The sequence below is a fragment of the Falco cherrug genome, chromosome 7 (assembly GCF_023634085.1).
Source record: "Falco cherrug isolate bFalChe1 chromosome 7, bFalChe1.pri, whole genome shotgun sequence".
NCBI lineage: Eukaryota > Metazoa > Chordata > Aves > Falconiformes > Falconidae > Falco > Falco cherrug.
This window is the reverse complement of record NC_073703.1, coordinates 11,857,419-11,926,602: the sequence shown is the minus strand read 5'-3', so window position 1 is coordinate 11,926,602 and position 69,184 is coordinate 11,857,419. Positions and strand designations below refer to the sequence as shown.

The 69,184-nt window shown below is 50.3% G+C and overlaps 3 protein-coding genes across 8 annotated transcripts in view; 2 read left to right on the top strand and 1 right to left on the bottom strand.

Moving 5' to 3' along the window:
- The window catches only part of MFGE8 (milk fat globule EGF and factor V/VIII domain containing), an 11,428-nt gene extending 3,111 nt beyond the window's left edge, over positions 1-8,317 (top strand). Inside the window, exons 2-10 of one of the 2 annotated variants that reach the window (XM_055716879.1) lie at positions 827-952; positions 1,224-1,349; positions 1,865-1,978; positions 2,418-2,599; positions 3,018-3,173; positions 4,048-4,192; positions 5,059-5,261; positions 6,591-6,746; positions 6,868-8,317. In XM_055716879.1, the coding sequence (XP_055572854.1) occupies positions 827-952; positions 1,224-1,349; positions 1,865-1,978; positions 2,418-2,599; positions 3,018-3,173; positions 4,048-4,192; positions 5,059-5,261; positions 6,591-6,746; positions 6,868-7,011 (1,352 nt within the window). In that variant the 3' untranslated portion in view covers positions 7,012-8,317. The remainder of the gene's footprint in view (positions 1-826; positions 953-1,223; positions 1,350-1,864; positions 1,979-2,417; positions 2,600-3,017; positions 3,174-4,047; positions 4,193-5,058; positions 5,262-6,590; positions 6,747-6,867) is intronic. The other variant, XM_055716880.1, reaches the window with a different exon arrangement.
- A 3,525-nt stretch (positions 8,318-11,842) lies between these two features.
- HAPLN3 (hyaluronan and proteoglycan link protein 3) lies at positions 11,843-16,945 on the top strand. Of its 5 annotated transcripts, none has more exons than XM_055717099.1 (6): positions 11,843-12,064; positions 12,557-12,611; positions 13,637-13,765; positions 14,035-14,406; positions 15,531-15,833; positions 16,018-16,945. In XM_055717099.1, the coding sequence occupies exons 3-6, from the start codon at positions 13,639-13,641 to the stop codon at positions 16,296-16,298; spliced, it is 1,083 nt and encodes a 360-aa protein (XP_055573074.1). In that variant the 5' UTR covers positions 11,843-12,064; positions 12,557-12,611; positions 13,637-13,638; the 3' UTR covers positions 16,299-16,945. The 5 variants fall into 5 exon arrangements, with proteins under 5 accessions (XP_055573074.1, XP_055573073.1, XP_027657399.1 ...); XM_027801598.2 differs by having other exon boundaries at positions 11,847-12,064; positions 13,606-13,765; XM_055717098.1 differs by lacking the exon at positions 12,557-12,611 and having other exon boundaries at positions 11,844-12,064.
- Positions 16,946-17,923: 978 nt separating this feature from the next.
- ACAN (aggrecan) lies at positions 17,924-68,613 on the bottom strand. Its single transcript, XM_027801600.2, has 18 exons — positions 68,249-68,613; positions 46,065-46,141; positions 45,155-45,526; positions 43,670-43,844; positions 42,995-43,122; positions 42,134-42,427; positions 39,849-40,361; positions 39,165-39,339; positions 38,615-38,742; positions 38,208-38,501; positions 37,853-38,047; positions 33,855-37,175; positions 24,403-24,516; positions 21,523-21,681; positions 20,957-21,039; positions 20,467-20,611; positions 19,704-19,886; positions 17,924-18,265 (listed from the first exon to the last, which is right to left on the bottom strand). Exons 2-18 carry the CDS (start codon positions 46,132-46,134, stop codon positions 18,177-18,179), a joined length of 6,438 nt encoding a protein of 2,145 aa, XP_027657401.2. The 5' UTR covers positions 46,135-46,141; positions 68,249-68,613; the 3' UTR covers positions 17,924-18,176.
- Positions 68,614-69,184: the final 571 nt, after the last annotated feature.

Here is a 69,184-nt window from a genome sequence, read left to right as displayed (position 1 = left end):
ACATATATTATCACAGAAGCAAATGAGTGTTGGTGATGGGCTCAGCTTTGGGCAGCAGTGGGTCTGTCTCGGAGTTGTTTGGGACTGGTGCTCTCCAACATGGGGACAGCTCCTCGTGTCTTCTGGCAGAAGCCACCCTTGTAGCACGCCTCCTTCCCCCCCCCCCCAACTCAATGCCATGGGGGGATGCTGGAGGTGGATGAACAGGCAGGGAAGATGGTACAGCCCTGTCAGTTCCCTGGGGGAACCAGCCTCGTGGGAGCTGCTGGGAGAGTGATGGAGGTCTGGCAGGCGTCATGCAGGGATGGACACTGTGCTCCCTCCTCGCATGAACTGAGGCATGCGGGCTCCCCCTACAATAATTTTTTTTTTTTTGTGTGTCTTATGAATGCTAACTTTCATTAGCAAAACCAAGCAATAGGACCAGCCTTGTTCCCTTTAATAATCCTGTCCTGCTCGTGCCTGAGCAAGCCCCAGCTTGGCTGCCCCTACTTCCCCGCTGAGCGGCAGAAACATCTGACGTACAAAACCCCTGGGTTTCCTCTGGCTTTGGTTTGATATGCAGGTTCTGTTAAACCCCTTTTAAACCAGGGCAGGGCAGGTCCTGGCCGCTCTCTCGTGTTCCTGGTCTCAGCCATTGCTCTTGAATGCCGATGATCCCGTGCAGGATCCAGCAAGTGGTCCATGCCAGGTGCTCCTCTTCCCACAGCATCTGCAGGGGAGCAGTTCCTACTGTTGAGCTGGGATGCCTCTGTGTGGATCCGTGGGGCTCTACTGGATGCTTGCCTTAGGGATGGCTTGCAGTGACACATGGCTTTACTTCTAGGGGACTTCTGTGATGTGAACCACTGTCAGAATGGGGGCACCTGCCTGACCGGGATTAATGAGACCCCCTTCTTCTGCATCTGCCCTGAGGGCTACGTTGGGATTGACTGCAATGAGACAGAGAAAGGTGAGGGGCTGACCCCCTCATGGATGCTCCATGAAGGCCAGGAGCCCTGCAGCGTGACAGCATGCTCTCGTTGTGGCTCTGCACCACTGGGCCTGGGATCTGGTTCTGGGGTCCAGCCTTGCTGATGGGCATATAGAGTGGAGATCCGAGAAGGGATGCGGTGACCTCCATTACTTGGGGGGAATGCAATGTCTTTGGGGAGCAGTAGCCCACTAGATGCTCTTATTTTCTACCTATGCCCGTGTTACCGTCATTTTTCCCCCTTTTCCAGGCCCCTGCCACCCCAATCCTTGCCACAACAACGGTGAATGCCAGCTGGTCCCAAACCGGGGGGATGTCTTCACTGACTACATCTGCAAGTGCCCTGCAGGGTACGATGGGGTGCACTGCCAGAACAGTGAGTACAGTGGGGTGGGGGGGACTGAGGGGGGCTGCTCTGCCGCTAAGGGCTTGGGGACCCCCTGGGCAGCACCAGGGGGACATCTGGTGTCTTGCAGCTGTGGCTGCATTGGGTGCTAGGCTCTGTCGGGGACCACGGGCTGGTTTGGACCTTGCAGGGTGGAGGGACACGGGGTCACGGCTGTGTCTGAGTCTTGCTCTGCATCTCTGGAGGGACATGGTACCTCGAGTAATGGGGCAATGGGTGTCTCAAGGCTCAACCTGCTCCACACAGGCTCCCAGCCTTGCTGTGGCTACCTGTCCTGATGCACCCATGTGGCTGCAGTCAGCAGGGACGTGATTTAGGCAGCTCCATGGGTCAGAGCTTCAACCTGTGCCACTGTATCAGCAGGGACCCTGCCATGGCCCTTGCTTAGGGGATGCCTCCCCCTCTTCCCGCTGCCCTGAATGAGGGGCCTCCTCCCCAGGCCTGGCTCTGGAGTCACCTCTGAGCTCCCCCACTCTGTCTCCTAGACAAGAACGAGTGCTACTCCCAGCCTTGCAAAAATGGAGGCACCTGCCTGGACCTGGATGGCGACTACACCTGCAAATGCCCTTCTCCGTTCTTGGGGAAGACCTGCCATGTCCGTAAGTCCCTGGCACCAACTGTACAGAATTCCCTTTCGCTTCGTGTTCCCCACTGCTCTGTTGCCCATTGCCATCATGCCCAGGAGAGATCTCACCAGGTGGTTTGGGGGATCTGGAGGGCAGCTGTGGGTGCTTGTGTGCCAGCTGCCCTTGATGCCAGCAGTCCTGGTCTTGATGGAGGTAGCATCCCCGGGAAAGTGCTGTCTGTGGGGAGTCCAGAGCAGCCCTTTCCTCCCAGACCTCCATGCTTTGAGAGGGGCTGATGGGTGGTGCTGTTTTGGCTGAAGACTGGTAGGGATGGGGGGACACCTTGGGGACAGCCTGGTCCTAGGGCTGGCCTCCATCTCCTGCCCTGGCTCCAGACAACAGGCAAATGACCCCCTGGTTTTGCTCCCTGGTCATCATCTCTTTCTGGTGCTGATGACCCCACTGCTCGCAGGCTGCGCAGTTCTCCTGGGCATGGAAGGAGGAGCCATCTCTGATGCTCAGCTTTCAGCATCTTCTGTCCACTACGGCTTCCTTGGCCTCCAGCGCTGGGGTCCAGAGCTCGCCCGCCTCAACAACCACGGCATCGTCAACGCCTGGACCTCCAGCAACTATGACAAGAACCCCTGGATCCAGGTACCTGCAGCAGGACTGGGAACACCGGGATAGCAGGCAGCCCTGGTAGCCATGGCTGGTCTTACAGGGCTGCTGTCATGGGATTTCTCTGCTCCTGGTGGCAAATGTGGGGCTAAACTGCTGCAGCAAGGTGCCACCCAGGGGCATCTTGTGATGTGCCTGGAGAAGGCAAGGTTCCTGCAGGGAAGATGGGGACCTGGGGTGGTGGTCCCCCCTTCTCTGCTCGCCCTGGCATGGAATGCTGGAGGGATGGAGGGCTTTTGCCCTGAGGAGGTCAAAGTGTCCTGAGCAGCCCCTTCTCCTGGTCCCAGTGCTGAGACTGAGCCCACCCTCCCATCCAGGCTTGGCGGTGCTGGTGGGCACAGGGGCTGTGCACCCCATCCACACTGTCCTGCTCATGCTCTTCTCCCCTCCCCAGGCCAACCTGCTGCGGAAGATGCGGCTGAGCGGGATCATCACGCAAGGCGCTCGCCGTGTGGGCCAGCCAGAGTACGTCCGCGCCTACAAAGTTGCCTACAGCCTGGATGGGCGGGAGTTTACCTTCTGCAAGGACGAGAAGAAGGACACAGAGAAGGTGGGCTGCAATGCTCCATGTGGGGGCTGTGCCAGCTCTCCCTACCCAGCGGTGCTGTGGGCGCTGGGGTGGCTGTGAGCTGCACCCCAAACTGTCCCCATGTTTGGGAAGGTGCTTTTGACCTGGGTCAAAGCCATGCTGGGAACTGGTCCTAGCAGTGTGACGACACAGGCGGTTCCAGCAGCAGGCAGCGCTCTCTGGCTCCGTTTAATTTGCCATAATAAGCATAACCAAAGATGTAGCGCTGACTTATTTAGGTCATTCAGATAATATCTTTATTGCTGACACACTGTGGGAACTGGGCATGGTCTGGAAGTGCGAGTGAACGGCTTACACAGCTCGGTGCTGTGTCTGCGGCAAGCATGAGCTGACAGTGTGTGTCGCTCTCAAAGCAGGAGTACTTGTTGATAGCAGTTTTTTATGGCAAGCATCTCCTGGATGGTTTTTGAGTATCCAGGGGATGGCTGGGAGTATCTGCCTCTCTTGGAAAAAAAAGAGGAAAGTTTCTCTTGTTTCTGCAGCAGTGGAAAAAATGCATGAAAACACAACCTGACTCTGTTTATTGTGTTAAAAAGAAAGAAGTGAGCCACCTCTCCGCTTCTTGTGATTTGAGGAGTATTGCCATAGTGGGAGGGAGTGCATGTTGCTGCATGTCTAGCTCCATGGGGCAAGGATGGAGCAGGGAGTGTTGCAATGTTCTCTTGTGAGTGGAGCTGCTGCAAGGTCATGCACTGCTCGAGGGCACAAAAGCAGAGCCCAGCTTCCCCTGCTTTTGCTGCCGGCGGTGCCGAGGCCTGTGCGTCTGCTGGGCCAAGGGATTTCATGCGTGAAGCTGTGGGAGAGCTGGGGCACTCAGTCCTGCTCTCCATTACAGGTTTTCCAGGGGAACGTGGACTATGGTACCATGCAGACCAACATGTTTAACCCTCCCATCGTCGCCCAGTTCATCCGCATCTACCCCGTGATGTGCCGCCGTGCCTGCACGCTGCGCTTTGAACTTATCGGCTGTGAGATGAATGGTAAATATGGGTGGCTGTTCCCTTCCAAGGGACCACAGGGCAGGGGGTGACATTGGGCAGGGCATCGCCCCTCGTACTGCTTCTCATCACCTGGGGCAGGGGATTTGTTAGCGCTTGTTTTTCCTCGTGCTGGCTATGTGATGCCTGGAAATACCCACGGGTGCCTTTGGGGAGCACAAGCCACTAATCCCACCAGCTCAGCCAGGTTCGAGCTGCATTCTCATGCTGCTAACACCTTCCCAAGCTGGGATTTTTATTGTGTCCCCTCCCTGTGTGAGCTGTGAACTGGATGCTTTTTCCTGCTGGAGAACTTGTGAAGCACTGGAGGATCAAAGTCCTCTGGGAAACATGAGGGATGATTAGCCAGAGCCCTTTCCCTGTGCCTCCCACATTCCTGCCCTGCAGCACATCCCCAGCAGCTGGGCGGGAGGGACCCAGTGCCCGTGTGGGAGTGGGGTGCTGTGGGGTCTTGGGTCCTGTCCTGCCACTGCATGGGTGCAGTGCCAGCCGTGCTTTCAGATGGGGGTGTCTTTGCATTGCTCTCTTCACCTGTGAAAGCATCCTCCTCTGCCTCCTGCCGAAGCCATCTGTATTTTGGGACTGTGCTGTGGGGATGTCCTTGCGTTCCTGCAGCAGGAGGCACTGTGAGCCAGGGAATAGCTGGGAGCTAAAAATCCTGGGAAAAGGCGAGCTGGCTGTGACCCTGTGCCTCTGCTGAGCCTTTCCCTGCCTGGCCCTGCCTGCTGCTATGGGCAGTGGGAATGTGGGAATTTGGGGATGGCATCTGCCAGGGCTGTGGGGTTTTGCTCAGGATGGGGCTGTGGACTCTTTCCTTTTCACTGTCTGTGTAAACTGTTGTGTTACAGTTTATTTCAACACGGCAGGTTGCTCGGAGCCTCTGGGCATGAAGTCCCGCCTGATCTCCGACCAGCAGATCACAGCCTCCAGTGTCTACAAGACCTGGGGCATCGACGCCTTTACCTGGCACCCACATTACGCTCGCCTGGACAAGACGGGCAAAACCAACGCCTGGACAGCACTCCACAACGGCCAGTCTGAGTGGCTGCAGGTGGGTCTTGGTGCCCTTCCTCTGTAACCTCTTTTCTCCTCCCTAGCTCCTGCAGCTGTGCCCTGGGCCACTCCTGTGCTTCCGCAGGACGTGCACGGTGGGAGAGGCTGGGCAGAGCCACTGGGACGGCGCAGCTGGAGCCTTGGTGTGGGGCACACAGCCCAGCAGTGCCCTCCCCAAGCTGGGATCGCAGGGGCATGCCCAGATGGGGCTGTGGCCAGCAGTTTTAACTGCGGTGCTGGAGCTCTGGGTCAGAAACATCAGTGCCCGTAGGGACAGGGTGGTGCTGCCTCCACAGACCTTCTTGTAGGGTACGCTGAGCCCACAGCACCCCAGTTCTGCATCATCCCCTTGGGAAGTGCCGTTGCAGCCCGGGATGACTGCCCCATAACCCTCCAGCTGCCCAGAACACCGTGTTTCTGTTTTGCAGGAAAAAATCAGGTTTGCTTTTCTATTCCCAGTCTGGAATGGGAACAAATAGTTTTGAAATTTCCTTCTCAGTTTTCTTTCCTCCACTGTTTTTGTACTTTTCACATGATTTCATGACATAATAGGACAAAGCAGTTTAGATATTTGTCCCGCTTTTTATTTGGGAAATGATTAAAAGCAGCTGCTTCATGGCCCTAAATAAACCAGCTTATCAAGATGTCTGCTGATGTGGTCAGGATGACCAAGTTGGGCTGTTGCACCACAGGCTGCCTGTTTGTGTACATGTATATAGATTTACATGCACAGTCATATATATACACATATACATGTGTATGTATAGCTAGTACTGCCCTCAACGAACATAAAATGGGAACTAAATTAAGGAGACAGCTCAGCTCATTTGCTGGTTTACCCTGTGGCGTGCCAGCAGCAGTAGCAGTGTGGCAGAGTAAAGAGAACAGAAACCATCTCACTACCCAAATGTCAGACTGTGCTGAACTGCATATTTTCTCAGCCAGAATCACTTTCCAGTGGAAATGCATTTCCTCCGGGAATCCTTTATTTTTTTTTGAATTGAGATTTTTTGCTGTCATTCCCACATTGAATTCCCTTTTCAGCAAAAGATGTCAGGGGGGTAGGGGTGGGAAAGAGTGCTGAGGCAGTGGGGTTTGCATCCCGCTTTGGGTTGCTTTGAGGGATGCTGCAAGTGTTCATGGGTCAAATATTTCACAGCAGTTCTTTGTTGGTTGCTCTGGCATTGGGCAGGGGTCGAGTGGTGTCTTCTCCATTCTTGACTTGCGAGGGCCAGCATGTCCCAGCTACCTCTGGGACACGCAGGATGCTCTGGGGTGGGAGCACCGCTCCTGCGAGGAGCCTCAGCAAGCCTTGTCTCCATGCCAGATTGACCTCCGGGACCAGAAGAAGGTGACGGGCATCATCACACAAGGAGCCCGTGACTTTGGGCACATCCAATATGTGGCAGCCTACAAGGTGGCCTACAGTGACAATGGCACAACCTGGACCCTCTACCAGGATGGCCAGAAGAACAGCACCAAGGTGTGTGGGGCAGGGCAAGGTGGGCAGCTACCTCCCGGGCCTCAGGGATGCCGCTGTGGGGAGGGATGGGATGGTGGTGGGGAGGTCCTGGCAGTGTTGGCACCCACCTTTTTCCCCTTAGATCTTCCACGGTAACAGCGACAACTACTCACACAAGAAGAATGTGTTCGACGTGCCCTTCTACGCCCGCTTCATCCGCATCCTGCCTGTGGCCTGGCACAACCGCATCACTCTGCGTGTGGAGCTGCTGGGCTGCGATGAGTAGGCACGTGGGGAGGAAGGACGGGGCTGCTCTTCCCTGCCACCCGGCCTGCACCCTGCCTGCCCCTGCCCACTCCTTCTCCAACCTCACACCCCCCTCTCCATGTCCCCAAACTTGGGAGGTGGTTGGGAGGGCTCCCCTGCCCCCCATTGGTGCTGGGGCCACAGCACTGCATTTTACAGGGCCCTTGCAAGTGGGATGCAGGGATGGCTCCTGCCCTTTTGCCCCAGTAGCCAGGGGTGAGACCCCCTCCTGCGACTGAGTCTTGGCTGGATGACCCTCTTCTGCAACTGGGGCTTCCTTGGAGGACCCCATCCTGCAAATGGGGCTTTGCTGCGGGACCCTGTCGTGCAACCAGGGCTTGGCTGCATCCTCCTGACTAAGCCTGGAGACAAATTTTCTCCCCCTTTTTGCTTCTGCTTCCAGCAGAGAGGCTGCAGCCAGCAGCAGTCCCCTGCCTGCACTGGGGCTCAGGGCTCAGGAGTTTTGGGGGGGCCTAGGGCAGGCACCCCGGCTTGCAGCCTCTGATGTGCCTCGTGCTGCCTGCATGTCTACAAGCAGGGGCTCTGAAAAACCTACTTGGCTGTTGTCCCCTGCCCATTTTGCCAGGTCCTGGGTCTCCTTGCCTGCGTTGTCAGCACCACATAGTGCGAACGGAGTGATGAGATGGCTCTTATCAAGAGACACCAAGTCCCCATTGCTGGTGGCTCTACCCGCTGTGTACTCCTGGCCAGCACTGTGGCTGACATTTTGGCAGGCACTGCTCATTCCGCTTCCAAAGGTGCCGGTTCCAGCATCCTCCAAGTCTCAGCATTGCTGCCGTCCCCACCTTACTGCAGTTTGGGATGCCAGGAGGTCCCTTGTCCCCAGGGCCAAAGGTGACCAGGGGGGCTGCAATCTGGTAGTGGGGGACGGATGGTTTGTAGCCACAAGGGTGTGGAGAAAAGATGAGAAAGGTGGTGGTCAAACCACCAAAATGCAGTAGGCAGAGAGCTGTGCCATGACCCATTTTGTAACCTGAGTTTTGCCCCTTCTGGGGGGTTGTGGGGAGCCTTTTGTGATGCTCGAGCCCTCGGGATTAGCAGCAGGTGATGAGCAAGACCTGGCACCGGCAAGCAGGGGTGCAGGGAGGGCATCTGGGCAGCAGTGCTGGTGCGATCCTTCCCCTGCCTGCCGGGATGCAAAGCGGCCATGTGGCCGGGCTGGCCGCAGGTTCACTTTGGCAAGCACCAAGGGAGCCCGGGTGGGATGGCAGCGGAGGCCCCCCTCCGGGGTGTTTTTGACAGTATTAAAACCAGCTGAAACTTTGGGACTGTTGGCTGCTCTGTGCCTCCCCAAGAGCCATCTCCCAAAGCCCGGGAGGTCTGGCGGTCCCCCAGGATCCACTCTGAGTCTGCTGCCTCCACCATCCTGGGGGGCTGCTGGCTGCTGTGCTGACCCCACAACTCTCTTGCTTTCACAGGCCCTTCTAGCTCCCTTCCCTGCCTGAAAAACAAGGTACCAGGGCTTTGTGCATCTTCCCCGCTGCCTCCACCCGTCGCAGCTGTTGGAGCCTGTGCTCACAGCTGGCCAGGCGCAGCAGAATGGGACTTGGGGAGGGGAAGCCGCTATCAGCACCCCACGCCCTGCGTCTCCTCCTTTGGCTTTGATCCTGGAGCAAATCTCAGTTTGGAGCAAAACCGACTTACACTCCAGCACACTCCCAGGGCTGGAGGGAGCTATGAGTTTCATCAGGGCTGCCCGTGGGGATGCTCCCAGCAGACCCCCCATGGACAGGACGGGGAGACAGGTGCTGCTGGAGGAGGATCCCCCGACACTGAGGGGTCCCTGGTAAGGAAGGAGCGCTGGGGTGAACAGGACAGAGGAGCTTTGCTCTTCTCCCTGCCACACTAAGCAGGAACCCCTGAGGTTGGCATGAATGGTGCAGGACCACCTGCATCCCACTGCAGCTCCACATCCCTGCAGCTCCAGACAACCTCCATGCACCTTCCTGCTGCCAGCGGTGCTGTGCTCGGCTGTGCATCCCCTCCCTGGGCCCTGCCTGCAGGTGGGCTCGGGCCAGCCCTGGGCACCAGAGGGGCTGGGGGTTGGTGCTTGCAGAGACCAGGCTGAATTCATTGTGGATGTGGCTGCTTGGTGACATATAGCAGCCACAGCTAGAGCTGGGGACAGGGGGGACAGTCAGCCTGGTTCACCTCCAGACATGCCACCCTTATCGCTGGGAAGCTGAGGCAGAGATAAGTGCAGCTTGCTCCGAGTCCAGCCAAGACAGCCCCGAGCCAGGGGCACAGCAGAGGCTCCATGGGGAGGGTGATGGGAGCAGATGCTGTGTGTCAGCGCAGGGGACATATCCTCAGTGCCCACCGCTGCTTCCCCCTGCCTTTTGCTACCCCACAGTGTGATCCTCTGACGGATGCTGAGCCCCATCCCAGCTCTATGGCATTTCCTTCCCCCTCCAGAGCCCCAGGATGGGGGGGTTGGTGAGGGCTGGGGCACCCTCCACACCATGCACAGCCCCTCATGGCTTGTTCCTGTCTCTCGGATGCTCTTCCTGGACATGGCTGGGTTGCTGGGGCAGCAGGAAGGCCAGGAGGGCCGGCATGCTGTGGCCACAGCACTCCACTGCCTGCTGACTCGGCTGCCGGTGCTGCCAGCTGCCCGCGAGCTGGTTCCTCAGGAAGCAGCTGTCGGGGAGAGCATCCTCTTGCCTTCATCCAGAAAGCCCAGGATCACAGCCTCTTCCATCCCACCAGGAACATTGGTTTTCCTCCCCGGTTTGAGCCTTGGGCAACAGGTTCCCACTGGAATTTCAGGAAGAAGTCGCTCCAGTGGGGCCACTGCGGAGCTGTCAGCTGCTGCGTTTGAGGCAGGGAAGACAGGGATGACATTTTTATGGATCCTGTTCAAGCAAAAGCTCAGCCAGCCCTAAACACATGCCCTAAACACGTGCTCCTGGGTCAGAGCTACCCTGACTGCGCAGCCGTGGTCACCCTGAAACCCATGGTCCCACCCTGTGTCCCCCTTGGGAAACAGAAAACAAAACTGGGATCATTCCTGAAGCCAAAAAGAGGGTGAGATCCAGGAGGGAGTGAGGGAGATTCCTCCTTCCTTGGGAGGCTGCTGGTGGCCAGATCCTTCCCCGTGCCACCTGCTCCCCAGGAGGAGGTGGAGGGCATTGTCAGCCATATCCAGACAAGAACTGTGGCTGAATGTGGGCCATGAACTGTTGATGTGAAAAGATGCACAAAAGCATCCCTCTCCCCTTCTGCCCGCGCTGCTCTCCTCCTTAGGCCGAACAGAGGATGGCTCCTGGCAGGTGCTGTGGTGCAGGCAGTGCAGGCAGCACAGGGCACTGGTGGCTTGTTCCTGGGCTCTGAAACAACGGCACGGCCACGCCAGGAGCAGCGTGCCCCTGTGGGGCTGTCTGTCTGTGGGGGTCGGTGGAGGGAACCATCCCAATTGCCAGCTCGTGGGGACGTGGGTAACTTGGGCAAGCAACTGCAGAGGGGTACGGGTGGCTGGGATGCAGCTGGGATGCAGCAGGGATGCCATCCGTCCCACCACCTCCTCCGGCCATGTGGCAGGGCTGGGGGAACTGGGGACCCTTGGCCGGGATGTAGGCAGCACAGCAGCCTCGTGCTGCTGCACCGGGAGATTTAATCGCCCCTTCATTGTGGGCTGCGGAGCAGCCCGCTCCTAGCAGGCAAGCGGGCAGTGTGCCCGGCCGTCACACTCCTGTGTCCCTGGGCAGCCTGGCGCTGCTGTGTCCCTCCTCCGGGAGGGCTGGCAGGCCCTGATGTGCAGGGAAAAGGAGAGCAAGGAAGGGCAGTGCCTCCAGAACCTGGGTCCCACAGCCATTCCCGGTTTGGGCTTCCCATGGGGGACGGGGGCTGCCAGGCTGGTGCTGGTGGCAGATAACACGATTTCCATGCTGGCTGCTCCCTATCAGCATGGGGGCGGCTGGCAGACAAGATTGCACCCCAAATGCACCCTGCTGGGGGGCTGTTGGGAGGGGGTCCCGTCCCCCTTCACCCCACAGCCAGCCCTGGGTCAGTTTATTTTTTTACACGAGTTGTTTTCTTTCCGGCTTGACGCCGTTCCACGCGGCAAGAGCCGGACCGGGGCCCCCATGCCTCATTTCCTTGCCATAAAACAACAAAGCGGGGGGCGAAGCGGCGGGCTGGGCCGGGGTGGTGGGTCGCCAGGTCAGGGCACACGCTGGTCTGTGGTTCCTTCGTGTGCTCGGCCACCCCCAGACCGGCATCCCCGGCTGTGCTGCTGCTGTGCTGCCCTTCCTCAGGGCTGGACCTGCATGGGTGTGTGCCAGGGGGAGCTGGCATGGAAGGCATCACCCAAGCCTAGGAGCGACGCCTTCTCAGATGGGTGCTACTGGGCACCCCAAAGCTTTTGCCCTGGTTTCTGTGCCTCTGCTTTGCCCCCACAGCCACACGTGGACCCTGAAGAGGCTGAACTCCGCAGCTCAGCTGCCTTCCCTGGCCCCCAGAGCAGGCAGACGCTGCCTGCACACCCTGGGCACAGCCCACCCCCAGCCATAGCCCACCCATCCCCATCCGCTCCTGCTCCTGCCCGTGGTGCTCCTGCCGTGCGTGTTTAACACCACCATTGCCTGGGGACGGCAGGCAGTGCCCCTGCTGGGACATGGGGTAAAGGATGGCTCTTCTCCCCTGGCACTGTGGCTTCACCAGGGCTTTGCATGCGGTCCCACCAGCCCCACTGGGGCACCCCACTCCCTGCTGCTGGGGGCAATGCTGGCAGCTGGCACATCACAGAGGAGGCGTGCGGGCAGCATGTGGGTAGCATGCAGGCAGCCTGCAGGCCCACGGTGAGGTGGTTGCCCAGGCATGGAGGGCAGGCGGGGGCCCGGGGGCACCCACCCCATCTCCAGGCTGTGAGCAGGGGGTTGGGAAAGGCGTGTGTTTCCCTTTAAGAGGCAGGCCCTGGAGCTGCTTCCTCTCAGCCCTGCAAGAGCCCTAAACACAGTGCATCTGCCTGCAGCCTGCCAGCACGCCTGCCTGCAGCCTGCCTGAAACTCAGCGTGAGTAGGGCTTGGCCCCGGAGCCAGGGCTGGAGAGGGCTGGCACCCCGGGGTGGCGGGCACCCTGCATGCCTGGAGGGCAGGGAGGGATGGCAATCACCACGGAGGGTGCCGGGCATCGCCACGGAATGTGCCAGGCATGACCACGGTGGGTGCTGCAGCACGATGCTCACTAGCACTGCTGAGGATGCTGGCCCCCCCCAGCACATCAGCGCAATGCTGGGCTCTGCGGGGTGGCTAGGCACTGGGGGCACAGGGGGTCCGGGGCTGCTGCCCCCCAAACCGAGGTGCGAGGCTGTGGGTGCCTCGAGCCCAGCCCGCTGCGGCGGGCAGCACGTGGCGGCGTGCCGCCCAGGCTCCAGTGCCTGCGGTGCCGCACGCCGCTGCCGCTGGCTCCCGGGGCTGTGCTGGCGTCGGGTGGGTGCACCCCGCGCCCTCCAGCACCGCCTCCGCACACAGCCGCGGGTGACAAGCGTGGGCTGCACCCCACAGGAAGGTGAGCAGCGGTACCGACTGCGGAGGAGAGCCCAGGAGTGAGCAACCCATGGTGAGAGCAGCCGGTTGCACACCCCAGTCCCTGGACACCACCACGGTACCCCATATTGGACCCTGCTGGGGGAGAGCACCCACACTCCCCCAGCCCCCCTGGCCTGGGGCACCTCTGCAGGCACTCCTAAACCTTGTCTGAGCAGGGGGCACGTATGTCAGATCCATCTCAAGCCTGGAGGGGGGCTGCCGGAGGCTTGCTGGGCGCCGGGCCCCCTCTGCCGGCTCTGGGAAAGCTCACAGGCTGGCAAATAACTGCTGTGAGCTGCCCTGGGTGAGCCCCGTGCAGCGCACCCTTGGGTGCCTGGGGCACCCAGAGCTTGGGGCAGTGTGGATCTCCAGTGCCGTGGGGCAGCCGGGCGGCCTCTCATTCAGGGGACATAGTACGAGAGCAAAAAGTCCTGCATGGAGTCGGTGCCAGCTGTGTCTGTGGCACAAAGCGGCAGCCCTGGGTCAGAGCCGGGGGTCCTCGGCCAGGCCAGCTGGGTGCTGCTGGGCTTTGTCCGGTGGCAGGGCAGCGGAGGCAGCCCCGAGCTCTCTCCTTCCCTCCTTGGCTGGGCTGCACGCTTGGCTGCCTCTGTAAACCGAGCCTGCGGCTTGCAGCAGGGCTCAGCCACTTCTGCTGCACCCCCTATGTGATGTTTTCCCAGTGCTCCCTCTTCAAAGGATGCCCTGAGATCCTGTTTCCCCTGTCTGTCCCATCCCCAGCTTAGTCGCAGCTCCACAAGCCCCAATGGGCCACAGCAGCAAACGTGGTGGTGCGTGGTGTGACCCAGGCGGGAGGAGGAGGATGGAGGGGACTGGGAGTCCTGGCTGTGGGACAGGCCTGGGGCCATGGCTTAGGTTGCCTGCACCCTCCCCTGCAGGCGATCTCCTCTGCCAGCTCTTCCCACCCCTCTCCTTGCACCCCTGTGATGGGGTCTGCCTGGCACCACATGCGCTGGGGCGCTCCTGGGTATTTTGGGGTGTTACGGCAGCCCTTTCCCCCTCCGCAGCCCGGGCTCAGGGTTTGGCCTCGCTCCCCAGCCATGCTGCTGCTCCCGCTGCTCCTGGAGGCCACCCTGCTGCGGCTGGGCAGCAGCTCCCACCACCCCTTCTACAACGGCTTCTACTACAACCACATCATGAACGACAAGGGCAGTGGGCAGGAGAAAGGTATATTGGGGATTGGCAGGGCTGGGGGAAAGGGGGACCGGCAGGTTGGCTGCCTCTGGATGGGGCTGGGACCCATCTCTTGGGGGGGATGTGGGGCCCAGAGGAGTAGGCGGGGACACTCCATGGATGCTTGGGGGATGCTTATGGGATGCGCAGGCAGAAAAGGATGTGGCTGGATGGAGGGAACAGAGTGGCTGCAGGGAGGTTTGGGGACGCTGCCTGGCCCTGGATCCTGACCTGCTCATCATGCTTTCCCTCCCTGTCCCCAGTGGTTTACTTCAATGGAGCCAAACTGATAGTGGACACCCCTAAAGACCCTGTCTACAGCTCCAGTGGCACCAATGTCACCCTGCCTTGCCAGTACCACTACGAGCCTGACCAGGAAGCCAAGCGCAAGATCCGCATCAAGTGGTCCAAGCTGCGGGATGACTACACTAAGGAGCAGGATGTGCTGGTGGCCATCGGGAAGACCTACGTGGCCTTCGGGAACTTCCAGGGCCGTGCTCACCTCCGTCAGGCTGGGCGACATGAGGCCTCACTGGTCATCAGTGATGTGCGCTTGCAGGATGATGGCAAATACCGCTGTGAGGTCATTGATGGGCTGGAGGATGAGAGCGATGTGGTGGACCTCCGGCTGCAAGGTAGGGGCATGTTGGGGACCACATGATATCCTGCACAAAGCCAGAGCGCCTGGCCTTCCTGTGGCACCCCCTCCTCGAGGGAGGTAGTGATGTGGGGGGTCAGGGAGCGCAGTCATGGGAAGAGTCTGGGATGCTTGGTGTGATGGCGTGGTGGCTTGGGGCTGTCTGACTGTGGGGTCTCAGCAGCAAGTGAGCACAGAGCAGACTGCCCAGTTGGGATGCTGGGAATACTACTGTGGAGTCAGAGTTGGGGGTGACCCCGTGGCTGCAACATTTCCTGCTTTTATCCACCCATCTTCCCACTGTGCTGCATCATGTGCAGCCACCCCCTTGCCTCCCAGCTCTGAGTATCCCCATGCATCTTGTGATGAACCTTGGTGACTGGTCCAACCCCTCTTGCTCACTTGTCATGAGGGAACTGACTCAGCCCTGGCTCCACAGGCAAGCTCAGAGCTGTGGAAACGTCCCCCTTGTGCCCTGTCCACACCTGCCTGTGGGCCCTGCCTGCCATGGTGGCTTGTCCCCACCAGTCCCTGTGACTGTGGTCTATGGTGGTGGTGCACATGTTCCTGTGGTCCATCCATCCCCATGACAGCAGTGCATCCACCCCACGATGGTGGTCCGTGTGTCCCTGGGACTGCGGCCCATACATCCCCGTGATGTGGGTCCTTGTGTCCCTGTTCCTGTAGCCTGTGCATCCCCATGACAACGGTGTCTCCATCCCCACAGCGGTGGTACATGCCTCCCTTGGGACCACTGTCTGTGTGTCCCCAGGGCTGTGGTCCATACAACGTAGTGATGGTCCCTGCACCCCCATTATCATAGTCTGTGCATCCCTGTATGTGCAGGTGCTGCCCCACAAGGGTGGTCCATGTATCCCCAGGACCAAGCCCCCATGTCCCTGTGCCACCAGATGTCGCTGGCAACTCGCCGCTGGTGCCTGCATGCCCAGAGCAGCACCATCCCCGCATGCCTGTGCCTTGGCCTGTGCCACCCTGGGGTAGTCCCTGTCCCAGAGCCTGAATTTGGGATGGGATGGGGACCCCTTTGGGGGTGGCCCCGGGGGGCGGGGGGGGGGGCGCTGCCCATGGAGCCGCCTGAGCACCCACCCTGTCTGCCCCCAGGTGTGGTGTTCCCTTACCAGCCTCCCCGCGGGCAGTACAGGCTCAACTTCCATGAAGCTGAGCGAGCATGCCAGGAGCAAGGTGCCATCCTCGCCACCTTCAACCAGCTCTTCCAGGCCTGGAGCGAGGGGCTGGACTGGTGCAATGCGGGCTGGCTGGCTGATGGCACTGTGCAGTACCCCATCCGTCTGCCCCGCAAGCCCTGTGGTGGGCTGCACCTTGCCCCAGGCATCCGCAGCTACGGCCCGCGCCACCGGCACCTGCACCGCTTCGATGCCTTCTGCTTCTCCTCTGCGCTTAGAGGTGGGTGCTGGGCCATGGGCTGGGGGTGGCATCCTGGGGAAGATGCTATGTCCTGTTGGTGGAATCCCTCCCTCTTAGGGCACAGCCTGGGTGGGGATGTTCTAGGCAGGGATGCTCCAGATGGGGATGCTCCGGAGGATGCTGAGCACTGACACTCCCTTTTCTTGCTCCCCTCTCCCTCTAGGAGAGATTTTCTACTTGGACCGCCTGGCTGGAATGACGCTGGAAGAGGCCAAGCAGAGCTGCCAGGACGCAGGGGCTGAGATTGCCCGAGTGGGGCACCTCTACTCTGCCTGGAAGTTCCTGGGGCTGGACCGCTGCGATGCTGGCTGGCTGGCAGACGGCAGCGTCCGCTACCCCATTGCCAAGCCCCGAGCCAACTGCGGCCCCGAGGAGCCCGGTGTCCGCAGCTTCGGCTTCCCCAGCCAGGGCAGGTTTGGGGTCTTCTGCTACAAGGAAAGATAAGGAGCCGGAGGGTTCCTTCTTGGCCAGAGGATGTTTCCAGCCTGACGGTGCCTGGTGTTTGGCATTTCCCAGGGCTGTTTTGGGGGTGACTAGGGGGCGGTGGGATGGCGGGGGGAGGCTTCTTTTTGTTTTATTTTGTTTCCTTCCTTTATATTTTCCACATCTTGCTCAGCAGCTGGCACATGCAGCTGCTCGGGGTGGCTGCCAGCTGGGGCAGTGCTGGACTGTCCCTGGCATGGGGTCCGTGCAAGAATGATCCCCATGGGCTGCTGCCACCCCAATTGGTCTCTGCCACCCTGTGGGTGGTGGCCCCTTCCCATGGTGGCAGCATGTCACTGACACCCGCCTGCCCTTCCAGGCTACTCCTGCCCGTGAGCTCATGGGGTGGGAGCGAGGCGAGGCTGGATTTGGCCAGAGGCAGAGAGCAGGTGTCTCTGTTGCATCCTGGCCCCTCTTCCAGCCCCCCCTCCCCATCCTGCTGAAGGATGACGGTGTGCCTGTCCCTGTGGGAGTGCCAGTGCCTTATCTCCGTGTGCCCCTCGCTCGGACTCCACTTGAACTCTGGTGCCTTCTTCTTCAAGCATTTGGTTATGAAAAGATGTATTTTGCTGGACCTCTTCTAATAAATTGGTGGAGAATGCCCTGGAGGGATGTGGCTGTGTCCCATCTCTGTCCCAGCACGAGAGAGGAGTCTGCCACAGTGAGAGGATTTGGGGATCCCTGGCTGGGCACCGGGGACTGTCTCATCCTTGGCTGAGCACCGTCTCATGTCTTTGCCCACCTGAGCTCCTGCAAGGGCCTGGTGCTCCCTCGTTAATGAGTGTTAATTAACCCCCTGGGTGTCAGGACTGAAAGCTGGAGGGTGAGACAGCTTCTGCTGGGGATGGTTTTAGGTACGTGTGTTAATCCCCTCCTGGGGCGAGAGCTGAACAGGGAGGTGTTGTTTTGTTCCAGGATCCTTCTTTGGTTGGAGCTTGGGAATTCCCCCGGACCTCCATTGTCCCCAGGGCAGGACCCTTTGGTGCTGGCTGGGGCTGAGCTGGTCCCACGTAGCCTGGAGCACTCTGTTTGCTCACCCCTTCCCTGCTGCCTTGCCATGGGAGACCTCCCCCTGCCCAGACAGACACCCGCCCTGCCTAACAAAAACAACACTGACAAAGTGCCCATTCCGATTTCACTCTCTTTATTATTTATCGTTCTTTCAAAATAGGATATGTTCAAAAATATAAATAGGTGCAGGGAACGCTGGTGCCCCGCACGGTCCCCTGGAAAGAGCACGTTGTCCCGGGATGGGTGCTGCGCTGCAGGGGGCGGTGAGGAAGTAGAGAGGGGCCACAGTCCCCAGCACCCTGGTCCTGGGTCTCAGCATCCCCTCGCCTCCCTCCTCCCACAGCTCCTTCCACCGCAGCCCCCCGGCCCTCCCCACCCGCCCTGACGTGCTGCAGCAGTAGGAGGATTCTGGAAAAAAAACAAACACAAAACCCCAAAAGGTGCTGTTCACCCTGGAGATTAAATAACAGAAATAATTACATTGTTCGTGGATAAAATCAGGAAAAAATAATCATCTTTATTATTTAACTTAACCCCCTGCCCTCTGCAAACCCCCCCCCCCCCCCCCCCGTCCCCGAAGGCATGAAGATAATTGGAACCGGACGGTTAGTAAAAATGCTGAGATCTAATTCGCTTTGCTTTGGTGCTTGGAAAACATTAATTTTTTTTTTATATATATACACAAAGGTGGGTTTGTTTTTAATATAATTTTTTTTCCTTATATGACAAAAAAGCAACAAGAAGAAGAAGAAATTGACTCTGTTAATATAACTGTTCCATTAAAAATCTCTTTTTCTCACTTTCCCCCTTGGTCTCTCTCGCCCCGCTCTAATGGGTGGGTCTGTGCATGGCTCTACCACTGGGTCTTGACTGGCTCCTGGGGCTCCTCTTGTATAGCCTGCGTTGGTAGTTGGAGGCTGCGGAAGAGGGAGCAGAAGAAAAGACACCTTGTTAGCAGGAGCCAGGACAGAGATGCTGCTTGTCCCGCACTGGCTGCCCCAGCCCCTGGCTCCCTGGAGAAACACGGGCAGGCGCAGGCAGCGCTGCTGGGCAGGCGGCTGTGTGTGCCCTGGCACCAGCCTGCTTGCCCCTGCACAGCCCGCCCTCCTCTCGCCCCTGTGGCTGGGGTTTGCTTCACCCAGGGGTGAAGGTGGCCGGTGCTTTCCAAAAGCCTGGCCAGGAGCATCCTCCCTGCGGATGCCTGTCCGATCCCTTCCCCATGCCCTGCTGGGAGGGCAGCTCTGCCAACAGGGTGAGCATGGGGACCACTTCCCCATCTCTCCCACTGTCCTACCAGTCAATCCCCAATCCGCTGGGACAGGGAGGGAAATAGCCATCAGGGGTGGGATGTGCTCGGGGCTCAGGAGGGGAAACAGACCCGTCTGGCTGGCAGGGACAAAGTTTCTGCCTGATCTTTGCTGCTAGTCTCCCTCAAGGCTGGCACCACTCCAGAGCGTGATGATTGCAGGAGGATTTTCATGGAAACAGCAAAAGCTGGTTGGGAACAGCCTAGGTCTCCTGATTGCTGGCAGACCATGGTGGGAGCAGCCTGCAGCTCTCTGAGTCTGCCGCAGAGCCAAGGGAATCAGCGGTCTGCACCACACAGCCGCCTTGGACACCTCCTCCATCCCTCCTCCTTCCGTCTCCTCCCTGGGGCAGAGGTTTGTCCCTTAAGCTCATATCAACTTTTCCTGGCTGTGGGACCGTTGCTTTAGCTGGAATTGCCCAGCTGGACCAGGACCTGGCAAGGAGGCCACTGGTCAGATGTGATTTAGCTGAGACCGACGAAATTATTGGGAAGCTGCAGGCGAGCAGGGATGGGATGTGGGTGTAGGCAGCCGTGGGAGTGGTCTGGGACACCAGTGGGAGAGGGATGGCTGCTGTCAGCTGGAGGCCTGACAGGAGAAGGGTCGGGATCCCTGTCCCTTGGCTTAGCTTTGCCACAGGGCTCCCGTCTGCTCCCAGGGCAGGGGGATGCCAGGGAAGGGCTGAGGGGGACCACAGCTCCCTGCCTCTATTCTCTCTGCTGATGCAGGTGGTGCCAAAACTCACCCTTTTCAGAAACTGTTTCTCTTCCTCTCCTTCCTTTAAGCAGCCTGGGCCCTTGGTAAGCTCCTTGTTGCCTGGGCTGTCCCTCTGGCCAGCCCCCGTAGTGCACACCTGCCCAGAAGATGCCAGCTCCCACTGCCCCATCACAGGGGATCTTTCAACAAGCAAAGGGGACTATGATGTCCCTTTCTGCCTGGCTCAGAGCTGAAGTGCACCCCAAGACAATGTCCCTCTCATTCCCAGCTCCTCCTTCCAGCTGCAGGGATGCATCAGCCCTAACCCAAAGGGAAAGCGACTGAGACGTACGGTTTGTGCAGGATATCCGTGGCTCCTCCCACTGCCCGTTGGGCTGGCACCGAATCGTGGGCACGTGGCGCTGGATGTAGCCTTGGTTGCACTGGTACCGCACCATGGAGTTTATTTCGTAGCGATCTTTCTTTCGACCGAAGGTCCTGGCGTTCTCCACCACGGGGGGGTCCCCACAGGCCACTGCAGGAGATGGGTAGAGACACGGAGAGCTCGAGGGGTCCTGCCTGGCTGAGCGAGCAGCTTGCACCCGGGCAGCTCCTGCCTGCCTAGCACAGGCTGGGCATCCACAGCCTTGACACTCCCACGCGTAAAAATTTAAATCCCTCTGAGATTGCCTCTGTCCACAAACAAGTAGGGGCAGGGGTATATGGAAATCCTGTGGCCTTGAAATTAAGCAGTGGTCTGCCTCTGGGTTCCATTCCTGCCTCTTGGAGAAAGCAGCAAGGGCCAGGCATTAAAGCAGCCACTTGCCTCTGTGGGAGGGCATGGAGCTGGTGTGCAGGAGTGATGCTGCAGCCAGGGTACGGCTCTGCCTGGGGGTGCGAAACCCCATCCTTGGTGGCTCATCTTACTTGTTTTCAAGCTGTTGGGAAACTTTCTTCTAAAGCCTTGGCCAACTTCTATTGTTATTGCCTTCAGCCTCTTTGACCACCCTTTGCAGTGACAAAACCCACATTCATGTGCACTGGGGGGTGCCACTCCAGCCCCGCAGCCACTGCCTGAGCCCCCCATCCTTGCTGGCGCAGCACAGCATACTGACCTGTTCCTTTCTTGCAAGTGAAAGGGAGGTGATAGTTGCAGGGAACGTCATTCCATTCGCCTTGCTCATGCCAGATCATCACAACGCAGTCCTCACCCGCCGCGAAGAAGTTATCGGGTTGGTTGGGCCGCCAGTTCTCAAATTGCTGCAGAGAGAGGAAAGCCCTTCGCCTAAGGTTGAGCTCTTCCCTCTCCTGCTCCCTCCTTCATCCTTGCTGCTGCCTTCCCCATGCCTCTCACCAGCAAAGACCATGGGTTGCCAGAACTGCTACTGCAGCCGTTATTTCTATTGTGATGGTGCCCAGGAGCTTAGCTGAGCAGCTTTACTAGAGGCTTGGAAAAACCATGAGCCATACAAAGTTTAGGGCTGCCTCCACTCAATGCTCAACCAAAGCGCTCAGCACGTAACTCACAGGGCTCTTCCCACCCAAGGGGAACCTCTTCCCCCACCGAAAGCCAGTGCCTGCCCGCACCGCGGGCCGTGGGCTCACCAGGGGGTGTCCGTCGGACCAGCGGAAGTCGTTCTCGACAGTTCTGTCACTGAGGCCGATCCACTGGTAGTCCTGTGCGTGGCCTGGAAGAGCCGGAGGGGGAGAGGAGAGTGGGTCATGGTTCCCCTACACCTTATGTTTCTTTACCATCTCAGCTGTCCCTGTCGCCTCTGAGTCATTCAGTTCCTTCCCAGTCACTAGCCCCTGATGTCCCTTTTGCCCTGCATCACGCTTGTCCATCTCCCTCCCCACTCAGCATGCCATGAGCGTGAATCCACCCACGCTGACATGGGTCACCGTACTTGTTGCATCAAGTGAACACGTTGTGAACAAGCCACATCAGCAATGTGGTCAGAGCAAAGATCTCGCCTAGCCAAGAAAGGGCCCTCTTCTGTCTCATGGCTCAAGGTTCTTCCTTTCCCACGCAAGGGTGAGGCCTCATCAGGAAATATGTACACACCAGTGGGGGAAACTGTGGTTTTTATGTCATTCTGGATAAATCTGCCCATAGACTTGGAGTCTAATGGAAGGACCCTGCCCAGCCTCAGGCTGCCCTCAGCACTCACTGTTCACAAATTCTTGCTCCTCTGGGGTGATGATACTGCTCAGGTGGGCTTGATGTTGTCGGCATCTGGTCTCTGCATCCATCCAAGTCTCCCTCTCTTCAAAGTGCCTGTAGCAGTGGCCCTGGAACTTGGTCCAGCCTTCCTCACAGTTTTCCAGGTCTGAAACACACAAAGGAGGTATGAAAAGGAGTTGGTGCATGGGTCTGGAAGTCTTCCAACTCACCTCTTATAAGCTCATGCTCTTATGGCATGGGACAACACATGGTCACTTCCACTAAAAAGCAAACCCTTATGGGAAATCCCAGGGGAAATTATCAGAAGGCATCCAAGACACACACACACACACAGAGGGGAACCTGTGTTGAAGACCCCGTGTTTGCAGTAACATGGCCAGTGCTACGAGAAAACTTCAGTGGTGCAAACTTATTCCTGAGCAATTCAATCCCTGTGTCATGGACTCTGTTCTTGAGGAACAGACCAAGCAGGAACACCTCTCTTCCCAGTTGTGCTGGCCTGCAGAGTTTTCTTGCTTTGGAAAGAAACTCCAAAATCTGAATCCAGTTGTCCACAGTCAACACACATGTGTTGAAAATGAAAGAGGGGAGGACAGCCCAGGTTTGGATGGTTGGATCATGTGGTGCTGGGGCTCTGGAGGAGAAGCAAGCCTACCAAGATGGGAGAAAAGAGATGGAGGCAGGAACTTAGCATGGTGGAGAGAGAAAATGAAATCTCAAGGAAAAGCTTGGAAGCGGCTAGGGAAGTACAGAAATTCCTCAACTTTTCAGAACATATTTTACCATCTGAGAGACACTGAAGAGCAGAATCCATCAATTAAAAAAAGCAAAACCACAGGTGGGGAGAGCAGAGGCCAATGGAGAAACCACCAGAAAACACCATCAGCAGCTTCCATGCAATGCAACACCACACATCTGCTCCATGTGACTGAAGGAAACAGAAAATGAAATGTGTTTAGTCTCAGCCTTTTAGATACCTGTCTACCATCCTTTCTCAGGCACTTGCTGATCTTGGAGTGATAGGCTTTCATGAGTCCTCATGCCTCTCTCCCTTTCCAGTAAGGTTTTCTGTACTTAATTTCTTTCTTCTTTGTTAAACTCGGTAGGTCAAAGCACTTGTCACCTTCAGTCACAGTAATTCCTCCTAATCTACCCTTCTGGTGTTCTTTGAACTGAAGATTGCAGATCCTTCATAGATGTTGGAAGGGTTGATAGTTTGCTGAGGCACTAAAAACATTTTCTTGCCTTCTTCAACAGGTCACATGGATTATCTGGAAGCAGCTGAAGCTGTAAGGATTCTTGGCCTTTGCAGGCAGATTGCTTGCACAAGGTGAGCAGAGAACATGCTCCGTCTTTTGAGATTTAAGACTCTTTTCCAGCAGCTTGAATGCCACCTCTTGTCATCACAGCTTTGGGGATGGGACAGCACATGGCACAGATCCTCAGCAGGACATTTCCTAGGAGAAAGGCCACGCTTTCCTACATAGCTGTTACTTATGGGGAAATGAGACAGCAATCATCTTGGAAAATAATGGCAAAAATCTTGTTCCCTGGCAGGGACACTGTCATGGTGACAAAGATTGGCTGTGTGCACAGACAGCAGAGCCCACCTACGGTGTCCTGCTGTTCTTGGAGACTGACAGAAAGGATGGTCTGCCTCACGGGAATAATGAACGCTTATACTCCCCACTGAATTCGGGGCACTGGCTTCCTCTTACATCTCCCGGGCTATAGCCCCCAGGCACCATGAGCCCATAAATCAGAGGAAACTAAGTCTGGCTTGGGCCAAACAAGATTGTAAGCAGCTGCAGGGTAGAACCTCTTGTTGAATTACAGGGATCTTCAACAACAGGTAGCAACGATGGGTAAATACGGGCCTGATTAGGTTGCATTAGGAAACTGATGTTAAGGCAGCACAATTCCTGCCCAGATGGTCCAATGATCGTGAACTGCCTTCTTATGGTCTGCTCCCAATGTTTGTATGGGAAGCAGAAAAAGAGATGAAGAGGAAGAGGAGGAGAAAAATCCAATATATACTATCATTACTTGTGCCAAGGTGAAGAAGACACTACAACCTTATTTCTCTTTTGTTTGAGCAAGGCAGGAGAGCTTCCCCTCAGCTAAGCTGATAAAAGTTTGGACTTTCACCAGCTTTAAGAAAAAAAAAAAGCTCAACTCTTTTTATTTCCTTGTAGAAACAAAAAGAAGTATTAGTGCAGATCAGAGTACCTAATTTTGATGGAAAAATAGGTCACTTCACATTCTCTCAAAGATGTGTATTCCCTGCTGATTTTGCCACAGGAAGCTACGTTGAAGATGACAAAAATGTCATGCTGTGTCAAATTGGTGGAGATTCCTGGAGTGAATGAGGCTTCTCTCAGCTGCATCTTCACAGAGAGAAACACAATCATTTTTCATGGCTCAGTTGAAATATCCTTCTATGAAATTCCAGTCTAGCAGAGAAAGTTTGCCTGGGGTGAGGATGTACTCAGATGTTTCCTTACTGTTACAGATGAACAGAAAGACCCTTGACCCAGAGAGACAGTGACTTGTGTGATCAACATTGTTATGATGTGTATGGAACTTCACTAGAGAAACTTAAAAAAGAGTAAGTTGAAGAAGACACCAGAAGCTCCTGCTTAGGTGTCTTAAAAGACATGGTGTCATGACGAACAAACTAATTAAAATATATAAGGAAAAGTCTCAAAGCTTTTCCCTAGTGTACTTCACGCTGCTGTTAGAGGTTAGCTTACTGAGATGAGGGCAGGACTAATGGGACCACTTGGGATCAGCTTTTTTTGGGGGTAGGGTGGCAACAAGGTCGTGCAGCAGTTAGTAAGATTAGCTGAAGCCAGGTAGGCCGTACCGATCTCACACAGGTCCCCTCCGTAGCTGGGAAGGCATAAGCATTTGAAAGAGTCGATGCCATCAACGCAGGTAGCTCCATTCAGACAGGGGCTTGAGTGGCACTCATCAGTGTCTGCAAGAAATCAAGGGCTTCCATTAGGGCTCTGGGCAGACAACTCAACTACCCGGAGAACTTGTTTCCTTGCTTGTTTAGGATGGAATGTCAGTTGTTTTGGGGAAACTTGGGAGTTTCTAGGGTCTTATTTTAAAACGTACTGCCACTGCTGCTGCTGGAAGAATGAAGGCATGAGACCCAACCCACCCTACAAGGAAGACATTGGCTTTCTGTCACTTGATGGTTGAACACCACTCTGAAGATAGCAGTACCAGCTCAGCAAGATGTATCCAATACACAGCACTCAGTGTCTTTGACAGCTGTGGTAACTCTTCCTTGTCCGCTGTCTCTGCCTGATGCATCAAGTGTGTTAACTTGTGTCTGTGTCTTCACCAGTTATGGGTCTATGAGGAAGAAAATGTGGAATGTTCATAAGTGATGGAAACATCCTGAAATAGATCTCTATCTCCTAACTGGTCTTCCTTGCTGCCAGTGATCGCTACTAGTTTTTTCCTAACCATAATTTAGATGACGTTCTGGGGCAAGACATCTCTTCTCAGTGAAGTTGAAGAAAGTGCAGAGAAGAAAAGAACTGGGTTCAAAGGTGTTCAGAGGCCCTAAATTTTTTCTCTTTGAGGATCTTAGGCCTAACTATAGGTGCCTCTTCCTTGGTGAAGAATACTGGAATGCAGTGCTATTTTCTCCAGACCTGTCCCCACTATGCACCTTTTTGCTTGTGATGGGGGTGGAAGAAGATGATAAGTCTTTTCCAGCTGTAGACTCCATCTTGGTGGAGGAAACTACTTCTAGTTTGCCATCTAGATAGAACAGCCCTTAAAATCCTTTTAGCTTTTCTGGAGGCAAAAAGAGAAGTTGGTATGGAAAGAGTTTGACTCCCCAACACTCCAATGTTTCTCAACTTGCTAATTAGCACAAGCCTGGGTAGTAGATGCCACCATTTGGTAGCACTTCCACCCCCTGTCATCTTGGGGCAGAAGGAAAGAAGGAAGAATAGATGCTCTGAAGAAGGCCACAGGTAGCCAGTTTGTATCTATATACTGCAAAATCTAGCTTGTGCTCTTCTCCCAGTGTCGCTTTAGACTGAGCCTCAATCCTATTTATTGATCTTTGGAATCAGAGGAAGAGTCATTCAAATCGGAGAGATTTCAGAGATGTTCAGAAACAAGGAGGAGGACTGAGGACAAAAGGGGGAGCACATCCACGCAAGTTAGGTTAAATGGTGACAGGTTAGATCCTCATGCAAGACGTTTCTCTCTTTCACGCTCAGAAGAAATGTAAGGCTTTAGAGGTGCTGACTAACTCTCCGTGCTCTTCTTGTGGATGAGAGGGGTTAGTGAGGAAACTTTCAAAGATGATAGACATGCTGGCTATGGAAATACCAGAGCAGAGCAGTGACTCCGCAAGGTCTCTGTTCATCTTCTGGTTGGGGTATATTCAGTCAGATATTGTCTCCTTGAAGATCAGTGGCCCAGCTGCTCAGTGTCCCTAGACACGTGTGAGCAGATGCATGTTATACCCTATGTCGCTGCATGGTCACTCAGTGGCTAATGTCTGGTATGTTAACTAAAAGTTGACAAGTTCCATAACGTGCCTAAGTGATGGAAAAAATTCCTTCTGACCTTGGATGGTAAATCCGTTTGTGCTTTGGAACAAGAAAATTGTCATTTATATTTCAGGCTGTATCACTGCAAGCAATGCAATTATTCCTCAGATGGCCGATGAACTTCTTACTCCAGTTTCGCAGTTTTCCTCTGAGAGAAGGTATTTTTTTCTCTGGATTGCCCTTCTAAGTACTCATGAATGCTTTCTGGATTTCTTTGTTCACTGCAACAGGAAGAGAATTCCTGTTTCCATGACACTAATAAATACTTTGAGACTTTCCAGAACAAAATGAGGGTCACAGGCCTAAGTAGAAGAGAGGAGCTGAACTTGGCTGAGTATGGCTTATTAGTCACACTTGGAGTTCCTAGAAGATAGAGAGCATAAAGGAAAGTGAGGTATCCTGAGGGATGATTACAACTCTAGAGGCCCCTTGGGCTTCCCAACAGCAGTGGCAGCAGAAGTTTGTGTTGACTCCAGTGGGCTCCAGCTGAACAAGTAAGGAAAGGCTCTCATTTGTCCGTTAGGCTCCACGAAGTGGACAGCAGGCTGCAGGAGTGAGAACGAAGCGCGTACAAAAGCTAAAGCGGAACATTTAGCAGGGAATCATGAGTCTTCAGCTGTCTTTGGCCATGTGGGCTAGAAACTGGCACATCCGAGATCTCTTCTGAGATGCAGGAGACCTGCTGTGAGTTGCCATCCCTGGTCTTAGAGAAGGGAGCAGGCACACAAGTGCAAAGTCATTGCCACAAATTTCCAGCTGGAAAATAACACTGGAACAGAATTTCCTTTTACAGATATTGTACATAATATGATTGCACATATTATATATGCTGTAAAAACAAATCTCTGCATATAATATATGTTATATATATCTCTGTACTTATACACATATATTTTTACATATCACACATAGAAAAAGGGTGTGTACTTGTAGGTAGTGATGGAAAAACAGACAACAAATACAAGTGAGACACAGGCAAGTTTTCTTCGCAGAAGCATGCTGCAAATGGCTGAAGAGAAGATGTTTTAAACGCACGATGATCATAAATACCAGACTCTTCCTTCAACTCATTGGGCTGTTGGAGCAGTGACCCTGTCTCTATCTAGATGCAGAATCACCTCACCAAGCTGATACCAAGAAACTGAAACACATCTGGTGGGCTGGAGGAAGTGTCGCTGGTCCTCCCAGAAAATCTGCGTCTTGGAGGTCTTTTAGAAAAGTAAGTTCTAAATCGCAAAATTGGCAGTGATGTTGTCTTTGTATACCATGGCAAGTCAGTTTGTGGGTGTTTCTAGCATATCACATCTAAGTGATATTTATGGGAGGTGAGAACTCTAGTTAAAAAAAAAATAATCCCATCTATCATGCAACAAAGCTATTTTCTTCATAACCTTTTATATACCATAAACGTGTCCACTTCCATATTGTTTAGAGCTAGATGAGGCTAGTAAATCACTGTACACATCTTCAGCCAGCTGAAAAGCCCACTGCACGCTAGGTGTGCCAGCTCTGCGCAGCATGGAGCAAGCTCCCGATTCCACAGCACCGGCTGCTGGGTAGCTTGACACTCAAGGATCTTATGCAGACACGAGCTATTTATTTGCTTGGGTGAGCAGTCATTCAAAAAGTCTGCTTTGAGATGCAGCTCAAATGCTTATCAACCGACAAGACAAGACTACTTCTATTATTACCCAGCCCTAACAAAGGACAAGTGATGTGGCATGGAATGCAGAACAGAGGCAGCCTTGCTTTCCAGAGCTTCAGCTCTGAAACAAAGACAGGGGAGAAGATGCCTTGCAGTGCCAAGCATAGGAAGCCCATTTAGAACATATTATTAACTCACTTTTTGAGGATAATGCAAAATTAGCAGCACTTTAGAAGACGATTCGTACTGCAGTTAATATTGCCCAGAAGTTGCAAAAGATTATTCAAATCTGTTTTCTCAACAGTTTCTATTTTTTGCTACTAACAGGACCCAAGGTCTAACTTCTAGATTAAAACAACCCAACAAAACAATTAAAACAAAATATCCGATGTTAACAGGGTCTTGCATCTGGAAGATGTAAACTGTTGGCTGGAGAAAGCAAGGGCAGTTACACAGCTACAATGCAAACTTTGAATTTGTTTCACCATTTTCTTACTAAGATTCCTTTTACATTGCAGCTACATACTATATTTAGTCAGAACTATTTTCTTCTGGTGCAACTAAACACAATGTAAGTATTCTCCCAGTGCCTTTGAAAACAATTTTCTGTACTAGATCATGGAAATTGGAAAGAGAAATCCTTTAGAAATGAAAGAGAAATAGATTGGTGCTGGTTTTGCTCAGAAGGTAAATGGCATGCAAAAGTGAACATGCAGCGTCAGTGGTGAGAAGGAAATGCTTTTAAAATCCTTCTTCCCAAGTTAAGAAGACAATACTAGAATCAGTGCTAACACTTTTAAAACAGTACAGTCCGGGCATTTCTCTCAATGGCAGCCTGTATGGAAGACGAGCAAAAATACCCATTAAAAAAGGTCAGCTTTGTGCTTAAAACATCTACTAAGAAAAAGCAGCTTGTGAACAGAGAGGATGCTATTACCCCAAACCTGAACAAACTGTATAGTTTTCCTGAAGCTGCAATTGGTTTAGAAATATACACTCGGGTTTAAACTCCTATTTTTGTTTCATAGAGAGGAAAAGGTAAGACAGAAGGACAAGGCATTTTCGGGACAGCCAACAGTCCCTTTTGAGCCCTTCACCCTTTCTTTATAAGCTTCTTGTAAGTGCAATTATCTAAACAGGGAATCAGACCAGCTAGGTAATTACCTTCTAGAGACTGAGGGAAAAATAAAGTCATCCAGGTACAAATAAAATTTGCTTTTCAGAGGCTCCTGGGAGGTGGGGAAACAGTTCTCACACATTTTAAGTGAAATGCTGGCATCAAACTTCAGATAGCCAGCTAGTGACTTAATTAATTAATTAGCAATTAAGTCACTGAAATGATTAAGTACAACAGTTAAACCAAAGTCTCCATGCTGCAGAAGGGGCAGATATTGCTACAGCCTTAAAAAGTTACATTCATTCAGGGAACAGCAAGTTTCCAGGAGAACCTGTTGATTTGTCCAACACTCTCATGGAAGGAGAACTCAGGACATCTCTGCCTCCAAAATACTATGTGTGGAAGTCAACTGACTTATATATAATGCTAGTTATGGACATTAGGTTGCCTCTTCAGAGAAAGGCTTTAATTAAGCTAATAAACTTCTGATGCAAAATAGACAGTATATCCAGGAGACATCAAAACACCCGGTCAGCCACAAGTGGTTTGTGCTTTTGCTTGCCCTCAAAGCCAGGACTGGTACCTCCAACTCCTTCCTGAGAGCATAGTCTTCATTCCACGTCAGGTCAAACATTATGAATCAGGTAAATATTTTCTAGATTTTTTCTTCTGGGTTGATCTTCTCTGGACCAACAAAACTCTATCCCTCAGACTTCCAGGGTGTGAAGAACAAGGAAAGCCCACCAAGACCTTTCCTTGTTTGCCTTCTAACCTTCATCTCTGTTGGGGCCATAGGCAGCAGACTTCATGAACTTGTTTCAGCAGAGACAAACAAAACTTAACATAAATATCTGCCTTTTCAGCACATTTCTCTTTTTTTCCCCCAACTTGAGCGAAGTTTTTAAGTCATTCACTGGTCAGAGTGCTCCAAACCACAGTCTTTCATTGAAGTGCCAGCTATTTTTTCAGCTAATAATTATTTGTCTTCAAATCTTACCAGAAGCAAAAAGACCCGCTGAGTTGGCACAACTCTGGATGAAGAAGCCAAGCCTATGGACAATTCTTCAAGCTTGTGGAGTTCCTGTCCTCGTGGAAGAATCAAACTGCTGACTAAAGACGCGTGCATGCATAGCCTTCAGTTTGGTTAAATACTGAAAAATACTGGCACTCCAAGTGTTAACCTTCGGTCTTCTTGTGCTTCTGGCTCTGAGTTTGAGAGAGAAGTAGAGGCTAGAGCAGAGCAGAAAAATACCACTCTACTTAAATCATCCTACTAAAAAGACTGCTGGATCCAACTGGAACCCTTCGATGAAAGGACAAGAGGGCAGTGGCCACATGCCTCCGTGCTCCTTGCTCTAAGCTCCTTCTGTAAGCTGAACTAGCTTCACCTGTGCTTTCATGTTAGTCAAAATTAATTGCACTCAGCGGTCATCAACTACATCCTGCAAACTCTAAGCACAGCACAACACACAGATATCAGAACTGATCTTCTTGTAAGATCAGTTAATTTCCAGACTAGGAAGCTTCAGGTAAAAAGGCAGACGCAACATGGGAAATAGATTTTGGGTTCCAGCCTATGGTTCTTCCATGTAGACTTTCCATGGTCACAATCCCCAGAGCACTGTAAAGAGTAACGACCCAAAAAAGGAAATCTGTGATTTTTCTCCTATTTTTTTTCTTCTTCTTTTGTCATCACTTTGCTCTAATTCTTTAGAAGAATTTCTCCTTGTTGCAGGGGTGTTGCAAGTTCAAGGTCAACAAGCTTTTTTGCCATCTAGATGATCTGCCTTCAGACCCTGACCAGGACTGTATTTAACCCTATAGGGACACTGTAGTAAAGAGGCTTACCAATAAAAAGGGAAATTTTACCCTAGAATATCTTCCCTAGTGGGAGCACCAGCCATGCACATGTACTCAAGCCTGTCTCTAGTTTATAAAGATTGTATGGTTAAACTTCATGCAGTCGTCACTACCTCTCTCTGTCACCTGCTAAAAAAACCCAGCTGCTACATCGTCATCTCTGTGACTTGCAAATACACAACATGTTCCAATTTCAGAACATTTTTCAAACTTCTTCACACATGAGCTGCTGAACACATGGTTTTCTTTCAAAATTCTTTGCAAGAATGTTGGCTAACAAACGCTTCGAAGAATCTGGCAATCGCCTTGTGGGTAATTTAGAAAAAGAAAAAGCAGTGAAATAAAACCATTCTGTGGGGCCAATATTTTTTAAGTTTTTTTTTTTTTGGCTGAGCCTCACTGGCTACTTTGCTTCCTTCCCCTCAGCCCTGCCTTTGGTGGTTTGTTTTGTGGCTTGGACACGGCAGTGGGCATGGTCCAAAAGCAGAGCCCATTAGGTCTGCAAGGAGGGTTTTTGGGTGTGTCACTCCTGCAGCACCCTGCCAAGCCCCAGATGTCATGCCAGGCTGGACCAGTGTGGTGGCAATGAGCTCGCTGACTTCCCCTCACCCACTCCTGCTGCATCCTCTATGCAGCTGCTCAGCAGAGACACACAGGACCTCAAATGTGTTATGAGCAGGACTGAACAAAGGTTTGTGATTACCTGTTTTCTCAGAGGGAGAGAAGTGATGCAGGGGAAAACGCAGTGACTCATTCAAAACACTTTGGGGGTGGAAATGATGTTAGAAACCAGGCTGAGCTTCACAAAGCCCTGCACTTACAGACCCTTACTGAGTCCAGAGCTACCCGTGTTGAATGGTGTAAATTAACCAAAGAGAAGCAGTTCAGGAAGTAGTGGGGGAAAGGGGTGGAATTAATATTACTTTTGCTAGAAGGAACTGAACATACATTTTGTACCGTACTTAAGCAACATGTCCTACCTGAATGTATGGCCCATTGAGAACTGAGCATATGTAGGACCTTCATACAACAGCACAAGCATCGATGGTTTTCAAATGGGGCTTGTCCCCAGGAGCCTGCTCCTGGCTGCAGCAAAGTGAAACTAAGCTGTGGCTAAGGATGTTGCAGGACACCCTGTGTTACCAGACTCGGGCTCTTCCCTTGGCCAAGAAGCAGCCACCGGTGGGCCCAACAATGTCCTATCCCATTTTCTTCTAATTGTAGTATCCTAATTCCACCATGGCATGTGAGCACTGTTTTGAGGATGCTTGTCAGAAAGCTAGCAGAGTGCTTTCACCATAAATGATTACCTAGATTTAAATATTGTGTCTGTTTATACTTGGCAGCAAGGGATCCTACCAAGACAGAGCACTAGAATGCCAGAAAGGGGCAGGGTGGAAGGAAGGACATTTATCAGCAGAGCTGACAAAAGGGAGTGGTGCTTTGAGCAGTCTCACCCATTTAGCTTGTTCTAGCTGCAGAAAACAGCATAAGACACAGACCAGAGGCTGGCCACACTCTATGCGGAAGGGATAGAGCAGTTTGCCTGATACAAACACTGTACTCAGTGCAGATGATGCCGAGAGCAGAGATTTTTGTCCCCAGCTGGCTTGCTGTGCTTCTTACCCCTTGGCACTTCAAAGCTGTTAGTGGCCAGCCTCCCACTCTGGGGCAAGCGCTATGAAACACTTGGGGATGCAGGCAGCAAGTCAACACACCACAGAAAGAGAAACAAAACAAGACAGAGACTTGCAACCTGTCTTATCCAACTTCTCAGCTGCGCTCCCTGGCCAGGGTGGGAGTCTCTGTGGGTGGAGCTGTCTTTGCTCTTGTTTCCAAAAGAGAAGAAAAAAATTGTTGTTTTCTCTAGATTATAGCAACAGTTTAGAGCAATTTCAGAGGGGGCGTGAATGCCCTAGTGCCTTCCCCAGCTATATCACACCCAGGGACCTGCTCACGCTGGCTCTCAATGACCATTCACAGAATACTCTTTTTTTGAGCCCCCACCTCTGGCAGCACTGAGAGGAAAGCTTGCCTGTGCCCCAGTGATGACCTGGGTATACTGGGAGACACAAGCAGGCGATGCCTCCATCATGTTCCTGGCAGGTGCCAGCTCCATCAGGCTGCTCATCATGGCTGGGGTGCAGCCGTGCCTGCCAGGAACGGCGGTTCAGAGGAGTGATTGACGCCTGCTGCTGTGGTGCAGGGGAGGAAAGCCAGATATGCATCCCCTGGTGCTTCCCTTGAAGTCCTGGGGCGTGTAATTGCCATGGGCAGGCAGGAGAGAGGCCCTGGAGGCTTCTGGGGATGCAGTTATGGTGGCTGGATAATTGCACTACCTGCCCAAACACAGGCTATCGTTTGTTAAGACAGAAGCTATTAAACTTGGCTTGTGTCAGACACAGCGTGGCCAGCGGGGCCGGGGCAGTGACCGTCCCCCTGCGCTGGGCACTGGTGCGGCCGCCCCTCGAATCCTGGGGTCAGCGCTGGGCCCTCACTGCAGGGGGGACACTGAGGGGCTGCAGCGTGACCAGAGCCGGGCAGGGGCTGGGGAAGGGGCTGGGGCACAAGAACCATGGGGAGCGGCTGGGGGGGCTGGGGGGGGTCAGCCTGGAGAGGAGGGGGCTCAGGGGGGACCTTATCGCTCCCCACAGCTGCTGCAAGGGCCTGCAGCGAGGGGGGTCGGTCTCTTCTCCCAGGTCACAAGTGATAAGACAAGAAGAAATGGCCTCAAGTTGTGCCGGGGGAGGCTTAGATTGGGGATTAGGAAAAATTTCTTCACTGAAGGGGTGGTCAAGCACTGGGACAGGCTGTCCAGGGAGGTGGCACTTAAGGACATGGCTTAGTGGTGGGCTTGGCAGTGCTGGGTTAAAGGTTGGACTCGATGATCTTAAAGGTCTTTTCTCACCTACATGATTCTATGTTTCTATGAACACAACCTACGGAAAACCCCACATTTATGGCTTCCTACCACAATAATATTCTGCTCAGGTCTGCTTCTGTCCTAATGTTCTCTGCTGTAGAAGAAGGAAAAAAAGTGACAGCTATGCCCCCTCCCTCCCTTCCCTTCCACAACACACTCCCTTCCGTATGAGAAGAAGATACGGTACCTTCTGTAGTGGGTCCTAATGCATCTATTGCTTCTTGTGAGACTTGAGGCAGGGCAGCAGTAGCAGTGGCCAGCAGATGGGGATTGTCTAGAATGACAGCTGTCTCCGTCTCCTGTCCTGACACTGCGGGAGGGGAGGGCTCTGTTTCCAGCTGAGCCTCTTCAAGGTTCCTGGGTCCCTGTGTTGGTTCAGCATCTGGAGTACTGGTACTAATTACAATGTCTGGGACAGAGGTTTCTCCTGAAATGCCTACGATTGAGTTTGTCACAGCTCCAGATGTGGCATCAGGAACTTCCTTCTCCTGGGGAGCACCAGAAGGCTCACCACTGGCCAAAGATGTGGCAGCTGTTTCGATGTTAGCAGCAGGCAATGTGGATGCTTCTCCACTGGTTTGGTGGGCTGTGGATGTTTCTATGCTGATTTCAGGAAATGCAGATGTTTCCCCACTGGTTTCGTGGACAGTGGATGTTTCTATGCTAGTCTCAGGAAATGCAGATATCTCACCCTGGGCTTCTTGACTTGTGGACGTTTCTATTCTAATTTCAGGAAATGCAGAGGTTTCCCCACTTACTTCTTGAACTGTGGATGTTTCTATGATAATTTCGGGATAGGCAGATGTTTCACCCCTGGCTTCTTGACTTGTTGGTGTTTCTATCCTGATTTCAGGAAATGCAGATGTTTCTCCACTGATTTCGTGGACTGTAGAAGTTTCTATGCTAATTTCAGGAAATGCAGAGGTTTCACCTCGGTCTTCTTGACTTGTCGATGTTTCTATTCTAATTTCAGGAAATGCAGATGTTTCCCCACTGATTTCATGGACTGTTGAAGTTTCTATGCTGATTTTGGGAAATGCAGATGTTTCCCCACTGGTTTCGTGGACTGTGGATGTTTCTATGCTAATTTTGGGATAGCCAGATGTTTCACCCCTGGCTTCTTGATTTGTGGATGTTTCTATTCTAATTTCAGGAAATGCAGAACTTTCTCCACTAATTTCACGCACTGTGGAAGTTTCTATGCTAATTTCAGGAAATGCAGACATTTCTCCACTGGTTTCAAGGACCGTGGATGCTTCTATGCTAATTTCAGGATAGCCAGATGTTTCACCCCTGGCCTCTTGACTTGTGAATGTTTCTATTCTAATTTCAGGAAATGCAGATGTTTCCCCACTGATGTCTTGACTTGTGGATGTTTCTATTCTAATTTCAGGAAATGCAGATGTTTCCCCACTGATTTCTTGTATCGTGGATGTTTCTGTGCTACTTTCAGCAAATGCAGAGGTTTCCCCACTTAATTCTTGAACTGTGGATGTTTCTATGATAATTTCAGGGTAGCCAGATGTTTCACCCCTGGCTTCTTGACTGGTGGATGTTTCTATTCTAATTTCAGGAAATGCAGATGTTTCTCCACTAATTTCGTGGACTGTAGAAGTTTCTACGCTAAATTCAGGATAGCCAGATGTCTCCCCACTGATATCATGAATTGTGGATGTTTCTACACTAGTTTCAGGAAATGCAGATGTTTCTCCACTGATTTCCTGAATCGTGGATGTCTCTATACTAGTTTCAGGAAATGCAGATGTTTCTCCACTGATTTCCTGAATCGTGGATGTCTCTATAGTAGTTTCAGGAAATGCAGATGTTTCTCCACTGATTTCATAAGCTGTTGATGTTTCTGTACCACTTTCTGGCAATGCAGATGTTTCCCCACTTAGTTCGCCAGATGCAGAGGCCTCACCACTCGGCCCAAAACTGTAAGGAAATGTGACAGCTGTTTCCCCACCCAGTTCCTGTGATACTGTTGGTCTTGTCACAACTTCTACTAAATGAGAAGTGACTAAAGTGACTTCTGGAAGCCCTGAGGCCTCCCCACTAATATCAGTCACTGCTGAAGATTGTCCACTTAGATCTGTGGCTCCAGAAATGTCTCCGCTGATGTATGGGATCCCAGATGGCTCTCCACTGAAGTCTCCTGTCCCTGAGGGAAACCCACTGATCTCCATGGCTCCAGACCCTTCTCCAGATAGCCCTCTGTCTCCAGAAGGAAATCCACTGATTTCTATCATCCCCGATGGTCCTTCTCCCACCTCTTGTGCAACTGAGGTCTGTGTTACAACTTCCACCAAAGTGGTATCCACGAGAGAGACTGTGGGAAAGCCAGAGGTGAGTCCACTTTCCTCTCCAGACAGTAGACCACTGGTGACATCAACTCCAGAGACTTCTCCACTGCTGTCAATCATTCCACTCAGATGTCCGCTCATCTCAAGCACTCCAGAAACACTCCCACCGAAGTCTACATGCCCGGAAGACTCCCCACTGACATCTAAACTCCCAGATACTACACCTGATGCATCTTCACCTCCTGAAGGCAATCCACTGATTTCCAAAATCTCTTTTGCTTCTGCTCCTGTAACTGTGGGGGTTGAGGTCACTTCCTCCAAATGGGTGTCTACAAAGGTAATGCCTGAGGCCTCACCACTTCCATCGATACCAGAAGCAAGGCCACTTAGGTCCACCAGGCCACTGACCTCATGTGTTCCAGATGGTTCTCCACTGACATCCAGCCCTGAGGGCAACCCGCTGAGCTCAGGTACCCCAGAAGGCTCCCCGCTGAGCTCAGCCCCCCGGGAGGGCTCCCCACTGAGCTCAGCTCCTGAGGGTAAGCCTTGGGCTCGGCCACTGGTGTCCCACTCTGTAGATGGGAAACCTGACAGATCTCCTTCACTGCTGACTCCGATGGATCCTTTTCCCTCCTCTCGCCGTTCTGGTGCTGCTGTTACAACTTCCACCAATGTGGTATCCACAAGAGAGACGGTGGGAAAACCAGAGGCAAGTCCACTTTCCTCTCCAGATGACACGCCACTGACTAGCTCTGTGCCAGAGATTTCTCCGCTAAATCCAGAAGGCAGCCCACTGCTTTCCACTCCAGATGGCATCCCACTAATTTCTGGTATCCTCGAAGTAGACACCAATATGTCTTCTTCTGCAGAAGGTAAGCCACTGATATCAGCAGTGCCAGAAGGCACACCACTCAGGTCCCCTGAGGGTAGCCCACTTTCTCCAGGTAGAAAGCCACTGGTATGCAGGTCTACCGATGGTAATCCACTTTCTCCGATCCCTGAGTGTTCTCCACTAACTTCAAAAACTCCAGAAGATGGTTCTTCACTTGTATCCGGGACTCCAGATACCCACCCAGATGCTGAAGATTCACCACTGACTTGATGTTCTCCAGATTCAATCACCTCCCCTGACACTTCGCTGACAGAAGCATCGGTACTTGTTTCCTCTGGTATTACGGTAGCTGGAGGAAAAGCAGATGGACTCACTGGAAAAGAAAGAGTGAACAAAGGGAGATAGGAAAATTATTTACCAAATTGTTTTAAAGAAGCTAGTAACAATTTCCTGATTGACTTTACCCTAAACTGGTACCTTTGAGATAAAGGTACTATGTGCTTGCAGAAACAATTTGGTCTCTTCAAATTGTTAATGAACATTATATGTTAATCAACTATAAATTAAATACCTCTGGGAAACTGGCAGAATATATAATCTTCTGATGTGGGACGATGGCAACAGTGACACCAATGCCCAGGTGCCAAAACCAAGCCACTGCTTCCTCAGAGAGAACATGTGGAAGAGAAAAAGTTTGATGCTGCTCTGACCATGCTGCAGCTCTGTCCTCCCTCGAAGGCATGGCCTGAGATCTGTTTGTAGCCAGCCTTCCCCATCCTGGATACACAACAACATATTTTGCAAGGTGTTCTGGCAGTGCTGTGTGTGCTGGCCTGCTGGTCATTTAGTTCAGTCCTAGACCAAAGTCCTGTAACGTACAAGTGTAACTCCTCCTGCGTGCACAGACTCCGATTTTGCTGATAATGGTGATAATCATCTAGATTTAGAGAAAGTCCCCTTCACAAGGGCACAGCCCACTTATTTTGGTAGTTTCCCCACCCTACGATGCCAGCTAAGCATGACCCAGGAGACAGGGAAGCTCTGACCCACCTGAGAGCAGCAACACATCGGTTGGAAAGACCTCTGTCCCCCAGGCTGTCTGATTCTCAGGTTGAGTGGCAAACTCTGTCTCCGCGGTCACCTCCTCCCCGGAGGGTACCCCCTCCACTCCAGGGATTAACTGGGTTGCCAGCACATCTTCTTCAAAGAATGAGGTAACCCCCTCCTCTTCCACAGGTGGCAGAGCTGGAACAGAAAGGTGTTGGAGGGAGTTTCCAAAAATTTACAGTCCAAGATGCTGGTGAAGTGCTTTGCCCAAACCGACACCCTGATGCCCGTCCTCCCTCGTAAAACCCCTTTCCCCGAGGATACAGGTCTACATGCCCTGCAAGGAGCGGGAGGGTACCTCTGAAGCAGAAGGCATGGTGCCGGGACAGTGGGTCGGGGAAGCCTGTCTGGTTGTGGTGCTGATAGACGGTTCTCACGCCAGGCGCATCCCCCCCGCAGGCGGGACGGGGGCTCACGATGGGATAGCGGAGGCTGCCGTCGGCTAACCAGCCAGCGTAGCATCTGTCCAGGCCCTGCTTCCAGGCGGCGTGGAGTTGGCCAACAGAGGCCAGTGTGGCGTTTTGGGTCTCACAGTACTGCTGAGCTTCTGGGAAGGTGAACTGCTCTGGCTGGGTTGCGAAGAACACCTCGCCTGAGGGACGGGAGAGAAAACAGGCATGAGTCCCTGCATCCCACCTTTGCACGTGGAGGTGTGAAGCACAGTTTTGCTCCACAACCATGCCCAGAGGAAGGGGGAGAACATACCCTTGAGCCTGTTGATGTAGCAGTACACATCGTAGGTCTCCGAGGCTGGCCGCATGCCGTACGACCGCACACCTGGAGAGCCCTGTTTGTCTCCTATGCAGTTACTTCGGGGAGTCACAATGGGATACCTACCAAAAGAAGAGAGGAGGTAACCCAAGGTCAGCCTTATGTACCCCGGACTGGAGAACCTCAGTGTACTTGGGAGTAGGACACGAACACTTCACCATCAGAGGTGCTCGGAGTCCCCAGCATGACTTGGAAACAAGTCCACTTACAGCTCGGGGCAACGAACACCAACTTTCCTCTACTTTTCCAACATGGCAGGGGAGCTCACTGCTGCAGGGTGTATACACAGGTTAGGAAACAGGTAGGACAGGTTAAAAAGAACAGGTCTATCGGCCACTTGGTATTGTGGCCTGGAGACAACCTTAGATCAGCAAAGCTTTAGATGCTGATGAGCAGAGCAGCAGGACAGCCCAGAGTACAGCCTCAGTTTGGTGGCTGAATAGTCATTTTGAGAGGTGTCTTCCCCAAGTCAATGTAGTTTTACCTGACTGTCTGGTCCCGCAGCCAGCCGGCATCGCACTGGTCAAAGCCAGCCTCGTAGGCAGCCTGGAGCTGTTCCGGAGTGGCTATAACTGCGCTGTTCTCCAGGCAAGCCTGCTGGGCTTGGACAAAGGAGAAGGCGTATCTACTGGTGGCGGCACGGTAGTGAAACACCACACCTGGGAGAAGAGAAGCCATGGTGAAACAGCAGATATGGGACCCCTCATCCACCGAGATGCATGACCAGAAAGGGTCTTCCCAATAATTGTGCAAGGACCAGTGCCTGTCAGGCCCACTTTGATGGAGATGCCTCATTCATTGAGCTCTGCTGCCATCAAGGGTGATGTTCTGGGGATCTCTTCAGCCCTCCTCTAGGATCTTCCTACCTTGACTTTCCCCTTCCCCAGAGGCAGATGCACATGGGAGTGCAGAGTAGGACCACTGCAATCCCAAGTGTCAGCCAGCTGAGCTCTTTTCAGCACATGATGGGGTGGCCCACAGCCTCCTCCTCACCCCTCCTGTCCTACCATAGTCAAGGTACTCCGCCTGCCTGTGACCCCAAACAGACCTGCACACCTCCAGGGGCCTGGATGCCCTCTGCGACAGCAGAAGCTCAAGCTGTTTTCAGCTGAAAGGTTACCTCTAGGAGAAACTGATCTTCAGGCTTCTCAGAGTTCTGGTGACTTACCCGTGGGGGAGATGGGCTGCTCAGGGAGGAGACCAACACCGGGGGCTGCCGTCGCTTGCACAAGCTGATCTTCCACTGTGAATGCTGAAGCAGACTCTAGTCCTGGTGTGGCAGTCACCCCCACGACCTCTTCCACTGAGCTCACCTCTGCTGTTTCGGTGGTGATGGCAGTGTCTAAGGCTATGGTGGTGACCTCTTCAGGTACAGCCCACACTGCTGTGACATCCCCCCTGGTCATGTTCTCCTCCTCTGGGGCAGTTGTCTCTACTGTGACACCGGTGGCAAAGAGATCGGGCAGGACAGTGAAGCCCTCATACAGCTCTGTGGCAGTGGAGGTGATCTCAATGGGCTCCAGGGTGGCGATGCTGCCGCGGGCCTCCTCCTCCGTGGCATTGCGTGGCAGAGGTAGCTCCACTTCTGTCTGGGTGACGGTCTGGACAGTGAAAGCGCTGCCCAGCTCGCTTCCCGTCTCGTCGATGAACTGCCCTGGGACCAAAGTCTCAACATCCTCCCCTGCATCAGGAGACAAAGCAGCAATCAGAGAGGACGTGGTCAGTCTAGCAAGGTGTGCTGTGCTGGTGCTGTCTCTGAGAAGATGCTGGGTGTTTGCTTGCTCAAAGAGGAGCAGGAACATCATGACAGTCTGGTAAAAGAAATGGCTTTCCTTCCTCCGTGATGGCTTTCTATCACCTCAGGATGGAGGGCACGTTAATGAGTTAGAGGCAACGAGCCACCGCATGCTTCACAGCTGATAAATCAGAGGACTCTCCCTGCTCTCCCAGCTCTCCTTCCCGGGAACACCTTGCCCATATCCAAGTCTGCACTGACCTCTAGTGCCTGCTACAAGGAATTTAAGGTGGCCGGAGGGAAGGAGGGGAGCGTGGGTAACCTCCACAGCAGGTCTGAGCCATGGGAGAAAGACAACTGGATCCCCACACTCAGTACATGAAGTCTTACCAGGATCACCATCTCCTTCTGCTCTGCCCAGGTGATGACTTAAGAGTTCATCACATCTAAGCATGCTAAGCTCGTCTCCGGGACAGCCAAAGCCACTTGCTGTACCAGATACATTCAAATAACTCCCACCTTTCCCCTCCCAGATCACTTTTCTGCTCAAGCCACATCCCTTGGCTGTAGCAGAACATGCTCAACATGCCACTGAGCAGGTCAGCCTACAGCAAGGATGGTAGTTAAAAGAGCAGCATGAACCAGAACTGGCCAGGTGAGGGAGGGATGGGATGTCTTGAGTACGCAGCAAGGCAGGTCTTGGCTGGGGAGGAAGAGATAATGAGACACTATCAGGCTTTTTTCCCTAATACCACTTTCCCTGCTCTATTTATTTCCAATCCCATTTTCCTGCTAGCTCATTTTAGCCAGTAACTCTCAGCTCCCAAGGGATTCAGAAAATTAGATAGAGATGCTCAGACAGGGGCTGGCTGTGCTCAGCAGTTTCAGATGCATACCCTGAGATAACCAGAAGTCTGTGGCTTGGTGGACCAATCTTTAGTTTGGCCACGTAGCTGGATACCTCCAAGGTGTCTGGGAGGTTTTACAGAGGCTCCTGACACACTGATCATGCATGCATCTGGGCATGATAGGTCTGTATCAAAGGGGTTTCGAAACATACTTTAAAATACTATTTTTTAAAAAAGATGGCAATCCTATTTGAATGTTAGCCTCTGGTTGCCCTGAATAGACCATATACCACTGTGCTTTGCCCTCTTCTTGCTGCAGAGAAAAATGTGCAGTTAGAAGAAAAGGGGAGTAGCTGGACTGCTTTCAACTTCCTAGGTGTGATTTTGCTCCATTTCTGTCTGTCAGAGACTGTTGCGGCCTCTGATTTATCCCAGCATGGAAACTCAGGCATGTGTCTGTACCACAGCACATTATATCACTATACACATTTTCAGGGTCAGGCCTGTTCTCTTTTTCCTTCTTTTCCATCTCTAGCATTCAAAGTCTTGTACATGAAGCACCTGAGCTCTGCTCCATGTCTCCAGGAGAGCTGCCAAAGCTGGAAAGTGTGGGAGGACTGGAGAGAAGAGGGCTGTGTCACATCCACCTCCGCAGAGCCCCCCCATACAGGTCAGGCATCTGTGCACTTTCTGGATCTGCTTCCTACCTGAACATGAGCAGGGGACTAAGTCCTTTGCCAAACCCGCTTTCCCCGACCATTTGAAAAATAAAAATAAATAAATAAGCAAGAGGTCAGCTCTGGCCAGGGAGCTCCTGCTTGCTGATGTGTAGAGACACATTGCTTAGTCCCGCAGCCCTGACACACTCACCACTATAGCAGATGGCATCGTAGCGAGAGTCGGGGTGAGGGTACCCCGTCTGGTTGACGTACAGGTACACTGTCCGCACGCCCACCAGGTTTCCTCCGCAGTTGGGCCGTGCTCTGGAAATGGGGTAGCGGACGCTGCGATCAGCCAGCCAGCCCGCGCTGCACATGTCCATGCCGTCCTTCCAGGCCAGGTACAGCTCTCCCGTGGTAGCCAAACGAGCTCCCAAGCTGCGGCATTTGTCAAAAGCTTCTTGGAAGGTGAACTTCTCGGGGGCGGTGGCATAGAAGACTTCACCTGCAAGCACACCATCCGTTAGCACAGGAATTAGCTGTAGAATTCAACCCCCATTCCCTTTCTCTCCCCTTCCCGCTCCTGAAAGTCTGGATAAGATGAAAAGTCTTGCACATTACAGCTGAACTGCATCCCCATGTTGGTGACCACCTATACAGACGAGAGACAGGGAGTCTTACTGGAGTCACAGGGCAAGAGGAAGATAAAAGACAATTTCAGTTCTAATGTGCTGGATATTTCAATGGATCCTTCTCATAAGCACGGGTGATGGACACCTCTGAATGTCACACCCTCTAATGGGTGACCAGCGACTTGCAGGATGGCACGGACTTTTGTGGAGGTTAGACGGACTCCACCCTCTGTACTGCATTAGTCATTTGACATTAAAATTGTCCAAGGTCTGACAAAGAGACTGTAGAGAACATCTAGCTTTGCTGGGGTATGTGCTTTTCCATCTTCAACCTGTCTTGCCTCTAGTCCCTTTGCCTTTGTATTTACCATTGTTCAGTCTAGGCATGATCAGAGCTTTGGCTGTTTCTTTGTCTAGTAACAATAAAAGCCCCAAATCACCTTGCATTTGCTCTGCATAGCAGTAAACATCGTAAGTTTCATCTGGCTCACGGACACCGTAGGTCCTCACTCCTGGAAATTCATCCTTGTCGCCATAGCAGCGCTCCCGGGGCCAGTGGATGGGGTACCTGGGGGAGAAAGGAAGCGTAAAGAGAGGGGGCCAGGACCCCGGCAGCCGCAGTGAGGCTGGAAGGGGGCTGTGGAGCACTGTGCAGTGTGATGATTTATGCCTTTTCCTGGGTTATGGGGAAAGGTGATCTGCTGTCCTGCCCTCCCTCTGATGGTCCTGAGCACAGCACGTCCCTGGGAGCACCAGCCAAAGACATCAGGCCAAGTTGCCCTTGCGAGGGATACACAGCTTGGTACAGTTGAGACACACTTGTGCATTTTGGCATAGCATGTTTTGTTTAAAGAGGACGAAGGATCAGGATTAAACCATTGTCTACTCAGCTGTCACTACCAGCTGAGGAAGGCAGTGGTCACTCTGCTTTCCTGCTATAGATTCCCCCTGGCAGAAAATGGCTTGCAATCCACCACCTCCCTCTGCACGCCAGCAATTACAACAGCTGCTATTTCACAACTGTTTCTCAATCGTTTTTGGTCAGTGGCTTCATTACAGAAGCCTTTCCCTAATGACCCTGCTGTGGCTTTCCTTTCCCCTCCACCGTTCATTACCTGACAGTCTGATCAGCCAGCCAGCCAGCATCACACTGCTCGTACCCATCCTCATAGGCAGCTTGCAGCTGCTCCGGAGTAGCAATGACAGCACTGTTCTGGATACAGGCCTGCTTTGCTTTCTCGAAGTTCAAGGTGTACCTTGTGGAGATTGCTCTGTAGTGGAATACGATGCCTGGAAAACACAATGGCTGTCACTCACACGTCTACTACAGAGCAACTAGTCCCTTGCCTTCCAAAGAAGTGATGGATTCAAAGAACAGATACTACATGTCGACCAGAAACAATGAACTATTTATGCTGATTGTCTGTGTTTGAGCATCTCAAGCCAAGCATGACTTGGTGGGCTCCTTTCGCAGGACCTTTTGGGACACACTGGTGACCTAGGAGAGCAACTGCTCTCCCATGGTGCTGTAACAAAGTCACGGGGCATTAAAGGCCAGTACCTGAACAGCAGTGTGAACAGTGGAAGGAAACCCATCACCCAGAACACAGAGCTATATCACCATCAGAAGAACTCAGTACTTCCCTGATACAGCTTTGCGCAGCATTTTGAATGCATGGTTCAGAAACCAGCCAGTGGGGCAGAACAAGGACTGTGCTGCTGTGAAGGTTTGAAAGCTGCCACCTCGCCAGGTCCTGCTCAGGACCAAGGGTGCAGAGTGTCAATCACTGTACAAACACCCAGGAAACCTTAACAAGATGCAAATATACTTAACACCTCCAGATCTGCTGCAAATCTAAGTTGTATTTTTTTGTTGAAGGGGATCTTTATAAAGGATGGCTATTGGTACACTCTGGTCTGGCATGAGCAGGCTTTATGTCAAGTGGGAAATTCAGCAGGAGGCAATGAGAGGGCTCCCAGCCTCCACTGTCAGATATGTATTCCAGCGCACGTGAGCAGCAGAGACATGGTGGTTAACTGTTGTAGTGGAAGCTGTCTCCCTGTCCTACACTGAATGCAGAAACCAGGATAAAGATAAAGGTTGTAGGAAACTTGTTATTTTATCCACCTATTACTAGGATGGGCTTTGCAAGACAACAGGGAAAGTTTTTCCAGAACAGACCAATTCTCCAGCTGAGGGCATCCCATCTCCTAAAATGTTTGGGAGAAATAAAAGGTCTTGTAACAGCCCTGTTCCAGCTTCATCCCTCTGAGCAATAGCCCAGCATATCCAGTACCACCTCCTGCCAAGGATGTCGTCTTGCTGTCTCTGTAAGTCACCTCTGCCAGAAGAGTCGTTTTATTGCTGTATATTCTGCCATGAGTCATTTTACTGGTTTGTTTAGTCTGGTCCTAGCCTGCTAAAATAAATGCTTGGCTGATGGCTTCTGCTTGCCTGCCCATTGCCTTCTCTGTGACCTGGCTGAAAGGGTTTATGCCTGCAGGGACAGCAGTACCTTCTCTGCCCATATATTTCTTTTTCCCTTCTGCCCAGGGCAGGCAGCAAATCTTGAGAGGAAAGAGCAAGGGCAGGATCTCACCTTTCACTAGGACCTCTATTGAGTCTTGTCTGTCCTCAATCCCGTACATCACTTCACAGCGATAAATCCCAGTGTGGTTGGATCTCAGCGCCTTGATTTCCAAAGTGGCATCAGTGGGGATGGCAGGGTAATTGGGCAAAGAGATCGCCTCCCTGTATTCGGTGTTGAGCCGGATTTTCCCACCGGTGGCCACTAGCAAGACAACTTCGGTGCCGTTTGAGAGCTTGCTCCATTTGATCCGTGGGGTCAGCAGAGCACTGGTGTCCTGTTCCTCTGGGATGTTGAAGTAACAGGGGATGTTCAGGGAGCTTCCCAGGACAACAAGCAGGGGAGACTGCTCAGGTATCTTGACTTCCAGGCCATCACTTCTGTCTGCAGTTCCCAAACAAAGCAATGGTCACGTCAACAACACATTTAATCCAAAATATCCAGTGCTTCCGTATGCTCCAATGCCTATATCTGCTTTGCAAACTTGTACCTGCATATCCGGACATACATACGCTTTTTGGTCTAGTCTGCTGAAAATGACTGGCCGAAAGGGAAGTTACAACCATGACCTTTGTGCCGTGGTTGCTTTTGGGTTTGGACTAGGGCTGGGTGTGGGAATGAAGGGGTCTACTGCCGTGTAGCTGCTGCCCATGCTGTAGGATCACACCTGATCGGGTTTAAAATGGGGAATGCTGAAATTCCCTTAGTTTCCTCATAAATCTGCTTTTGCCTAGAGCTATCTCCCTGGCTCCCCAAGAACAGTGAGAGGTTATGGCATAGCATCCATCCAAATAGAGGAGCCCTGTGCATACACAGAGCAGATCTTATGTACACTTATTTCTGGCAGCTGCACATATCGGGAGATGGGACCAGAGTGCAGCACATTGCTCAGTCCCACTTTCCCACACCCTAGGGCACGTACCTGAGAGCTCCACAGCGGTGGCTGCAGTGATGACTCGCAAACACACAAACACTAATAGTAAAGTGGTCATAGTTTACCTGCAAGAAACAACACAGGGAGAAACGATTTATGACAGGTGTATGTTCATAGGGAGCCGAAAGCTGTGGATGCTGCTGTGAGGCAGTGCAATGCTTTCAGCCACCCCTTAAGCCTCCTACATGTGGCTGGTGGTGAAAGCCAGTCCTTGGGGAAGGATGCTGTCTCAAAGTGCCTCTTGCTTCAGGAATCATTTCCTGAATTGTCCATAAGACAAATAAACAAAATGCTCTGCTATGTACATCAGACAGAAATGTTACTATTGATCACTTATTATATTGCTGTCCCATTCTCTCTCTTGTGATTCAATCTTACCTGTGGAGCAGAAAGACAATTTTACAAAAGATCTTCACGCTTACTATGTATTTACTGAAGAGGGACCATCACGTCCACTAAGCCTTTGTCTCGGAGCAGGAGCTGCCCCTCACCAGCATCCCCCATCCAAGCCAGCACTGGCTCTCAGGCCAGATGGTTGGATGCATTTTGTATACCACAAAATGCTCTGAAGGGAAACCTGCCCTCTACATGGTGAAAAACCCAGAGGTTACAACGCTTTGGTCCAATAGACTTGCATTGCCAGCATACATAACCTTAACTGTAAATGGATCCTGAACTGATACAAGAAATCCACAGGATACAATTCTGGGCATCTAAACTCCACCCTAAAAATATCTTCCTGGGGTCCCTCAATTAGTCAGAGCAACCTGCTACTTCCGAAAGCTTTAGGAAAGGAAAAGAGCATCATACTGACACTGAATGGCAGAAGCAATATAGGGAAGCCAACCAAATTAATCCTGTCTGGATTATCATCCAGTATAATACCATGGGATATCAAATAGCCACATATATTCAAGTTGGTTTTAATATTTCAAATAAAACCCATGTTCTCTGGCAACACAGCATCATTTGGCACCACATTTCAGGACTGACTCAGAAGGAAGGACCACACCTACTGAATCACTGGTGTTTCCTTTGAGGTCACCTGCCCAAATATTGTCTGTTTAACTCCTGTTAATGGAGTTATGTTAATGTTAACGGAACATTCTGAGCATATACCTATTGACCTTGCAGGAAAGTTCATTAAATACCCTCACTGGCACAAGAAAAGGCCAAAAATAAACCTTATCCTCTACAGTCCAGCATTAGCCTTTCACTTATGAAAAAGTGGACCTCCATTAATTTCAACCTGACACATCAGAAAAACTTATCTTTGTGAAATCTTTAGTTAACAGAGACAACCATACTGGTGGAAAATAGGACAGAGTAGGGCTGGAACACATCAGCAGAGAAGCATGAAGGCTCGTGTTTGCAGCTGTATGGCTGAACAAGATCAAATGGACATGTCTCAATTTCTTCTGGGTGTGGGAAAAAAATTTCAGGTAAGTGCCAAGCTCAGGGAGAAACCGTGGAGTTGCACATATGTTTGAGTGTCTCTCTGGTTAGGAATGATATCTGCACAAGCAATGTATTATGAACCTCTCTGCAGCATGACAGTTGACTTCGCCATTTCCCTCTGCTGATGGCCAGTACCAAGTCATCTGCCATGCTGCAGAAGATGTCAAAGTGTTTGGCAGTCAGTACCTGGATGATGGCACGGGGATGTGCCCATAGGATGGGTGGTGGGGGGCAATGAAGTGCCTTCTGCTCATCAGTAAGCAAGGAGAATTGGAAACACCATCTGCTATGGATAAACAGTCTGAAATCAGCTTGGCTAAACAGCCATACACAAGAGTCCTTAAAAAGCTGGCTGAGTAAATTGCTGGCCCACTGATGTTCATTTATAATCTGTGCTGGAGCACTGGGGCAGGTCCCAAATACCGAAGTGCTGTGCCAATAGTCAGCCAAGATATACAGCGATAAGCCTCATAGATACATGCTAGTTTGATTGACATAAATTCCAGGCAAAATAATGGAAAATCTGATACAGACTTCAGTTCATTAATCACTGAAGAATAGGTGTAATAATCTTAGTTGAGGCACTTGTATATGAAACAGGTGCTTCCAAACTTGATTTTATTAGCTGGCACGATTCTAAGTTTGTCTGATAAAGGTGCCTGCATGGTTGTAACATAATGTAATTAGAATTTGATAAGGTCTGACTTTCACAGGGTTCCATGATACGAAGATCTGTAATGCCAGTAGTACATACATTGAAATGGCTTAGCAGAAGCTTAGCTGGCAGGTCTCTAAAAGGAGCCATTGACGGACACTGACGTTGAAGGAGATATTTCTAATGGGCATCTGCAGGGGTCAGTATTAGATCCAATGTGTTTCCAAATAGTCTGTATTTCAATAGAATCAAATATAAAATTATAGAAGGGATGCAGAGCATGCCTGACAGTGGGATGTTGTGTCCTAGAAAGCAGTCACTCAGGAGAGCTACTGCCATTATCTGACACTAAAACAAACAGGATGGTCCCTTCTGACATTAAAATTCATGAATACGAATGTATCAATGTTTCGATCTCTGGTCTTGTATTATTCATCTTGCCTGGCTCTAGGCAGTACAAAGAATCATGTTTATGGATATCGCACACATTTTTTACGTGTCTTGTAGGATCTAAGGCAAAAAGGCATCCTGTAAAATTAACCCCCTTCCCTGCTCAGTCTCAGCCAGCCATGCCTGAAGCCCGCACAGGCGAGGCATCCCATGGCCGTGTCAGGTAGGGAGAGAGGGATTCAGGGGAGAAGGAAAAGGGCTTAACCTTTTGGGGAACATCTCCAGATTACAGACCAGTCTGTAACACATGAGGCACTGCAGAAAACTTGAAGCAGACACAGCTTCTGTGTTTTGGTGTATCTTTAAGCTTTGGGGGGAAACCGAAGTCCACTTTTTGAAGCATATTCTTGTTTAGTTAGAGGAAAGCTTCCTACAAGAACAAATAACTCTGAGTCTGTGCATCCAGAGCCCTTCTAAAGTAGGTCACTGCTTTCACTAGGGACCAGCCTGACATCAAGTGAGAACTGTCTCTGTGAAATGAGGTTGTGGGGTGAGCTCAGATTATTTCTACTTGCACCATCTCAAAGCTGCCATTCCGGTGGATACCCTCCATTCTCACCCTCTGAATAAAAGGAGAAATAGGAAAGCAAAGATCAGGTGAGTCCTGGGAGCAGGGGTGGACCCTCCTGGGCAGAAGGCACTTGGAGGGGATTCAGGTAGAGAACACTTTTCTAGCTATTAGTAACTAAGTTTTTAGCCAAGATACTCACTTGAGCACTAAATAAAATCTCTTACTTCTCCAGGCTCCTTAGAACAGGTAAATTTCAGCTGCCTCTGCATTTTGCCAGGATCCAAGTAAGCTGAACAGCCCTGAGTGTCAGGAGATAAGCTCAGCCAGGAGAGGCAGGCAGCTTTAGACCCGGATTACCTACTAAGGAACAGAAACATCCTAGAGCATGGAAACAGAGGTGCTTAAATATAACGGGAGCTGGCTGGCTGAAAAGACTTTTAGGGTCTGTGCCTACAGCAAACCGGTATTGTTCTGAGTCACATACAGTTGTTATTTCTGTGTTACATTGGCAATGGGTAGGAAGAGAGCAGGTTCATCTGTCCATCAGTTAGACATCACAGAACAAAATGCCCCAAAAAGAGGAAATGCACTTTGTCCTAAAAGCTAAGACAAGCTCATGTACTCCTAGTCTTATTCAAGCTTTATGTTGATCTTTCACAAAGGAAAAGAGCCTCATATGATAATAGCTGGGACCAGCAGTTTCTTTGCAGTTTGGTTTAGTTATGGAGAAAAACCCCACCCTCACCTTACAGAAACCCAGAGGCAATGGGTTTTCCTTGTGAGTAGTAGTTAAACAAATCACAGTAACAATGTTTTGGGTGTATTCTGTGAAAGAGTTGCTTCCCTGCCAGTAAGAAACCCAATCTACTCCTCAGGGTGCTGTTTGCAATGTTGATCTCCATATTTCATTCCCCTTCAGCGTGCCAAAGAGATCCAGCCCTGAGTCTGAGCACAGGTCTGGTTGGGATTCACTGTGCTGGGAATGCCTTTGATTAATGTCCTGTTGTTACAGCAGTGATTCCATGCTGCAATATGTCTGCTCTGTGTTGTTTCTAGTGGGATGTCCAAGCACATGGTAATCAGCAAACAGCTGCTTGAAGGAGCCATTCTGGAAGTAAATAAAGACGGAGGTCTGTCTGAGGAGATGTAGACATAGGTGATGGAAACCTGGTCTGTCTAGCCAAGGGATCTGGGGAGGTTGCTCCTCTCATTCTAAAGCAACATCTAAACCAGATTGTATAGCACACTCCTCAAAACTGATGCTTCCTCTCCACTGACTGTCAGAGCAGAGAAGGGTGATTAGCTCAAGTGTGGATGTTGTCTCTGCAGAGGCCTGGGCTCAGATTGAATGAGCTGTGCCCATGGAGCATGAAGGTACAGTTCAGCACGTGTGAGAAAGCAGTGTGTGTTTGCTGAGATGGGATCTGGCATAGAGGAAAAGTTTTCATCGATAAGGAAGTGCCTGAGCTACACGACTGAGTAAAAGCAGAGTAAAGCCTGGAGCAGACTAAGCAGTGGCAGGAATGTCCCCTGGTCAGCATCTTATTGATTGGCCCCCAATGTAGCTAGATGGCTAAGGAGAGAGGTGGACCTGAGCAACATGTTGGGGATACAGGCAATGCCCCTACCATATATATCATAACACAGGCCTCTGGAGATAACTTCATTTGACTACCTTTTTGAAAAATCATTGAGGCAGCCTGGCTACTAGAAAAAGACGAGCTACTGAACACATCGTAGCTACCAGATCACTGCTGACAAACACCAATTCAGTTGCAGGGTCCTTATCTTCTAGCAGAAAAAGTCATCTTGAAGGGAAGAAGCTCTGCAGACACTTTGGTGGATCTGTTTGTAGGATGACCACTCAGAGAGGACTGTCCAAGTTCTAGTGGAGAGCACTGGGAGGGACGGACTAGTTCTTGCAGCACAGAGACCTACACACAAGCAGCAGTCATCACGCTGTGCTTTCTGCAAGGTCCTAAACCTTCCAGCCCTGCAGACTGCTTTCTTGCAAAACTCCATTTGTGCTTGCTGGGAGAACAGCTGGGGTAGGCGGCTTTTGTGGCCAGAAGAGAGGAGAAGGTAGGACAAGTTACACAAGGACACGGCTATGCCTCTGCATCAGAATAACTGTCGCTGTGCAGGGTACCGAGCAGGCTGGAGGAACAAGAATCCAACCAAACTGCCACAAAAATCTCAGCCATCCTACCTTCTCTAACCAGTGACCGAGACACCCTCTCCAATTCAGTCTGGGCCAGGAAGAATTCAGGGAAAGCTCTTGCCTTTCCAAAAAAGGCAGAGTTGGGAAATGCTGGTAGGCTCAGGAGCTCTCCACCCCAGAGAACAACTGTCCTTTTCACTGCAGTTTATTGCCGCTTTATTTCATACCTAAGGCTGTGCTTCTGTATCAGGTTGTGTGCAGACTGTCCTAAATTGGCTGCATATAAATATGTTTATTTGAGAATCTAAGTGTGTGTGGAGGGAAGTGTGTACATATATACAGACAGGTTTAATCCCTTGCTCTTCCAACCCTGTCCCCAGGCTTTCAAACGACTGAAGAATCTGGAGGGAGCAAGAAAAGGAAAAGTCACCACAGTGAAAGTCCAACAAAGTGCCTACACAGTAAGACTGTACAGTGGAAAATAGCCAGATGGCCCATTTGCAGCCCAGTCTAACATGTTTGCTTGCTGGAAAGCATTTTCTGTTCTAGTCTATTTTAATTGAGTCCCATCTGCAGTTTCTCCTGTGGCCTTTACTTGTTCCAGACCATGTTAATCACCCTTGCTGCAATTAAATTTATTTTCATCACCCTTAATCCTGCTGTTGTCTTTTTTTTTATTTTTTTTTTTTTTTGGATGGGGGTGGATGGGTCATTTTAAGCATCCTTGTTTCTCAGTTTTGGAAGACCTTTAATTCACTTACATATTTTTTCTGGCAGCTAATAAAATGCCACTCATTACCTAGAAGATATGCCTGGCCATAAAGGTATTTCCAAAGACAATATTTCCTTTAAAACTGTGGATATAAAGAGGCTCCTGAACAAGAGTCAAAACCAGCACTACTCATTTAGTCTTGGAGTCTCTCTCTTCAACTAGTTTTCCACCTCCAGTTTATTCCCCATCAGGGAACAGACCTTAGTTTCTCTAGGACACATGGTCACCTCCATCCAGCCTTATTTCAGCACTATTATTTTCAGTACCAACATGGGCACCAAAAGTTTGAAGAGGTCTGAGGAGACACCATCATCCAGCAGGGACATTAGGAAGGTTCTCACGTGTGTTTAAACAGCCTGTCCCATGCCCTTGTAGGTGTTGGAGTCAAACGGTGGTTTCTCCTCTCCTGTGTAAAACTACAGACCGTTCCTCTGTGATCTCTATGAACAAACACTTTATTGTCCCTCTGCATGTTCCTAGCCTCTGTGCAGGACTGAGAGCTTTTCTGTTAAAAACCTCAGCCTGATCCAGGAAATGGGAGGGAAGGAAGAGGGGGGGGGGAAAAGTGAAGGGGGTGGGCAAAACCAGTTTTATTTCTTCTTCTTCTTTTTTTAAATAAGGCAAACTTTGGAACTGAAATATGGCAATAAATGCACTCCTGTGATTTTTCATGTTTTTTCAGCTGTAAAGAAAATAGAAGAAATATTCCATTCTGTCTGGTTTCCAAACCATTCTGAGAGTACAGTCTTTATGTACAGAGCAGCTTGGATGCTGCTCCTGCCTGCTCTGCTTCTGAAACCATCTCTGGAACAATAAAGTCCTTTCTTCCCCTATCAGAAAGACACATGGCAGTAACTGCTCAGATATTTTGTCATCGAGGCATGTAGTCCTCTACACGCTGACAGTCTTGCAGCATTGGCTGCCTGGATTACTACAGGAGATGACAAACTGACAGCACGGAGGCATTCGTAGTGCACAAGGCACAAAACAGAGAACATTTATTGAGGACTAGGAATAATGTCAGGTTTCACCTCAAGCCTCAGCTGGCTCCCGTCCTCAAGCACCCCTTGCTACTGCAGGCATGAACATGGTCAGACAGAGCTCTGCTAATACACCCTGGTGATGGCATGAGTGTGCCCTTCAGCCCTAACCTATGGTCCAGAGCTCCTCTTTGTCCTCCTCCACAAAGAACCAAAGTTGACTGGACTTGTAATTTTGTTTCTATGCTGTACCATTTTCAGTGTCTTTATGACTTTTCTTTCAGTAAAAGAGTTGCAGTCTGTTATAATTTGACTGTTTATCTAATTATATTGCACATACATGACAGGAAAAGCCCAGATACCTGAGGATGTATGGACATGCTTTCAACAAGCAAGATGCCACAGGAAATCTTAGCAAAACCTAAACAGTTATATGCCAGGTTCAGTTAGTGATCCAAGCTCAGTTGTATGGTCTGGAACAAATGTCATACTGAACACAAAAAGCTTTATAAGCTCTTATCCCTTTTCTGGTATCTACCACAGAATGGCTTTCATTCTCCCCTGACTTACACTGGGTTTACATTACACCTCCATGAACTTCAGCAGCATTTCTCCCTTTTTTTTCTTCTCTCTGTGCTCCCCACCCCGCCCCCCCCCCCCGCCCTTCATCAGAAGCAAGCTAAACACAGGTTCCAGGACAGCAGAAACACATACCATTGGCCACCCCAAAACTAGCTCCCTTGCAGGAAAACCAGAACGTCTGTCATGGGCAACACATACCCCAGCAATTTTCCTAGCTTTCAAGGACAAAGAAGTTGTAATATGTCCATTAAGGCAAGCAGATGGCAGCTGCAGCCTTTCATGCAAGGTGAGGGATCAGCACCAAGTCCTGAGCTGCCATGGCTCTGAGTGTCTGCTCAATATGGAAAGCAAGAGCCACATTCAAACGGCCCCTAGAGCTTCTAAATTCAAGGGAACAATGAGCCTTTGAGACTAGCTGAAGCTCGCACTCAAAATCCTCTCTGCTCCAAGGGGAGAAAAAGAAACTTCTAAAGAGCAATTCATCTCCTTGTGAAATAGGTGTCTTGGTTGAGAGTGGCTCAGCCATTTCTCTGTCAGCTAGTAAGGGAGCCTGGAGCACTATTAGACATCTAATTTTTAGAGATGGGAGGGTGATTATGCACTTTATAAAGCCTCCTTATAGCCTATTTTTCATGCAAAACAGTTGGGTGTAATTGGGATTTATCCTTTTGCTTGGGACAGGAAGGAAGAATTTAATTTACAGAGAAGCAATGAAACTTGGAAATCTCTTTCCTCCAAGATATGCTGTCTCTGGGAATGACAATCACCCATCACCCTTCTTTGGTAGCAAGCAGCAGGTAAACAATTATATCCCAGGGAAAGAAAGTAACAATCTACACTTGTTTTCTGGAGCTGCTGTCAGCCTTGAGTGAAGGTTCCCTAGATGAAGGAAGAAACCCCACCAAAACACAAAAGAAGAGAAACCACATCCTCCCTGGATGACAAGTGTGAAGATGGCAGCCTGGGCCATGATCCAAGGAAGTCAAGAACAAGCCCTTCCAGTGACAACTCTTTCCATTTAAATGCCCTGGCTCACTATAAAACCCACTGAGAAATACAAAAGCTGTTGTTTCTGTGCACCTGGGATCTGAGCTACCTAAGCCCAGTACAGAGCAGGAGAAAGAAAAGACTGAGGGACCTGGAAAACCCTTCTTGCATTAGCTTGGCAAGGCTTCTCTAGATCACCATATGACTACCTGCTCCAAGCACACATCAGCTAAACAGGCAGGTAGGTCCTCTGCAGATGCCGAGAGAGCTAGTGTGGGATGGGTGACGCTCAGCTGACTGGCAGCAGCTTCTTGCCCCAGGTAGGGGTTGGCCCATTACTCTGCTGGAGTGTGAGAATGATGCACAGGCTGCCCTGGGGATTTTCACTTGTGCAGAATTTGACTTTTCACTTGAGTAGGCTGAACCCTCATTTGTGCAAAAAGAGCCTTGAAAAAGCAGCCTTAAAATTGAGAAAATGTCCCCCTCTGGCTACAGAACAAGATGTGAATGTGACTGCAGAGAAGCAAATCTCTGCAGTGCTTTTATGCTGGCAGAAGATTCATGGATATCTTCTGCCTAGCTTCCCTTCTGCTCTGACCCAGTTCAGCCCTTCAGAAACCTGGTTTTCCAGAAATCCGTAACGCCTTTGAAACCATGTTTTAATACAGAATCCATAGGCACATAGTCCTAAGTCTTCACTGACTTTGCTAGTTAATGCCTACATCTGGTATCTGTTAATACTCTGCTACCCAAAATTGCCTTGTATGTGACATATGTGCTGCTAAGAAAGGTGATGTGGAAGTTCACCTAACAAGGCACTGGGCAGGACTGGAAGAGACATCATGAAGCTGGTCCCTGTCAGCTACACCATGGTAACGATCTTTCTTGCTGTGTTCCAGGTAGACAAAGCTCATGCTAGCTTGGAAGGACAACACACTTAGGAGATTCAAGGTGGGAGCCACAAGACCACGTGCCTGGCTGTAGGGCCTCAGTAACAACCGCACACTTGGGTCACGCTAATGACATGCAGTGTGACCACATTTCTGGTTGGTATCAGTCACGTGTAATATTGCGCCTAGCCTCAGCTTGCACTACTGTCCCTTCATGTAATAAACATCTCTTAATAAGACACAAAGGCTGCAGCAGCCTCTTGCTAAGCATACCTTCTACTGATATGCTAAGTGCATCATGCTGCACGATGGTCTTTGGTGAGGTGGTCCATGCTGGGAATACACACAGACGGTAATACTAAACACCCTTATACTGTCACAGCTTGGACACAAAAGAGATAGGTGAGTAATCACATCCTATCTGGCCTTTGCATTACCAAGTATAGCCTACTGCTGGTGCTGAACAGCAGTAAAAGCAAGCTTCTATCCAACCTGGAGGAAGAGCTTCCAGCTTCATCACAGTCTCAGTATCTGCCTCTTTTTGCTCCCCATTTTCTCTTTCCAAAGTTGGCACCTGAAAGTTTTCTCTGCATTAATTCCAGACATTGTGTAAACACTGTGCTTAGATTTACTGAAATGAGGCTGTTTCAGCCCTAGCTTTCCTCCCAAGTAGATTTCCTGTCTCATAAATTCAAGACACGCACAGTTTAGTTTTGTTAGGAAGGTGGATCTCGACTCGATCCTCCCTTTGAGATGACCTGGAAGACAAAAGGGCAAACGCCATGGGAAAGGGCCTGGAGCTTTCTGGCTACTGCCGGGAAAAGTGGGGGACATCCTGCTATGTGCTGTTCAGGAGGTAATGCCAGTAGTTCAAGTGAGTGTTACTACATGCCATAAAAAAAAATCTACAAGATTTGAAATCTACCAATCTCTCACTTTTTTTTTTCTTCATAACCCCAGAAGATGGGGAACCATCTTTTCCTACTGAGCAGATCACTGGCATTTTCAGTGGAGAAGCAAGGGATTACTATTTTCTCCTGTTTCCTGGTGCTCAAACTATTTGTGACTCCTTAGAAAGGCGCATGCGTATCAAATGTTCACATGCACTTCTTGTGCCTGCAAGCAGAGAGAGCCTCCTAGGAGCAAAAGAGCTTTTCCTCTCAAGCCTCTAGTCACTAGGACTTCAGATATTTTTTCTGGCAGCTATGTGGACCCCCAGCCTTAATGCAAGAGTGGGTTTTGCTACTGCTGCTGACGGATCTCACTTACCCTGGTGTCTGAAGAAGGGTCTTTACCATAATGTTGGAGTAGGTTTTCATCAAGTTTTCTGCTGTCTGGGACTGCTATGATGAACCTCAGTTCTGGAGGCACTGGGCTGGCTTTGCCTTCCAGTTTATGGAGGGGGCACACAGTATAAACAGAGACCACAGACTGCACATTCAGACTGTAATGAGGGTTTTGCTGCCTTGGCTGTGTTTAGGAAGACTCTCCTGCTTCTCAATTTCCTCTGCCAACAAACCTCTGACAACTATACTGAGCACAAAACAGCCATGCCAACTTGTACTAATCTAGGAGGTTGAATGGTACAGGAAGGATTAAGAAAGAGAAGCAGCTTTTCACTCCCCTCTCTGGTTCTAGGAAAGTTTAATCAATGGCTGGGCACTGCACCCCTTGAAACTGCCTCATGTGTGACAGCAGGAGAATAGTTTGCTGTCTCCTCTCATTTCCTCCCAAACCAGCTCTCCCAGCCCATTTTGTCCCCCTCTTAACGGTTTTAGCAGTGGTGGAAGTTTATGTGGACCATGGACAACACTCTCCCCCCTTGCCTCCCTTCCAGGGTCCAAGTCACGCAGCAGGTGGGTGCTGAGCAGGGGCAGTGTCCACGGCTATTGGCTGGCTGTACAGGTCAAGGGCTTTCCTGTAAGGGTGTGGAGGCTTTAAGGCCCTGTTAAAATCTCACCAGGCTATCTCTTCTGTCAGGTTTTTCCTTTACATTCGTTCCCAGTCACTGCTCCAACCAGTACCCATCTCATGGCACCTGGTAGTTCTGCATGCCTGTACAATTCCTTCCTTTTTTTGTGTGCTCAAACCATTCACATTCTGGCATGCAGTGCCCTCTTCCCTCCTAACCAAGACACACAGTGTGTCTTTAATTCAACTTAACTGGCTCAGTCAATAGGTTCCCTGTTTATTTTAATGTTGCTCTATTCCTTTTGAGGGACGGAGGTACCTCAAAGAACAGTCAGCTGCCCTGTCCTGCACCAGTCGTTCCGAGGGGATTTCGCCATGTTGGGAACCCTGAAGGATGTAGCGCTCTCCTTGCTAGGGGCAGTCCCTTTGGGCATGGACACTTTTCCACCGCTCCTATTCACTTGTCAAGTCACTTTATCCAAACAGTAATTCCTGCCTTTGGTTCAGCCTGTTCTTTTCTTCTTGTGAAGAAACAAAAGGGGACTCTAGGCAGAAAATAAATCTTCCTCTTGTTTTTTTTCTACTATAGTGCTGCTTTTGAACCAAGCCAAATTGTACACCGAAAACAAAAAATGACAAGAAAGAAGATAATGACAAAATAGTTCACGGCTAAACAAGCTTGGTTTGGGTTTGCCACAGAGAAAACCCATCCATCAGAGACCTCAAAAGCTTTAAGTCCTACTTTATGAGACTGGCAGGGAACTGGAAGCAAAGGAGCAAGGTGATGGAGAAGATGTCCAAGAAAATTGTCCTCTTCTAGCCCCTCCATGAAGGTGGATGTCAGTTTCTGGGTGATGTGGTCATCCACCAGCAGAAAAGTTAACGGGACCCCCAGCATAGGAGAGGGAATAATTGGCAGAAGGGTTTCAGTTCCCTGGCTGAGATTTCCATTTTGGGTCAGTCCAAAACTTCCCTAAGAAAACCTTTCACACAAACACCTTCTGAAACAAGGAACAAATGTGAAAGGATACATTTTTAATTATATGAGACCCATTGTTCAATTTAAAACTCAGTCACAGCCCTCTGCTTTTTTCTAAAGGAGACCTCAATGGATTCACAAAACTCTGCCCACACCAAAAGGTCTATTCTCTTCAAACACATGGTGAACCTTGCCTGAAGAACAGAATCACTGCGCTTGAAAAACAGCCAAACTTTTTGACCTGAATGTATGTTGTGTATATATATAGCTTTATGTTTACATATACATGAATTTATAAATGGGCTTAGGTGTGGTATTACTTAGGAAGCAACTGTGATGATGTGAAATTGAAAGAGAGAGCAAGATGAAGACAATTAGCCTCCCCAAAATTAGTTTCAGGCTAGGGTCAATGAATGCATATCAATAATCCTTCTGTTACAGCTCAGATCTCAGGGCGCCACTGAATTACCCCAGCACAGGCAGACAACAGTCTCTGCCTTCAAGATCTTGCAGTCTAGAAAGTATGCTGGTGACTAAGCCTAGAGAGCAAAAATGCCAATCTGGAGACACCACGGCAATCCTGAATAAAAGCAAGGCTCTTACATAAAATATAAAATGATTCTGTGAGGTATAGCCTGTAAAGGGAAAGAAATTTAACCTTAATATAAGCCACAAACGTTTGGAGAGCCACTGCTGCTAAGCCCAAATCTCCAGTTTGCTAAGCAAAGTCCATATGTCATACCTTCAAAAACGGAAAGCGAGGTATGGAGGAAACCAAAGCAGCAATTAGATGGGAATACAAAGTTTTCTGAGAAGCAAAAAAATTCCTATGTATGAGATGTGGTTGAGGGAAAGTGCCAAAACGTTGTCCAGCATTTGGTGAAGTGTTCTGTAAGGGCAAGAGAAAATGTTTTTCCAGAGGTATGTGGAACAGTTTAAAACCAACAGCACCCACATTTTTGGGGAACAGAAAGGCATCAATACAGATCCCCTTGTAGGCAAAATAAACTGCCTAGCAAAGTGTTTCAAACCTGCAAATACGCTCTGGCATTGACAGAGGAGATGTGGGCTTTAAAATGGATTCTGGAGCACACTACACTGGTATTTTAACTCATACACACAACACTAGCAAGAGAAACCTTGTAAAAGTAGAATTTGTTTTATGCTATTGACATAAAAGACCAATTCAAAGGCAAGTAATAATTATGATCTATTTTAACCAAACTATCTTTTAATTCTTCCAATAAGATGGGCAGGTAAATTATCTGGTGGCCGGATCCAGTTACCACTGGAATCAATAGAAAAGATGCCATTTACCACTGGGGTTAGGAACATTAAGCTCGAGTTCTGGTATTAAAACCTAGTTTAGACAAGTAACTGCATGCAAGTCCCGAACAGACAGCAGGGAGAGCTGTGCAAAGGAAGCCTAAATACCCACAAATTTGTACAGAGCACTCTGCTTTCAGACAGAAGAAGAATTAATTCCATAAGACGATATAGCAAGGAAAATCCTGTTTAGCTTTTACACCCAGTATGAGAACTGGATCTAATCATATATAACATTTGGGTACTGTCACAGAGCAGTCTGCAGATCGTGGTAACTCCATAGCTGCAACTGAAAAGCCAGCACAGCATTAATGCACGTTGATCCACATCATATAAATAAACCACACAAAGGGAACGACGTTCAGGAAAACTAGTCGACAGCTAAGTGTTCAAAACAAAAATTTTCTCTAACATTCGAGGATGAGCATTCCTGCAAATGTGGTTGAAGGAGTCATACTTTAAGTTAGTAGTTTTTAATGGAAGTATACTGGGAAGGTGAGTGGCTACAGCTGATATTCATTCTGGTCATCAAAGACTGGTCCATGCAGACCCCAGGCGTGTCCAGCTAATGTCTGGGAGCCTCTCGAGCCTCCCGTGCAGTACTGAGGATGCTCAAAAGCCACATCAGACATCCTCTCCCCTTCGGCTGTGCACTCTGTGCTTGCTCTCTGAAAGACTCAATGCAATCTTTTTCCTACCGTAAGGATGTTGCAAGAGAATGAAAAGTATAAGCAAGTATTCTGGAGAGCAAGAGAATTAAGGCCCACTGGTTGGTAAGAAAATTAGCAGATGGCTTCTAAACTGAGCTTTAAAAGATATTGAATACAAGTTTTGATATTACAGCAAAAAATACGTGCATTCTTGCACGGTACTGTGAGATTTTTAGGAATGTCAAAATCTGTAAAACTCTGATGAAAATCAGAGTAGAACTCTGATAGCTTGCCAAATTGTCCATGGTATTTCAGAACTTAAAGATGCAAATGGATGAGCGAGGCACCTAACGGAATTTGCAGAAGTGCTTCTTCGTGTCTTTGGGCACTCTGCTGCTTCTGCAAAACGTGGCCTTGAGTCCCTAAAGCAACTTCTGGAAAAGGACATAATTTTATAAGGGAGATAAATCCAATCAGCTATCTGAGTGTCTAATGACCCTGATATCAAATCAGTTTTGAAATATTATTGTTTAATTACACCACAGCACAGATGAGAGAGACGTCTCTGATGGATAATGTACGGAAATCTACAGAGATCTGCAGAAAAAGTCAGCTGTATTTGCAGTTGCTGTTGCAGAACAGAGAGCAATCCAGTTGGAGAATAGAAGAAATTGGAAATAAACTGTGCCAGGATTGAAGAGAAGGTGCCAACCAGAGTATTTGAGTGTCTTCGCTTTCACCAATGCACATAATGGAGGCAGGAATAAAGCTTCAGCACTACTCTGAGACTGCAGTATGGGAAAGGTGTTTCCATTTTAAGCATGAGCAAACCCAACTTTCTTGCCTTTGATGCTAGACCATGATCTTGAAGCTGTCAAAACTCTCATTTCAACAACATGTGAACAGATGAGCTGCCACAGAGGATAGAGGGAGAGCAGAGGACCTTAGCACCAGGTCAGAAAAGGCTGAGCATAATATTCATAAAGTATGTGGGTTTATGTCAGTTGGATGTGCTTATTCAAAGTAGGAGGCTGGTGGCAATTGTATGAAACCAGCCAAAACAACATCTGAAGCAAGGTAGCCTGTATGGATTGAGAAGTGGAAAAGGGGCTTGTGTTAGCCAAAGCATCTCTGCTTTCCGGTGTTCTCTGCTGCTCTTAAAGATACCACCTCTGCTTACAAACCTTACCTTCCCTAAAGGAGAACATCTGGTGGGGCTAGCAGAAGGAAGGACAAAAGTTTATTAGCTCTTTGAAACAGGGTCGCTAGGGTAAAATGCATTACTTCCCTAACAAATAAGGCAGATGAAGACTGACGGGCACTTGCCCTAATTTCTTCCAGAAGGATGTCACTGTAGGCAGACTGAGCTGGCTGCCACCCAGCTAAGCACCATGCCATGGCAGTGTGATGTCCAGCAGAGGCCAGCTCACCTGAGAACTTATCTTGCTTCTCAGGAAGGTTTTGTAGTCCGCCCTGAACTCAGTGTCGTCTTGGTCAGAGTTGCAATGGTACCTGGGCTAGGTAATTAAGAGTTACTTTGAGTATGTTAGTAAGAGCTGGAAGCACAGCATTGAAGATGAACTGAAATTAAGATCTTGGTTGACTCTCAGATCTTCATGCCTGTAACCCACATGCATGCCTGGATACAGCAAAAGAATGGCCCAAAACAGCATTCACATGCTTCAGAAAGGTGTGAAGGAAGGTACACATGCCCATCGCCATACTGATATGGGAGTAATTGTGCAGATGAAATGGGTACAGCACTGCACGGAGCTGTAGTCTCAAGCACATGCTGGGGTTTGTCTGCAGCATTTGAAAAAGCTGGACAGATTCAGAGCCCAACAATAAGAGCAGTGAAGACCTTTCCATCCTCTGCTAAACATGACTCAGCATTATTGGTGGTGCTGAATCATTTCATGCTGTCCTATGACAGGAAACCATGCAATTGAGACTGGAAGGTAATCTCTGCTATTAGCTAGCATCAAGGTGGGTTTTTTAAGAGGCAAACTGCAGGGAACCTAGGAATCATGAAAAGACAAGGATTTTTCCCTTCCTTTGGCAAAGCAGCTCGTGATCTTGAAGGACACCAGAAAGGGTCAAGATCCCATGGGCTAGCTGGCTAAGCAAAGGGGTGACCCCCTTTCCCTGCTGACATGCAGTGATGGTTGCAGGATAGATCCAGCTCTGTGGTTGCTGACCACCCTGGTCTTTGAGAGAAGGCCCGAGTAACAGTGATGAAAGGCTGAGCTGGGAGCCCAGCATCCCCTGCTGTGTCATCTAATGTCGGTGTAGTAGGCAGTATTAGCAGACTAAGTACCCTGCAGTCTGATGGTATTACTTACATATCAATTACTACAAGGCAGCAGGGTATCATTTATACAATAAGTGGTAGACAAAACAGCAGGGTAATATTTAGAGGGCAAATACTATAGAGAGGAAGGCTGCAATTTGTTCCTCAGCAGCAGGATGTTCTGTGCACTCCAAAGTACCAAGCAGGATTAGGGTGACACTTACATGCCAACTACTGTATAAGGACAGGGTATTATTTAAACCCCAGATACAATGGTAGGGAAAGAGTATTATTTACTAACCAGACTGAATGCTACAGCAGCAGTGGCAGTAGCTGCATGGTATAATTTACAACAGAGGAAAAGACATCATTTGCAGACCGGTTATTACAGAATGGGAGGGTATTCGTTATGGTATAGCACTGAAGTATTACTTTGAAGCCAAGTGCTATAGAGGTACAGGGTATTATTTATACACCAAACACCATAGAAACTATTTTTCTGGGGTAAGTAATAGTGACAGTTAATCATTTATATGAAAGCCATCCTGTAATTTCCAATATGTGAACTACGTGATTATTTCAACCTTGAAACTGTGGTAGAGATGATGTAATGTTAATTACACTTAGATCTACGGCTGCTGTACCACAGGACTGCTAAGCTGGAGTAACCTTATGAAGTCAATAGATTTGTGCCAGCAAAACTACTGAATCTGCCCTGCCCTGTGCAAAGCCTGTGGTGCCCGGGGATTTCCAAGGTTGTGGCGGGGTGTTTATCCCTGACCCTGTGCAGGATCCCAGCAGGAGCAGCGGGTTTTGCTGTGGATTATAGGTTATTCAATCACCAGGAGAGCGGCTGCTCTCCCTACGGAGGTGTGAATGATGGATGGGAACTCCAGCTGGAAGGGATCAGCACCATCATTTTCAGCTGTTTATCAGCTGCTGGCCTCTGCATCTTCTTTACACACCTTTTTCCTCCAGTCTTTGATCTAACCTCAGTCAGGAGATGTTCCTTGGTTATTTCTTACTAGTTTCCCCTATGGATTTTTTTTTTCCCTGCCAAATTACTCCTATTTAAATTTCTCGCCTATTAAGTCAAATCTGTAACTCCTGCAGCCATCACAGAAGATTCCTTCTGTCCTTCAGTGGTTTTCTACAGTACTGCTAATAAAGTGTCCCAGTTCTCTGCCCAGTGCTAACCAAGGGCATTGGAGAAGCCAAAGGCACATGGAAATTGCCAGACCAGATGAAACCAATGGTGTGTTCAGGCCAGTATCCTGTCTTGGACAAGACCTATATCACCAGCTTCAGAGAAAAGTTCCCATCATCAAAAAATAGGGAATAAGTTGCTGAGGAGGAAGTTTCTTTTTAACACTAGACATTTAGTGGTTACCTTATGCCTTGAAGCATAAGTATTTACATTCCGTATTCTCCCACTAATGTAAGCTAGGTTTATTTGGCATGGCTTAATAGACAGTTTTACTCCTGTCAGGCCTAACCCGTGAGCACTCTCCTGCCAGAAGATATTTCCTTTTCTGATCACTTTGTCCCTACAATACAACATGGTCGCTCTTGCAAATGCCCTTTTTCTTGCGTTGCCTGATGTGGCCTCTGTTGAAGCGAGTGCCTTTCCTCTGGGACCTGCCCTACCCGTTGCTGGGCATGGGGGAAGGCTGGGTTCAGCTCTTTCCACCCTTGTGCAGCACCAATGTGTGTCAGAAGGTCCTTGGCTCCCAGGTAGTTCCCTGGTAACATGGTGGAAACCAGGACTGTCTCCGTGTTCAAGGTTCACGCAGTACCTCACTAGCTGTCGCAGCAAGTACTGCTGCCAGGTCAAATAGCACAGACCTGTCTTTCCTGGGACAACCCGTCACCCAGGTTCTTCACAGCAATCACTGCTCCTTTCCATCATAAGCCTCCACATTCTCAGGACACAGTGACAACCTGGGGGAACGGAGCCGTGAGGTAGGACTCTTCATCTGAGTTAATTTTGGGTCTCTCCCAAAGTTTCCCCTACTTCAGCTGATCCACTGTCTCTGGCTCACACTGGGGTTTGCAGAAAAGCCGTGCATTGCCATGCCTTGGTTGACATAAAGAGTAACTACAAAGGTGAAACCCGGATGATTACACTTGTCAGAGGTCTTCTGTTTCCCTGCTTTCATCTCTTGCTCCCTTCTCTCAGCAGAGTCCTTTCTGTGGCCTCAGCTCTGTTCTTTCCCGTGGCTCCCAAGCCCAGTGAGGTTACATCCTCAGCCAGCATCAGGGAAAGGCAGAGCCATGGAAACCCGCAGGCAAAGCCGGCTCCCAGGTTGCTTCCATGCAGCTTACACAGCAGGAACAGGGACCTAGTGGCTTCTGGACTTGGCTGCATGGCCAGCGTGCTCAAGTCCCATCATCTCCCTTATCCTTACTTGGTTGTCGGGGCAGTGACACAGCTCCAGCTGCCTCTGTCAATGGGCTGAAGCTATTGGGAGCATTAGATCACTAAAGCCGACTGCACAGCGGCTGGGCTTGTAAAGCAGGGGAAGGAAATTGGAGCATGGTGGTCCACAGGGCTGCTACTTAACACCTCAGGGCATTTCAACAGCTAAAGCACACAGAGGCTCTTGGGGTACCCAAGCTGAACGATTCTGGTATTTCTCATCCTTCCCCCCACCTTTCTGCTCTCTGGAATGTACAGAGCAATCACTGAGGAGGGGGAATATCATGCAAGGGAGAAATGGAAATTTTTCTTAAAAAGGGAAAGCCCAACGCAAAGCTCATGGAGGAAAAAAATCTCGTGTGAAGCGTCTCAAAAAAGGCTGCGCGGGCAGCACGACAAAACCCCCTGCCTATTCATCAGGCCAACAAAAAGCTTCTTTAGATTTATACTGTGAGTCCATTGAGAGGGAGGGGAGGGGAGGCAGCGCTCACACACCCACCCTTGTGCACACAGGCAGAGCCCGCAGACCTGCCCCGCACACACAGGCTGAGCTGTTCGGCCCTCTCACAAGGAAGCACTGAGTTTTTAAAAGTAAACTGTAAGGTTTCCGTTGTTGCACTGGGCTCAAGTATTTTTTTTTAAATATATAACAGCTCCCTCTCTTTGCCGTCTCTCTCTCTCTCTCACTCTTTAAACAGCCCCGGCTGCTCTGGGCTGCTCAGCAGCCGTCGCGCGCTGGCTCCGTATGTGGTCCAGCCCCGCTATGAACACTGCTTTTGTTGCTGCTGCTGGGAAGCTGCCTGAGAGCGGCACACACAGCCCAGCTTGTTTCACACGTGGAGGCTGCAGTGGGTTCGGGGAGGGGGGCATAAAGGAGGAGGAGGAAGACAGCAGTTTGGGGAAGGTTGTCTTGTGGTAGAGCAGTTGTCCCACCACTGGTGGGGGAAAGGGGGAAGCAAGGGGGCGGAGGAGGGTGGTGGTGGAAAAGATGTCTCAGGCAGCTAAGAAAGGTCCCGTTGATTTTTACAATGGGATCAGTTGGCCCCCCAACCAGCCAGCGTTTCTGCCCAGTGTAAGCCAGCATGGAAAGGCAACAAAGTCACTGGATCCATGCAACTTACAGAGTTTGCAGAGGATCTGCCTCAGAGAGGGAAGAGGAAAGAAGAGATCGATAATGAAGTGGATTTTAGAGTCCTCAGGGTTTCTGACCATTATGCACATCCCTGGGTGATACCAGAGCACTGAATAACAAGCTGGTCTCTCTTTTCATTTACACATTCATTCATTCATTTCTGTCTTTGAAGTGATACCATCCATCCTCTTCTTCTCTAAAACCCTTAATGTTCCTCACTAATTAGATAGTATTTTACTGTGATGAGCTGCTGTTTGCTCTGACAGTGCTAAGTCCACTGAACTTTATTAATAACCCCTTTTCCTTAGCAAGTTTTTCCCTCCATCTCTTTCACTCCCTCAATTTCCTATCTCATCAGCTCTCTTCACCCATCCATCCTCCAGTCCTTGTGATGCTGTCAAACCCTGCTACTGTACACGGAGGTGATTATAGGAAACATTAAACAGCAGCTCAAGTGGAACAGATGGAGTCTTCCCCCAAAGACCGTTCAGGCTGCTGAGAGCGCTCAGCCAGCACAGGTACATCTCCAGCCCACACCCTCTGCCCCATCCAGCGATGGTGGGAGGCGATGCCTCCCCTTTCTTCACTCCGACAGCAACTCAAAACATCTCAGAAAGGGGCAGCATCTCCCCTTTGACCTGTCAGGCAGATACAGTCTCTTGAAGCCAGAAGGAAAATATAACGTCAAACAACCAAAGCAAAGAAACAAATAGCTTCCAAAAGCACATGGAATTGCCCTCCTTTGCAAGATCAGAAAACCCACCAAACTCAGTCCCCAAACCACCGGCCCCTCTGCCCAGCCAACGTCATTTATCGGGAGCTTATAGACAAAACCCAAAGTAGTGAGGAATGCTAAGAGATTCCTCTCTCCCAACTATTTCGTTGTGGGATGTTATCCCCTTTCCACATCTGGCAAACTTATTTTAGAAAGCTAGGAAAGCTTTTCAAACTGAAGTTTTTTGGCTAAACGACTCAAAAGGGAAAGGTTAAAATTTATGCTTTCTGCAGAGGATTACTTAGCACAAGGTTTAAATCAAGAGCCTTAAAAAGTAGCAAATGAACGAAAAGAAGAAATTTCTGATAGATTCTGAAAAATAAAATCTTATTTTTTGCTCTGCCCATTTCTGGAGAAGAGCTCAGCTCTCTGAAAACTATTGCTAAAAATATGCTTCATCTGTGAACGGATTCGGAAAGAGGGCAGGTACTGAGTAACGCCCGAAGCAGCTAAATGGAAATAATGCAGGAGACGCTGCCAACCACCAGTCCCTGCCATCTTCACGCAAAGGGAGCGTGCTGTCAAACCCTCCGGCATCCAGGCTCTCTTCACTCTCTTTCTGAACTTGTCAGCCCCTACAGAGCTTAACGCCCCTCTAGCTCAGAGATCGCCCTTTGCCTTCCCTGTAGCAAAGCAATGACACCAATCAAAGCAATAATCGTGAGAGACACTGCAGCCGTTTGGGACGCTTGCAACAAATCAGCACGACAGCAGCCTCCTTCCCCAGTGCTCAGAAGCAGGATCAGACACATCTCCAGTGCTTGATCAGTAGCTGAAATCCATCACAAAGAAACACCGATGGGTCAGAGGGTCTTTTGGGGAGGGAGAATGGGGGTAACCCTGTCTCTGCTCTCCCGCTTCGTGGTTTTGACTATAGGATCTCTTAAGCCAGAGGTTTGCTTTCCCTCCCTTCCCCAGCCAACTGATAAAGTTGACACATAGTTGTTGCCTCTGGATATAGGTTCTCTCCCCATAACGGGTGGGTTGTCGCTGGGGACCGTCGCCCTGAGAGGCACTCGGGGCACAGGCTCCCCTCTCACAGCAGTGCTGCTGGCAGAAGGGAAACTGTGGAGAAGCTTGGGCTCAGTTTACAACTTTTCTCACATTTCTCTGCTGGTTGCTCACCAGGGAAACAACCAATCCACTGACTGAGAGCCTGCATCTTTAGAGCACTGAGGAAAGAAGTAGAAAAGTTAAGGAAAAGATACCAAAGAGAGAGGAGGGAGGAAAGTGCAGTATGTTACCTTTAACAGTTCAGTGCAGTGCTTCCAGAAGCTAAGTCCCATACACCTGGCAGACAAATGAGGTGTTTTTCGGTGTTCAAGAAGGAAAGAGCTTGCCACTTCTTGCTATTACTGTATGTCTTCTTCACAATCTCCAGATGAGTTTTCCTGCCTTTCCTTTTTTTTTTTTCCTTCCCTGGTTCCCCAGAAGAAATCAAAATTCCCTGTGTGGTATTTCAGGTCCTTTCAGGCAGTGGCAGCAGCAGCAGGCTTGAAGAGTAAGTACTGTGTGTGAATGGCAAAAAAGAAAGAGAGGGTTTCAGACCACATTAGCTGCCACTGGCTGCAAGAGAGACCATCAAACTCCTGTCAGCCTCCTTAGATACCTCTTGAAGAGCTGGCAAACTAAGTGTATTGGATCCTCCTCTGGATTTTAGAGTAAAGGTAGGCAGGCATCCAGGGGGCAGGGGGAAATAGGAGGGCTTATGGACAGAAAAGGAAGCCCAGCCTCTTGGAAAGAAGCAAAAAAAAAACCAACCACCCAACCCAGAAAAGAAAAGAAAGGGGGGAAAAAAAGCATTACCAAAAAAAATAAAATACTGTAAATGGAGAAAGCTGAATGGGGAGGGGGGGATTAAATTTAGCCCTCTGGTTTGGAAGCAAACTGGCTGGAGCACCACAAGTGGTTGAGAGAGAAGAAATAGTTTGTGTAATGAAAAGAGAACATGGTTTATGCAAACTAAAATAAGATGAAGCTAATTAAGGAACCTGAGCAAAGTATGTGCGTCTGCGATGCAGTCAACATCACTGCAGTCTGAGTAGAAACAACCAAATCTAGGAAATCCAAAGAGAGGAGCAAACAAGAAAGTTTAGGAAACTCTCTTACAGGGCTCCACTAGCTGCTGCAGAGGAAGAGGCAGGTGATAGCAGTGGAGCTGGGTAGGGATGTTCAGTATT

What these genes read in the sequence shown, in the direction of transcription:
- HAPLN3 (XM_055717097.1), top strand. An exon ending in GGGCAGTGGGCAGGAGAAAG is followed by an intron (nt 13,766 to 14,034) that starts GTATATTGGGGA and finishes CCCTGTCCCCAG; the next exon opens with TGGTTTACTTCAATGGAGCC. An exon ending in CTTCTCCTCTGCGCTTAGAG is followed by an intron (nt 15,834 to 16,017) that starts GTGGGTGCTGGG and finishes CTCTCCCTCTAG; the next exon opens with GAGAGATTTTCTACTTGGAC.
- ACAN (XM_027801600.2), bottom strand. Translation starts at nt 46,134, where the DNA reads ATGACCACTTTACTATTAGTGTTTGTGTGTTTGCGAGTCATCACTGCA. An exon ending in CTGGCTGATCAGACTGTCAG is followed by an intron (nt 43,123 to 43,669) that starts GTAATGAACGGT and finishes TTTCTCCCCCAG; the next exon opens with GTACCCCATCCACTGGCCCC. An exon ending in ACGGATATCCTGCACAAACC is followed by an intron (nt 18,266 to 19,703) that starts GTACGTCTCAGT and finishes CCTCTTCCGCAG; the next exon opens with CCTCCAACTACCAACGCAGG.